The 72,089-nt window shown below is 41.6% G+C and overlaps 1 protein-coding gene across 1 annotated transcript; it reads left to right on the top strand.

Annotated features, from left to right (window-relative positions):
• Window positions 1–25,106: 25,106 nt before the first annotated feature.
• On the top strand, window positions 25,107–47,900 carry baalcb (BAALC binder of MAP3K1 and KLF4 b). Its single transcript, XM_080194835.1, has 3 exons — window positions 25,107–25,434; window positions 38,637–38,815; window positions 47,480–47,900. Exons 1-3 carry the CDS (start codon window positions 25,245–25,247, stop codon window positions 47,588–47,590), a joined length of 480 nt encoding a protein of 159 aa, XP_080050961.1. The 5' UTR covers window positions 25,107–25,244; the 3' UTR covers window positions 47,591–47,900.
• The last annotated feature ends 24,189 nt before the right edge of the window (window positions 47,901–72,089 follow it).

Raw genomic sequence — 72,089 nt, 5'->3', positions numbered from 1 at the left:
AAGGCTACAAAAAGTAAACTGAAAGAAAGCCCTCTCAACAGACCCAGAGAAAGGTGATGGAAAATGGACTTCAGAATGCTGAAGCTAACTGAATAGAGAATAAGGTATGCTCCAGAAATCAAGGAAGGGAAAAATACAAGAGCTTGGAGTTAAAGAAGCCATTCTATTTAACCACATTTATAGTTTGGAGAAGACATTCAGAGGCAACTGAAAGTTTTGAAGCAATTCCAAGAAACTGGGACTTGAAAGTTAAAGCAATTGGCTGATTGGCTGGTGGTGGAATCTTCTGGTCCTGCTGCTGTCAGTGGGAAATCCCATCAAATCAAACCCTAGCTGCCGGGAAACCTGTGGCGGGAGTGCCGTCAGTAGGATCGGAAGATCCCGCAGGTGGGAAGGATGGGAAAATCCCACTTGTGGAGTGCAGGCTTGCACGCAACTTTGTCAGAAGTTTAGCAATCTGCTGGGCAGGGTTCTCCGTGGCACTCGTCATCCTCCCCATGGAGAGCCCTGTGCCCGCATAGATCGGAACCACTTCACGTGAGAATTGATGGACAGACTTCTCTGTCACACATTCCATTCTGTTGAGGACCTCCACTACCTGTGCCTGATGCTGCCCTGTCTCTCCCCGTATTCATAGAATCATAGAAACCCTACAGTGCAGAAAGACACCATTTGGTCCATTGAGTCTGCATTGACCACAATCCCACCCAAGCCCTACCCCCATATCCCTACATATTTTACCCACTAATCCCTCTAACCTGCGCATCTCAGGACACTAAGGGGCAATTTTGGCATGGCCAATTAACCTAACCCGCATATCTCTGGACTGTGGGGGGAAACCGGAGCACCCAGAGAAAACCCACACAGACACGAGGAGAATGTGCAAACTCCACACAGACAGTGACCCAAGCCAGGAATCGAACCCAGGTCCCTGGAGCTATGAAGCAGCAGTGCTAACCACTGTGCTACCGTGCCGCTCCTATGCTATTCCTAGCATCTCGGGGTGGGCCAGTTTCAGAGGCTCAACAATCGCTTGATATGATAGTTGTCTCTTCCACAGCACTCCTTCGTGCAGGTGAGCTTGGCTGAACCTGCCTCGTACTACTGTAGATACATGTCTATGTTCGTGATTAATAAAGGGATCAGGTGTTATGGGGAAAAGGCAGGAGAATAGGGATGAGAAAAATATCAGCCATGATTGGATGGGCTGAGTGGCCTAATTCTGTTCCTATGTCTTATGGTCTTATAGTCTTTGGTGAACACCAGAGTGAAACCCTGCCTTGAACTGCATCCGGTACTCACCGAAGCATATGGCTCTGCATATGGTGGAGGGTGCAGGTGACTGCTGTGATGGTTCTACAGGTGCATTTTCTTCCTCCTCTCTAACGTCCTCAGTCCTCTGGTGGGCTGGAGGAGACTTCTCTTCTGGCCTGCCCCTCTTCCTGTGAGAGAGGAGAGAGTGAATGACTGTATGAGCTGCCTCCAATATGGAAGTTTGCATAACTTGTTGATTCCTATGTGATTACATTATACATAGATCTTTACCAGTCGCAGGCTGCCTGCCAACCTCTCCACAGGCTCACTCCTGTTCCTCACCTGCCCATTCCTCAAACACTGTATGGTTCTGCAACTCAGGCTGGCCCCCTCCTGTCTTCTCTTTCTCTCTGATAGTGTCCTAATTTTTCCTGCACAAGGAGAGACAGTGTTGAGAACAATTTGGGTTTCAGACAGTTTTCCCAAGCTTCCCATTCTTATAAATGTCCCACTGGATTGGGTGTATTGTGAATAGTGCGCAGCAAGTTATGCAGGAGTGTTCTGAGGCAGCACCCTCTTGGGCACTGAGCCCATACAGGTAGAAGGATAATGCTCTCACGACCATATCATGAATAGTGCTTGCTGACGCACACAATGCGTTTCCCCCATTCTTCACACTCCCCCAGGATAGTACCTGAGCACTAGTGAGGCCACTATGGATCAGACACCCTTAGTGGCCTCTCCGCCTGCCATTTAGCTGAACTGCAGTGGGGCATTGAAGCATTATCTTATTGTGTTTCGTGGGCTATATGGATGATGACCTTACCAATGAGCCCATGTCCCCTCTGACCTCAGAGATGTGAACATGATCAATTGAGGGTTCACCTGCCCTGGTGGAATGGAGGAGGTTATCCATCCATCCATTTCCAGCACTCCATGGAGGTCATTGTCACTTTTTGGGCCTCCATAGATCCTAGCTCTCCATGAGGTGGAATGCGACTATATAGTCAATGTCAGTGACATTTAAGTCAGTATTGATTTAGTGTAATGTCCCTTTTAAAAAATTTAAATATGCAAAACCAGTCAATGAGATGTCAAATTAATTCCATTTAGCACATCTTTGTGACAAGTTATATATTCATGTCCATAGGTATCTGGTTTGTCAAACACTCATCACTGCACTGCAGTCTGTATCGAACAAGTAATCACCAGTACATAGTGGAACCTGAGAATTACGTTTGATGAAGCTGCAGCAATTGAGTTTAAAAGAATGATTATTTCAAACTTCTGGGGAAAAAAACATGATTATAGAACACATAGAAGATCATTCAGAAGAGCTCCAATTAGTCCTGACCCTTGTTCTTTCCGAATAACTCAGCAAATGTTTATTTTTCAATTATATATCCGATTCCTTTCTGAAAGTAATGTCCTTCCATTACCATTGCAGGCAGTGGATTCCAGAGTGGGACAATTTCTTTCATTGCTTTTGCCCATTTCCATATGGAAGCAGAGCTGCTGAATTAAACTTAGGAATATATAAGTTCAGTTGGGATTCTGCCACTGCTGATCATACCCCATTTTGTACTGTGCTTTTCATTTTGTGGGAGATTTTTATGTCTGTTCGAAACTGGGAAAGGACACCAATCTCAACAGGGAGGCATATAGAGTCAAAGAATCATAGAGATTTACAGCACAATAGCACAGTGGTTAGCACTTCTGCTTCACAGCTCCTGCGTTCGATTCCTGGCTTGGGTCACTGTCTGTGTGGAGTTTGCACATTCTCCTCATGTCTGCGTGGGTTTCCTCCGGGTACTCTGGTTTCCTCACACAGTCCAAAAATGTGTGGGTTAGGTTGATTGGCCGTGCTAAGAAATTGGCCCTTAGTGTCTAGGGATGTGTAGGTTAGAGGGATTAGTGAGTTTAATATGTAGGGATATGGGGGTAGGGCCTGGGTGGGTTTGTGTTCAGTGCAGACTCGATGGGCCGAAGGGCCTCTTTCTGCACTGTAGGGTTCTATGATTGCTGTGAAACAGCCCTTTGGCCCAACTTGTACATGCCAACCTTTTTTTTAATGACTAAGCCAGTCCCAATTGCCCACGTTTTGCTCATTTCCCTTGTTAGCCATCTTGTTCATGTAACTGTCTAAAGCTTTTTTAAGAGACAAAATTGTACCCGCCTTTACTACTACATCTGGCAGCTTGTTCCAGAATTTCATCACCCTCTTTGTGAAAAAATTGCCCCTCTAGACTCTTTTGTATTTCTCCCCTCTCACCTTAAACCTATGCCCTCTAGTTTTAGACTTCCCTACATATGTGTGCACCAAGACATCTGGGAATGACTTTCAAATGATTGGCACTTGCTCTTCACCTGAAAAGTGGCGGCTGGTAACTGAAATTCTCAGGGAGCCCCAAAGCCATCTGATTGCAGCCCAAGCCTCTCACATTGCAATTTTCAAACAAGCCTGTGGATGAGCGAGCACCTTGCTTCCAGCAGGAGAATGCTGCAATGTATAAAGCAGATCCCACACCTGTTTTATGTCCCTGATTCTGTTTTTGCTGGCGTTTAGCAGTAACAGCATATCCAAACATTGCCTTGGAAGAATCTTAGTGATGTCAGGGGCACTTCCTGATGCCACAGAAGAGCTGATGATTCAATTTGTGCTCATCCCTCTCTGGGGTCAGAGGCCCTGCCACAGCGTGGGAGACGGACAAGTTCTGCTCCTTGTCCAGGTGATGACTGCTCAGCTTCATGCAATATTTAAAAGAGGGCCAAGCCTGAAACTAATTTTGGCCTCATGATTTCAGACAGATAATACTTGCTGCTCAGCCTTTTTTGCACCACTTCTGGGGCAGAATGCTGTTATCACGGAAAGAGACAACAGCTTAATTATCAACATGGGTACCACAACACTGGGACGCAGCAAAATTGAAAAAACGTTCAGTCTCACTCTGATTTGCTAATTGGCAAGTGCCAAGAGTTAATGCAGGCAGGGCTAATTTGGAAAGAGGTCCTGTCAAGTGTCCCAGCAGGTCTACTTTTGACAAAGCCAGTTTTAAGATAGTGAGCTAGCTGTGTGAGGAAATTGTGACTGATTAACTTGGAATGGTGAAATCTCATGCTGCTTCTTGTTGGCCAACAGATGGCAGGTTCTCCCCATTAAGTTTAACTTCCCATCAAATCACTGAAGAAAAGCCAACAAATAAAAGACAGAGAGATTCACAGAATCAATGAAACTTACCACATAGAATCATTAAGAAATTAGGGCACAGATGGAGGCCATCTGGCCCATCAACTAGATGCAGGCTCTCTGTAAAGCAATCCAGTTAGTCCTAACTCCCACTCGATCCTTGCAGTTATGCAAATATATTTCCCGCAAGCATCCATCCAATTCTCAGCTTCGTGCTCTGAATTAGTCACCGAAGCCCCTTAGACTGCTGTCAGAAAGATAAGGTGCACATATATTCAGAGCTCAACGTAAACTTTTGTTCTGTGGATTCTGGAGGAATGCACACCCTTTGAAAACATGCTAGTGTACTTTACAGCTTGTTCTAACACTGAGATACAGCAGAGTCTACCAATTGGGACCAAGTCAGAGTGAGATTGAACATTCTTTCAATTTTGCGGCAAAACAGCAAAAAGAAAATGGTCAGTCCTCTTGTCAGCATTGAGAGTCAGTCCTACTGACAAGTGTCCATTCTGTAATAGCATCCGCAGCTCCAAATGCTAAACAAACCATAATTTATACATGAGATACAGCCCGGAGGAATATTTTAGTGTGTGTGTGTGTGTGTAACTTTTTGCACAGCAATTGGAGAGTGTAGAATATGTGGGATAGAGGGAATGAAGCAGACTAATTGCTCTGTAACAACAGTGCAGAAAGAAACCACCAATTCTGCTCACTCCTCTCAGAATGAATTTGGATAAACCAGTAAATCGAATTAAGTAATGTCAATAAAACTACAGGAGGACTTTTTTGTTACAGAATTTAAATTCAATTCAAACCAAACATCTTCGAATTAAGTAGGCTCTAAGTATTTACACTGTGCAATATGTTCCACTCATTACTTTGTACTATCATAATACTAAACCCGTTGTTTGCTGATCTTTGTGAAATACTTAGCAGTTAACTGGTGCAAAAATAAGGGCAAAGCTAAGTTAGAACTGAACATTAGAACATTATGCAAAGTATACTATTTTCTGTAGCTTTCTAATGCTCAGTTGGAAGATTTGATGTATTATACAGATCATTGAACACATTCTAATAGGGTTTTCTGGATTTCAGAACTGTTTGCAAGGGTTCAATTCAAGATCTGGAACAATAATATGTTTTTTCCATTACAGCTACTTCCTAACAAAAAAGGCCTCGATGTAACCTCACATCAGCCTTAAGTGCTGATCTGTGGCTCAAAAGCTCAATCTTCTGACTCAGAGACAAAGATACTATTCATTGAACCAAGTTCTGAATCATAGAATCCCTACAGTGCAGAAGGAGGCCCATCGAGTCTGTACCGACCACAATCCCACACAGGCCCCATCCCCGTAACCCCACATATTTAGTCTGCTAGTCTCCAGAATACTAAGGGGCAATTTACCATGGTCAACCCACCTACCTGCACAGCTTTGGACTGTGTGAGGAAACTGGAGCACCCAGAGGAGACCCATGCAGACATAGGGAGAACATGCAAATTCCACACACACAGTCACCTTTGGCCAGAATTAAACCCGGCTCTCTGATGTTGTGAGGCAGCAGTGCTAACCACTGTGCCACCGTGCCACCACTAACCTAATGAATTTGATAAAAATGAACAAATAGCCTGAGCCATTGTATCATTCACATGTTCACAATTTTGTGATCCTCAATATCTAAGACTCAACATTATGATATTAGTGGATAACATTCTTATTTCATATCTTCTTCACTCGTTTAACATAAATCAGTTCAATTAAAAAATGTGAAGGATTTTGGTTGACATTACAGTGCTTGCCGACTGATAGCAGCAATTGAAGTTTTAGTTCCAGTCTCTCTCAAATTCTTTCTAGCTTTCTTGTTCATTCCAGCCTCTTTTCAAAGATACAGAATTTGCTTTTTTGAATTCTGGCACACGTGCGCTAACCTGTCACCTTAGGCTTAATTATGATTGCAATTAGGTGTGTTTGAGTTGCTCTGTCATCAGCAGTCAGACTGAATACTCAGCAATGAGACGTTTCTGGTGCCTATCCTTTTACCTCGATACCACACATGCTGCTTGAATTTTCACTCCTCTCTCACTGTTGTCCCCAGTTGCACACTTAGGGTGGAATTTTACGACCTCTTTGCACCCGTTTTGCATGTGAAAATGTCTTAAAATCGGATATAAAGCAACTACTAGGAATGGCGCCCATTTTTGCACCCATTCCCATTTAACCACAAAAAAAATCAGCAACATCAGGAGCTCACCCAAAATGGGTGAGACATCAATTTACATGTTCTTGCATTCATCATAATGTCATTGGCAAGTTTCACACCCAATTGTCCCAGCTCACCTGCCTTTACGACCTCGTTCGCCACAGTCAGATCAGTCTGGAAAACACCTCATCTGTAAAAGTCGGATTCTGGTGCTTGATCAGTGAGGGTGAGCGAGGAGGTAAATCTCTATGTTCAAATTGCTCCATGCTGCTCAGCGGGGGTTGTTTCCTGACATGTTGTGTTTTGGGTTGGCGGCGCTGCGAGTATGTGGGAGGTTGGGGGGCTATTGGTGATCATGGAGTCCAACCTCGGACTCTCAGCATGGACCCGGGTCTGAGTGCTGAAGTCAGGACATAGGGATGCTTCTGGGTCCTAGCACAGGCAGCAGCAAGCACTGTTGCAGGTGTTGGAAACTCTTTGATGCGGCAGTGCTGCAGCCCCAGGTCCAGTCAAGCAGCAGTGTCTGCAATCACTAATGCATGAGTTCTGAGTGTGTGTTAGTGAGGGAGGGGATGAATAGGGGGGCTGTGTTACTGAGGGGCTGGAGGAGGAGGAAGAGGATGAAGAGCAACACCACTCAGGCACTGGAGAGCTCTTGCAGCAGCAAGGGGCAGGCATGTGAGGGTGGTAAGGGAGACCCTGATCAATACATCCTTTGGACAATAGGAGGCTCTGTTGCAACACATGGGTTCCATTCTCTCCCACCTCACCCCCCACTACCACCCTGCCCCAGAGTCCTACAATCTCCTTTTTTTAATGCAAATTCGACATTTGGAATTGTTTTAGGAGAATTGACCCTTCTATGTGTCTACCAGGGCAGTTCTGTTTGTGTAGTTTGAGAAGGAGGTAGAAGAGGGCTGTTCAATGTTGGGGACGATGAGGTGGGAGGCTGTGGACAGATCTCCAGAGGAGATGAGGTCAATGACAGTCCTGGAAGTAATGACTTGATGTTTGGTGGTGGAGTCATGGTTGAGGATGAGGTTGGACAATGTGTCTGACAGTTGTTACCCAGTCTCTGCAAGGTAGGTGTTGGTACATCAGATAACAACAGTACTATCCTTGTCAGCAGGTTTGATAAATAAGTCAGGAGAGAGAAATCAACTTGCCTGGCTTTGAGAATCTAGTGGGGAATATGAGAGAATCTCTATTGACTCAATGGATCATTTGGCTTTGTTCTGTGCTTTAATGATTCCGATTCAATGCAAGATCTTCCAGCCCTCCTGTATGTTTTCCAGCAGCATCTGTGACATTTATTTGGCCCACCTATCACCTTCAGCGGGATCAGAAAATCCTGCTTTCAGGAAGGGCTGGAAAATCTCTCCTTCAGACTCAATCCAAATGATAGGCGAAGGGGACAAATGTCCTACTCTAGCCCATCCCCAGGCTTCACTGCTCTCAACCAAGCTGAAAGACCAATGGCAGCACTCTGGGGAATGGGATATGGGCCATCTTCTGGGAATCTGTTACCTGGGCCTGCGTGGTCCAAACTTGGTATGCTGGTTTTGTGTCAGTTTATTACATTGTGCTTATTCACAGCATTTCAGCACCTGCTAGGGACAGCCCTCTGTGTGCCCCTGCCCTGATAGAACATTGAACAGAATGCAGATGGTGGTGCGTAGCTCCCCAGCTAGGCATTGAATTCCACACCCCTGGTGTTCTATTACTCTCATGCATTAATGTAACCCAGTTGTGAGTTAGTGAAGGGATTGAGACAATAGCTCTGGTGCTCATGTTTCAGAGGAAAGGATAGAGGTTAATTGAGGATGAGTACAGCTGATGCAGAGAAGCTAAAAGGTGTGGTATGGAAATTAGTCAGGAATAACGTGTTCAGTACAGCATTTTCTGTAAGTACCACTCCTTACCCAGAGTGCCTGACCAATGCAATAAAGTCATATTTTTAAATGCGTCAGTTGGACAGCATATTTGTAAGAAAATCTGCAATTCTAGGAAAATTATTGTAGTCTTTGTTCCCAGTCTCCCAATTCCTGCATTAATTTCTTCCCTCTCTTCCCTTATCATTGAGTTCAGAAGAATGAGTAGAGATCTCATAGAAATCTTGAAAATTTGAACAGGACTTGACAGGATAGATGTAAGGCGGATGTTCCTGATGGTGAGAATGTCCAGCACCAGGGGTCAAAATTTGAGGACACAGATAGACCATTTAAGACAGAAATGAGGAGTTTTTTTCATCCAGAGAGTGGTAAGCATATGGAATTTGCCTCCACAGGAAGTAATTGAGGTCAAAACATTGAACGTTTTTAAGAAGCAGTTAAATAGAGCATTTGAGATGAAGGGGATCAGAGGATATGGGGGGAAAGTGGGATCAGGCTATGGAGTTGGATGATCAGCCATGATCTTGATGAATGGCAGAACAGGCTTGAAGGGCAGAATGGCCTCCTCCTGCTCCTATTTTCTGACTGGAATTTTACCGCTCCACCCGCCACGGTAATTGGGGCAGGCCGTGGGAAGATCTATTGGCCTTGGGCAGGATTTGATGGTTTCGGGGTGAGTGAGGCCACTAAATCCTGCCTTCTGTGTTTCTATTATTGCCGGCCGCACAGTCTGCTTTAACTCTTATATGGTGGACAAATAGCTTTGAGCAGACGTCTTATTAGTACAACCAATATTTATTTAATCCTGCACAATCAATAATCACCCATCCAACCAACAATAAATTATTTTTTTTATCTTAGGTGTCTGATAGACAGGAGAATTAAGGGTTATGGGGAGAGAGCGGGAAAGTGGAACTGATCCACTTCAGATCAGCCATGATCTTATTGAATGGCGGGGCAGGCTCGAAGGGCTAGATGGCCTACTCCTGCTCCTATTTCTTATGTTCTTATGTATCTTACAGAAAATACTAGAATTTGAGTCCAATACGAGACCTTGACTTAACTTTGCGTGACTGGCAAGTACCCAAGCAGATATTGGCCTTTATCTGTGCGCTGGCCTTGGTAGTTGTCTGAGTAGTCTGGTCCTTTGGCCTGGTGTGGCGCCCTGGCTCTGGTCTTTCTTCCTTCCTTCTCGGGTGTGGTGGCTCTCCGTTGTTGTAGCTTGTTTGTGGGGTCAGAGAGAGAGAGAGATTCCTGGTTGTGCAGCACCCTTTATACCCTGTTTGGTTTCACACCCCTTTTTGGCCATTGCCAATCAATTGATCAGGAGTTGATCACCCAATCGATAAGAGTCCAATCAGGTGCTGCCACGCCGATCTCTGGGTGTGTCCCCAGCGGCCATGTCTCTAGGTGCTGGAGGCACATAGGTCACATACCTCCCCCCTAAATAACGGTTCACTTTATGTCTGGTACACAACCCTGTGTGACCAGAAAGTCTCTTTCATCCTGGAGATGAAACAAGCCAGTGTGACTATAAAGTCCCTTTCATGCTGGAGATGACCCATATCCTGTTTATTCACTCGTCAGGGTTTCAGCCTGTTTGTCTCTGTCTTTAAACTGCAGCCTGTCGGTTTAGTTTCTTGCCCAATTGTCCCAGAGTGCTTTACAAATCACCATTTTAGACGGCCCATTTGGCCACACTATGTTTATCTGTATGCAGTCATGGATAGTGTAAGAGCTTTGCATAAAACAAATCCACAGCTAGAGTGTTATAGAACAATGAAATGTTTATGGTGCATTTCCTAGTACTGAGTATTGTGTGTTGACATGGCCAGAATCTTTGCTAGGAAGCGAAGAATTTGTGTTGGACACATAAGGTGACATCCAGGCTTAGGCAGTCTCTTCAAATCTCGAGATGGTGATGTAGCCAATGAGAAGCTGAAGTCTGCCTTCTAAATTTATCATCGTAGAATGAGGAAGAGGGGTGCTGTGAAGGAAATGGTCGGAAAGAGCTACACATACCAGATAGTGCAATATAATAGAATGTGATGTTAGTGGAAAGGAAACATATGGGAGTATGGTATCTGTTTTCATGTGAGAACTTGCCGAATACATTGCATGGATGCAGTGCACTTTCATAAACATTTCAAAATGCGATGAAATAAAAATAAATCTTTGATATGAAAGGGTGAGCATTGTTTCAGCTGCTGGTCATTCTTCTATATTTCCATTCTTATTTCAGATCTTCATCATTTGCATCAGTGTGTGTGTGCATCTGTGTGCATGTGTGTGTGTGCATCTGTGTGTGTGTGTGTGTGTGTGTGTGTATGTATGTGTGTGTATTTAAATTTTCATTCATTTCTTGTCTTGGATTTGAAATGCATTTATGGCTAATTCCCATGAAAATGGCTTGTGTATAAGACTCAACCGTTTTGCAGGGATGTAATTTATAATGGAATGGATCCAATGAAGCTGACAATTGAGTAAATTAGAAGAACAGATGTGAAGCTGCTTGTAATTAAATTGCTGGATGATTTGCATCGCAAAGTGAATCTTTCAGCTGACCTTGTGAATACTTAATGCTGCAATGGAGAAGAAAGGGAATAAAATATTCCTTTCTTCAGTGCCAGCATCCTTCGCTCATATAAATCTATAAGCAACTGAGCAAATGGTATGTTCAGCAATAGAAAATAATTTGCACTTGTTGCAATTTTTTAAGCGCAACAATATTCACATTTGGGATTTGTTTACCTGCTGCGAACAGCATTTGTGTTTCCACAATTACCTGTGTAACTTGTGCAATGATAAGGCCATTATTTAGACCTGCTCATCCAATAATGTCAGGAATGAAGAGGGTAATATGTGCGAGAGAGTTACTGTTAATGTTTCACAAGTCTCATTAATTTTCATCAGAGATATAATGAAATCTGAACTGGCCTTGCATCCCTCATCGTGGTCATTTTATAGTGCAGGCTTGGGTTTCTATATATTTATTGTTTAAGGTCACGGTTTATTTAGGACATTTTCAAGACTAATTCTAGAATATTTATTTCATCAGCCTGATTGTTCCTGTAGTTCCATCAGTGTGCGTATGAAGACAAATTTAAACATCAGTACTTGAAAATAATAGATATGTATGATTGGCTTATATTTTCCTAACATATTTAATCCACATTGTTGTTTTATTGCTTTATTTCCTGGGGCCACATTTTTGTTGTCATTTGAACTTCTGTGGTAAAACAAAGAATATTACAGCACAGGAACAGGGCCTTTGACCCTCCAAGCTTGCACTGACCAGGCCACCCAACTGAACTAAAACCTCCTACCCCTTCCAGGGACCATATCCCTCCACTCCAATCCTATTTATGTATTTGTCAAGACACCTCTTAAAAGTCACTATCTTATCTGTTTCCACTACCTCCCCCGGCAGTGAGTTCCAGGCACCCATCACCCTCTGTGAAAAAACTTGCCTCATACATCTCCTTTAAACCTTGCCCCTTGCACCTTAAACCTATGTCCCCTGGTAATTGACTCTTACACCCTGGAAAAAAGCTTCTGATTATCCAATCTGTCCATGCCCCTCATAATCTTGTAGACTTCTATTAGGTCGTCCCTCAACCTCTGTCATTTCAGTAAGAACAAACCAAGTTTCTCCAATCTCTCCTCATTTCTAATGCCCTCCATACCAGGCAACACCCTGGTAAATCTTTTTGGTACCCACTCCAGAGCTTCCACATCCTTCTGGTAGTGTGGCGACCAGAATTGAACACTATATTCTAAGTGTGGCCTAACTAAGGTTCAATAAAGCTGCAACATGACTTGCCAATTTTTAAATTCAATGCCCCGGCCAATGAAGGCAAGCATGCCGTACGCCTTCTTGGCTACCTTCTGCACCTGCGTTGCTACTTTCAGTGACCTGTTTACTTGTACACTCAGATCCCTCTGTCTATCAATACTTTTAAGGATTTTGCCACTTACTGTATATTTCCTAACAGTATTAGACCTTCCAAAATGCATTACCTCACATTTATCCGGATTAAACTCCGTCTGCCATCTCTCCGCCCAAGCTTCCAACCGATCTATATCCTGTTGTATCCTCTGAAGGTCCTCATCACTTTCTGCAAATCTACCAACCTTTATGTCATCCACAAATTTACTAATCAAACCAGTTACATTCTCTTCCAAATCATTTATACATATTACAAACAGCAAAGATCCCAGCACTGATCCGTGAGGAATGCCACCTGTCACAGCCCTCCATTCAGAAATGCACCCTTCCACTGCTACCCTCTTCTATGACTGAGCCAGTTCTGTATCCACCTTACCAGCTCACCTCCGATCCCAAGCGACTTCACCTTCTGCACAAGTCTACCATGAGGAACCTTGTCAAAGGCCTGACTGAAGTCCATATAGACAACATTCACTACCCTACCCTCATCAACCATCTTCATCACTTCCTCGAAAAACTCAATCAGGATAGTGAGACAAGAACTCCCCTTCACAAAATCATGTTGCCCCTCACTAATACGTCTGTTTATTTCCAAGTGGGAGTAAATCCTGTCTGGAAGAATCCTCTCTGATAATTTTCCTACAACTGACGTAAGGCTCACTGGCCTGTAATTACCTGGATTATTTCTGCTACCCCTCTTAAACAAAGAAACAATATTGGCTATTCTCCAATCCTCTGGGTCCTCCCTTGTAGCCAATGAGGATGCAAAGATTTCTCTGAAGGCCCCAGCAATTTCCTCCCTTGTCTGTCAATATCTTGGGATATCTCCCATCAGGCTATGGGGACTTGTCCACTTTAACATTTCTCAAGAACCCCAATACCTCCTCCTTTCTGATCTGAACACGACTCGAACTATCTACATATCCTTTCCTAGATTCATCATCCACCAAGTCCTTCTGTTTGGTGAATACTTACACAAAGTATTAATTTAATACCTCGCCCATTTCCTCTTGCTCCTCGCATAGATTCCCTCTTACTTGAGTGGACCAACCCTTTCCCTGGTCATCCTCATGCTGTTTATAATGGAACTGATAATGGAATGGATTATTGACACTGGTCATAGGATACAAAGAAGTTCGGCAGTTCGACAGTAAATCTTATTAGCTAATATGAGGACAGTAAATACTTTTTTAAAAACCAAAAGATTGCAGATGCTGGAAATCTGAAGAAAACCAAACATGCCAAGACACTCAGTAGCTCATGCAGAATTGGTGGAGAGAACAGAGGCATTAACATGCCAGCGACAGACCTTTGGCCAGTACTAGGTTGTATGTGAGGATTAATGGATAATATATCACCTAACCAATAATTTAATCAAAGAGTCATAGAATTTCTACAGAGCAGAAGGAGGCCATTCGGCCCATCAAGGCTGCATCGACAGAAATCCCGCCCAGGACCTATCCGTGTAACCTGACATATTTACTCTGCTCATCCTCCTGACACTAAAGGGCAATTTAGCATGGCCAATCAACCTAACCCATACGTCTCTGGACTGTGGGAAGAAACCGGAGCACCCAGAGGAAATCCACGAGGAGAACATGCACACTCCACACAGACAGTTACCCGAGGCCAGAATTGAACCCAGATCTCTGGCACTGTGAGGCAGCAGTGCTAACCATTGTGCCACCATGCGGCCCTCAAAGCAGGCCTTTTTTGTCAATAACTAACAATGTCAAATTTTTGAGATATCATTTTCCCATACCATTTATGGTTGCTTCTGATAATGCTTTTGTGCTCAGCAGTTTACAAAATTATATTATAGCATGTGTCACACCATTAGAGGGCGCTACAGTACAAGAATTTGAGTTTAGATTACTCCTCATTCAAATATACAAAAGCTAGGAATGTCTCAAAAATTTTATACTCAATTTTCCAATCCTCATTATTTACATATATAAAAAATTGCAAGTTAGAGAAACAATTTCAATGATTCTGTGGCATCATTTCACACACTAAATAACCTTCATCAAAGACAATGCTTTCTCTAAAGGTTGGGATTATTCAGCTACTATACCACAACATATCAGCAACAGAGGCAGAACACTGTACAACATCAGTGTTTTTCAAACATTTGTTTCCAACAACCCACTTTTACCAAGTGGCCAATTATATTACTTAGTAATATCTATAATCTTGAATGAACTTTTCTCTGTGTTACTCTCTATGTCACACCAGAGAGGAACCATATGTGTTGGAGAAAGCAGAGACCTAATGGAAGCTGTTTGAAGCAAGTTATGTTATTTCTTCCTCCTACAAGCCTAGAAACTCCAGTTATTGTTATTAATAGACATTGATATGTCCAACATTTTAACTGTTATTTTAAACATGTAACAGCATTGCAGAACCCCACCCTCCCAAAAAAAACTAGGGTGTAATGTTTTGCACAATTCTGAATGAAGTAATCTAATAGGCTGTTTGTTATTGTTCCCAGCTTTATAAAAGATGCTATCAAGTTATTTCACAGAGTAACAAATACAAGACAAGTTATCAGTTTTCAGAAAGACCTGGGCTATTTAAGCAAAAGAGCCAGGCATTTGCCAGATATATCTTAGCATAAAGATGACAAATGACCATTAGAACTATGAAAATGCAACCTTTTCAAATGCACATTCTCCAATTATAACTTCCCTTCACTTTCTTAACACCTCTTTTAGTTAAGCTGCACTATTCCCCTAAGTATTTACCTTTCTTCTTGTGTAAAATTAATTTGTGTGTACTTCAACCTAAATCCTCTGGCCCTGCTTCATAGCTGGCTTCTAGGTGGGGTGGGGCAGATTGGTGTGGGGTTGGGGGGGGAGCAGCAGCAGCAGGGTTGTGAGGTGTGAGATTTACTGTAAAATAGAAGGAATGGGTTTCCTGCTGGGTTCCTGCCCAAACTGCCCATTCATTGGTTTTATGCTAGCGGGGGTGTGACCTCAGATGCCCACCCTTGCTGTGGTTGGAGACCTTAATCGATCAATTATTGGCCATTTAAGGGCTGATCTCACACAGCCTCAATTTTTCGGGCCTGAGAGGAAGCACTTGCATCAGAAGCCCCCTTGTAACTTTAGGCAAAATCGCCTCCCCCCACCTCCCAACCCCCCCCCTCCCCCAGCACCGGCCCTTCTCATGGTCTGTTGGCTTTTGGACCTCCCTCCTTGTCCCTCACCTCAGCTTCTCCCTTGACACCCCAATCACCCACTATCCACCCCACCCCCTCTCCTCCAGGCCTTCTTCATACTGAGGTCCCGAACATCTCCCTTTCCATCTAGTCCCAGTACTGGATATCTCTATTGTCTTCAGGAAGTTCCTCTTCCATTCAGAGCGGCTTCTGTCACTGCAGGGACTGGAGAGCATAAAACAGGACTTCCTCCCAAGTGAGGGGCAGAAGCTCTGACTGCAGCCAATTGATATTTATTTGAATGCGAAACGTCTGCAGAGCAGGCAGTGGGGATGTGTTCCTCACCGACTCTTCAGATGGCAAGACAGGAAATGCTGCCATCCAAAATATCCTGGTCCATGACTGAATATTCCCAGCTGGCTCCATACCTCTGAATATTTTGTACACAATACAAAGGCCCTCTTTCATTTCCTTCTTTCAAGACTGAACAGCTTTCATCATATCTCAATCTCTTTACACTAAGGATTAGCCTCACATTACCTGTATATGTGACATGAACAAAAATTAATACAACATTCTGAATATAGTCTCACCAGTGCACTGTAAAGCTCTATAATCTTATGGAGGAAGGCGCTGGTTTCTTTGGAAAGACTGACTGTATTGCTAAGCTGTGAAATATTAACCTCATTTTCTACATGGTAAAAAAAGCCAGGAAATGAAATCAGTTCAGATAATGCAGGCAGTTTGGATGGCTAATCAAACCTAATGATGCAATCAGTTCAAATAGTGCAATCAGTTCAGATAGCACAACGGGTTTATGAAATGAGACATCTGCCACTGAGAGGAGACAGGACATCAGTAAATGGGTTTTGCACAATGTGCATTGTGACTGAGTAACTCATGAATTGTGTCATTTAAAAGCTTGATAGATCAGACAGTACAAGCCAAACCTTATTGGGGAGCATGCTTCTCTGTGCATAATGGGTAATTACTGATCAGAACAACAACTGTACAAAAGATCCAATGGTGATGAAAAAATATTAGCACCCAGTTGAAACAGGCGATTTGAACATCCCTCTACTACCCACACTTGACTGATTATCTGAAAGATGATTATGTGTATATATATATATAAATATACTATATATTATATGAAATATTTATATGAAATAATATATATATATATATAAATCTCTTCTACCAGTATTAGTGTGCTCCTTGAATTCATAGGAGCAGTGACTGGGGTTTTGAATCTGAGACTAATAAAATCATTAAGATGAAACTCAAATGTCCTGTGTAATTTCTCATAAATCTGAAGCTCAAGTCAATACTTTGTAGGCCTCAGGAGTGAGGTCTTACATCACAGTGCTGTTAGAAAGGGAGTTCCAAGATTTTGACCCAATGTCAGGAAAGAATGATGATATGGTTCCAAGTCAGGCTGTTATGAAGCTCAGAGGGATCTTGCATGTGGTGGCCTTTCCGTGTATTTGCTGCCTTTGTCCTTCTAGGTGATAGAAGTTAGTGATTTAGAAGGTGCTGTTGAAGGACTCCTCATGAGTTACTGCATTGCATCTTGTATAATACATGCTGCTACCACTGTATATCTAATGACAAATTCTAATATTTTGCCACTGCTGATGTTGTCTAAATGGCCAATAATTCCACATTTTCTCACTTCCCCCTTTCTCAAATACTGGGATTACTTTCCCATACTTAGGAACTGTTCTAGAATTTTGAGAATTCTGGGAGATTAATATCAATGTATTCACTATTGCTGCAATTAACTCTTTTAAAATTTTGGATTGAGAACAAGGAGTTCTGGGGACTTCTCGCCACCTGGTTTCAATAACATCTCCAGTATTATTTCTTTACTTACTCCATGAGGTTCTCATTCTGGTTAGACACTTGATTCATTATTATTTCCAGAATATTTTTTGTGCTTTCTACAGCAGTGATTCGGATGAAGGGGTAGAGTATATAGCAGCTTAAAGATGATCAGAAGATTTGACAGACTATAAGGAATAGCCAAAGAATGACAAAAAGAAAAATAAGGATGGAAAAATTAGAGAATAAGTGAAGGTTAACTAGAGATACAACATTGGATAGTAAGAGTTTCTACATTTACTTAAATAAGAAAAGATTAACAAAGTGATCTTTGATTCTATAGAAAGTGAGTCTGAGAATTATTAATGGAAAGAAAGGAGACAGGCAATGAATTGAGCAGGTATTTTTCATCTATCTTCATTGTAAATCAGAAAATGGAAGGGAGGGAGGAACTCAGAAAAAATAAAATCACCAGGGAAGTGGTATTGAGAAAATTGTTTAGACTGTGGGCTGACAAATCTTCAGGTCTGGATGGAGTTCCTCTTTGGCTCTAGAAAGAAGTAACTAGTGAGATAGCTGATGCATTGGTTTTAATTTTCCAAAATTCTCTGGATTATGGGTTCCATTAGATTGGAAAATAGCAAATGTAACTCCTTTCAAAAAGGGAGGAATACAGAAAGCAAGAAACTAAAGCTCAGTTAGCTTAAGATCTGTCCTAGAATCTCTACAGTGCAGAAGGAGGCCATTTAGCCCATCGAGTCTGCACTGACCACAAAACCCACCCAAGCTCTATTCCCATAACACCACGTATTTACCCTCTAATACCCCCTGGCAATAAGGGTCAATTTAGCAAGGCCAACCCATCTAACTTGCACATCTTTAGACTGTGGGATGAAATGATGCATCTGGAGAAACCCACATAGACATGGGGAGCAAGTGCAAACTCCTCACCGACAGTGACCCAAGCCAGGAATCAAACCCAGGTCCCTGGCACTGTAAGGCAGCAGTGCTAACCAAATGTGCCACCATGCCACCCTGTCATAGGGAAAATATTGGAAGCTATCATTAAAGATGCTATAACAGTGCACTTACAAAAAATTGGGGTATCAGGCAGGTTCAATATAGTTTTGTGAGAAGGAAATCATGTTTAACCCATTTATTGCAGTTTTTTGAAGGAGTCGAATGTGTTGTGTATAAAGGGGAACCCAGTGGATGTACTGTACTTATATTTCCAGAAGGCATTTGAGAAGCTGCCTCATCAAAGTCCATTGCGGAAAATTAAAGTTCATGTTTTAGGGGATAACATATTGGCATGGATTAATGATTGGCCAGCATTCTGGCTGGCAGGATGTGACAAGTGGTGTGCCGCAGGGATCATTGCAGGGGCTTCAACCATTTAGAATTTAGGTAAATTACTTAGTTGAAGGGATGGATGGAATGGTTGTCAAATTTGCTGATGACACAAAGTTAGGTAGGAAAGTAAGTTATGAAGCGAACATAAGGAGGCTAGATTTGATAATGTTCCACATCAAAGGTTATTGCAGAAAATAAAAGCTCATTGTTTAGGCGATACCATATTAGCCTGGATTAAAGATTGGCTGGTTAACAGGAAGCACAGTTGGCATAAATGGGCCATTTTCAGTTGCCAGGCTGTAATGAGTGCTGTGCCATAGGGATTAGTGCTGGGCCTCAACTTGTTACAATTTATATAAATGACTTGGGTGAAGGGATTGAAGGTACGATTGCTAAAATTGATGACAACACAAAGATATATAGGAAAGTAAGTTGTGAAGTGAACATAGGAAGATTACAAAGGGATATAAATAGATAAAGATAAGTAGGCAAAGATCTGGCAAATGGAGCATTGTATGGGAAAATGTGAAAGTTGTCCATTTTGGCAGGAAGAATAAAAAAGATGTTTATTATCTAAATGGTAAGAGATTGCAGATCTCTGCGAATCGGAGGGATCTGGATGTCCTTGTGCATGAATCACAAAAGGCTAGTATGCAGGTACAACAAGTAATTAGGAAAGCTAATTGCTTAATGTTATAATTTATTGTGAGGGAAATCGGTTACAAAAGTAGGGAGGTTTTACTTCATTTTCAAGGAGCACTTGTGAGATCATATGTGAGACACAAGTGAGAAGCAGTTCAGAGAAAGTTTACTTGACTAATATTAGGAATGGACGGGTTGTCTTATGAGAAAAGGTTGGACAGGTTAGGCTTGTATCATATGGAGTTTAGAAAAGTAAGAGGCGATTTGATTGAAACATTTAAGATCCTCAGGAGTGAGGTGGATGTGGGGAGGATATTTTCTCTTGTGGGAAAATCTAGAATTAGGGCTCACTGTTTAAAAATAAGGGGTCAATCTTTTAAGACAGAGATGAGGAGATTTTTTTTTCCCTAGAGGATTGTGAGTCTTTGGAACTCTCCCTCAATAGGCAATGGAAGCAGAATCAGATCAGCCATGATCTTATTGAATGACAAAGCAGGCTTGAAGTGCTGAGTGGCCTATTCCTGCTCCTAATTTGTATGTTCATATGTAAATCACAAAAAGCCATAGACAGGTAAAGCAAGTAATTGGGAGGGCAAATGGAATATTGGTCTTTATTGCAAAGGTGATGGGATATAAAAGTAGGGGAGTCTTGCTACAGCTGTATGGGATTTTAGTGAGAAAGTATCTGGAGAACTGTGTACAGTTTTGGTCTCCTTACCCAAGGCCCATTCTTGGGATGAAGGAGTTGTCATATGAGGAATTGTTCACCAGGTTTGGGCCTAAACTCATTCACCAGAATCCTACCGCTCCGCTTGTCACGGGGTTGAAGCAGGCAAGGGGTGGACAATGGAAATGTCGTTTGACCTTGGACGGGATTTTCCGGTCTCGGGTCGAGAGAGGCTGTAAAGTCCTGCCCATCGGAGTTTAGGAAAATGAGAGATTATCTTACTGAAATGTATAAGATTCGAAGGAGACTTGACAGGGTGAATGCGAAGGAGGGTGTTTTCCTTTGTGAGGGAATATAGAATTAGGGGATACAGTTTATAAAGTAGATGTTACCCATTTAAGACAGAGATGAGGGTCATTAGATTTTGGAACTCTCTTCCCCGGAAGCTGTGTCATTGACTACATTCAAGGCTGAGTTAAATAGATATTTGATTGACAAGGGAGTCAAGGATAATGGGGAAAAAGGAGGAGAAGGCATGAGTTAAGGCCACAAATATATCAGTCATGATTTTATTAAATAGTGAAGCAGGTTCACAGGGCCTACCCTGCTCTTATTTCTTGTGATCTTATTTAAGACAAATACAAAGTATTTGATGACTCTACTTTTCCTTGTTCTCTACTATTATTTCACCTGTTTCTTCATCTAATGACCACACATTTACTTCTCTTTTCCTATTTATATAGCCTGTAGAAATGGTTCCAATTTGTTTTATGCCTCTTGCTAGTCTGCTCACATATTCTTTTTTCCTTTCTTTATCAATTTATTGGCTCACCTTTGCTAAATTCTAAAGTATTGCCAATCCTCAGGAGGACTATCTGCTTGGCAACACTGAAAGCCTCTTCTTTTCATCTAATTCTATCTTTAACTCTTCTTGTTAGATGCAGTTACATCACTTTTTCTGCGGATTTTTTGTGCCTTAAAGGAACGAAGATGTTTTCCAATTATATATTAATTCTTTCAGTGCAAGCCAGTGCTCATCTACCATTATATCTTCTAATGTAGTTTCTCAATCTACCTTAGCGAACTCATACCAGAATTGTTTGCTTTGGTTAGATTAAAGGCCTTAGTTTTGCATTTAACTGAAACACTGCGAAACTCAGTATAAAATTATTTCATATAATGGTTATTCTTCCACAGAGGCTCCTTTACTTCAAGATTATTTAACTCTTACTCCACTAGATCCTAAATAACCTGTCCTCTAATGTGTTCTTTGAATACTGACATCAAATATGTAGAATACTATCTTCTACAGATGCCAGTAAACTGCCTTCCATATTATTACAGCAAATTTGGCTTGTCCAGCCTATACGAAGACTAAGGGCCCTCACAGTTATTGTATTATCCTGGTTACATGCGCTTTTATGTATATATTCAGATGATCAAATATTCCATGTGACATAATGGCACCAGCGTTGGTAAATAGAGATAAGGGCTGGTTAAATATTCTAGCACTTCAGTTGATAATTTTTCGTGGATGAAATGGCATTTTGTGCTAAATGTGTGGCAGAGAGCTCATGATAGATTAGGCTGAACACTATCTAATGGAAGGAACTGATTTGAATGGACTTTTCTTGCTCTATATTGTTAAGTGGCAAACACATATCTGCTCTTGGTTTGTTATCTTATTTGCTTTCATAATGCATAATACAAGTTCAAATGACTAAAACTCATTTTACTGCTTCTTCCATGACAGATTGAAGGCCACCATTAACACAATTATGGATTGATTTTAAATCAATTTGTAATCCGCCATCTAAAAAGAGACCAATATCCTGAGTGATCTCTTGTGTTAATAATGCAATTCATGATGTGATTCTGCATCATTTTGAGTCAAATTGAGGACAATGAAGAAGAAGCAGCAGTAAAAAAGCATTGAGAGCAGCAGTTGTTAAATAATTCAAGAAAAAGACACATAATATTAAAATGCTGGATGAACATCTGATTATGACACAGTTAGAATCAGAATCCCTACAGTGCAGAAGGAGGCTATTCAGCGCATCAAGTTTGCATTGATCATAATCCCACCTGGGCCCTATTCCCATAACCCATATATTTACCCTGTTAATCCCCCTGACACTAAGGGGCAATTTAACATGGCCAATCAACCTAACCCACACATCTTTGGACTGCGGGATAAGAACTAGAGCACCCAGAGGAAACCCACGCAGACACAGGGAGAATGTGCAAACTCCACACACACCAAGGCCGGAATTGAACCCAGGTCAACTTTATAAGACCCTTGTCAGGCCTCATTTAGAGTATTGTGCGCAGTTCTGGTCGCCTCACTATAGGAAAGATGTAGAAGCTATTGAGAGGGTACAGAGGAGATTTACAAGGATGTTGCCTGGACTGGGAGGCATGCCTTATGAAGTTAGGTTGAGGGAGCTGGGACTCTTTTCCCTGGAGAGACGAACGTTGAGAGGCGGCCTGATAGAAGTTTACAAAATGTTGAGAGGAATAGATAGGGTGGACTCTCAGAGGCTATTTCCCCGGGTTGAAATGGTCGCTACGAGAGGACACAGATTTAAGGTGCAGGGAGGGAAGTTCAGAAGTGATGTTAGGGGTAAGTTTTTCACTCAGAGGGTGGTGAGTGAATGGAATCGGCTGCCGTCAGTGGTGGTGGAGGCGAACTCGCTGGGGTCTTTTAAAAGACTTCTGGATGAGTATATGGGGTTTAATGAGATTGAGGGTTATAGATAGGTCTGTAGGTTGGTAGGTGTTGATGTGATCGGCGCAACTCGTGGGCCAAAGGGCCTGTTTGTGCTGTAGTGTTCTATGTTCTATGTTCTATGTCTCTGGCACTGTGAGGCTGCAGTGCGAACCACTGCACCATTGTACCTCCCAGTGCACAGTGGCACAGTAGCACATTGCTTAAGTCCTGAAGTACAGATGACTGATACACTACTGATACAAACTTTGCTTTTGTAGTTTATGATATTAACTGAACGCTCTATTTGATTACTACCTTATCATCCATTCCCAGCAGGTGGCACAGTGGTTAGCACTGCTGCCTCACAGCACCAGGGACCCACGTTCAGTTGCCAGCTTAGGTCACTGTCTGTGTTGTGTTTGCATATTCTCCCTGTGTCTGTGTGGGTTCCCCCCCACAATCTGAAAATCATGCTGGTTAGATGCATTGGCCATGCTAAATTCTCCTTCAGTGTACCCAAAGTGTGGTGACAAGGGGATTTTAAACAGTAACTTAATTGCAGTGTTAATGTAAGCCTACTGTGACAATAATAAATAAACTTTAAACCAACTCTGGATCTACTACAAGCATATATCACAGGCACTAATGTTTCAAGAGAAACTTTGCTTAATATTCCTTCCACTGTTAGCTTTTAAATACCTTGGGATATTTTACAGTGTTGAAGATGGTATATGCATGTTGCTGCTGTCAATACATTGTAAATGATATTACAATTATAAACATTGCATGCTTCAGAGGCACGTCTTGCTTTGTAGTCACATCAGGATTTGCCTGCTAAGGGGTTCTGTAATATTTTATCGGTTCATTGGAAAACAAACTCTAATTTGGAAATAATTTGGTTGTTAACAGTGATCGGAAAGGGATAATAACGTACTTACTACTTGCTGGAGAATAAACCAATTAATGGTCATTGGAATATATTAATAGTTCAAACATTATGCAGTATAAAGCATTCATAAGATGGATAAAAAACAAAGTTTAATAATATTTTGATTCATAAAAAAACAATTTTAAGCTGTCAAGATACAAGTTTTTGAACCATAATGCTTGTAAATGATTTCAAGTTTATTCCAATGGTAAATATTAGAAAATCAGGGCAGGTTTTCTCAATTTCTGTCCCTGGAACATGCAGGTAAGTGATTTGTTCCAAGTATCCCTACCTGTGGTACTCAGAAGTAACTTCCAGGTGGACCATGAGTATATTATGCCTTTTCCTTTCCCATGAGCATGAGCTTAGCTGCATCTTTCCTACAGCAGAGGTCTATCACTTATTGGATGTAAGAACTGAAACTTGGGAACCCATGTTCTATCATTCCATCACATCATGTTTTGGTTTATTCTCAATAATAGCTTTTCATCCCATCAAGACATCATTGACTGTAGTTGAGAAGACTGTTCAACTCCCAAACTTGATCAGTGTCATTCCGTTAGGGTCATTCATGCGAGTCATTTTCCAACCCCTTTTTGGAAGTGTTTTGTCTTTATTCAGTGAATCCCCACAACAGCATTGCTCCAATCTAAAAGTAGGAGACCAGACAGAAATTAGACTTGTGCCCCATCACACATTGGTGCCTGCATGCACTGTAGCACTGTGTTTTCCCATTTATACTGCTGAAAAGGGCTTTGAAACAATGGGCATCTTGATATTCAATGCAAAAGCACTACTGCAGTCCTCAGCAACTGCCTAATGTAGGTATACCCCTCTGCTGTACTGCATTATGGTGCAGGATGTGAGTTTGCAACGATGGGGATCAACTGGATTTCAACATATCTGCTGAAAGAAATTCTGTGTGTGAGGCGGGGGTGGGGGATAGGGGGAGGCTGGAAGATAAGATCAAGTCCACCAACCCTTCAGCCCCTGAGTATTAATGCCTGCAGTTATATATGCTACACATTCATTGGACTTTCATTGCAGTGCAGAGACGATCATTTCTAATAAATAGGCTGTATTGTCACAACGGATTCCACTGACTTCAATGCCTTTGCATTGACTGTTTCTCCCAGAAGAATGAATGTAATACCCGGGAAAGTGCTGGATGACCATTTCCAAGGATGAAGATGACTTCTTGCTGGTCTGGTGTGAGCACGCAATCCCTGACGTCAGGCTGGTTGAGACTGACAAGCAGGATCCTGCAAGCAGCTCCTCCAGCACACTCCAGCCAAATTGTACCGGGCAAGCTCTGTATAGAAAAGAAAAAGCCCCCGAAAGAATAATGTTTCCTTTCAGCTTTTCAGCGGATAAATTAGCCGTGCCGTAATCCGAGAAGGAGAGAAATTGCTGGCAATTTTCAGATTGGAATCAGGTCTGTTTTGGCAATTTTGGGGGGAGGGAGGCAGGGACCACAGGATGGGTTGTGGTGGCAGCCGGGCTGACACTATCGAGCCCAGGTACTACGAAAGCTGGACCAGAGAGACCGAATCAACGTGGCTCACCAACACGGACTCGGATGCTCCTGTGTCAGTCATTGCTAACGGGTGCTCCCCCACCAACACGGAACCCAGTGCCCTGGAGAAAGGCTCCCTGTATGTGTACTCCAGTAAGTATAACCCTGTGTTTGAGGGAGGGTGACTGAGAAGATGGTCAGTCTACGTTGTCCGCCGTGTGTGTGAGTGACTTTAAAAATGAAGAGAGCCCGGAAATTCAAAGGGCAGCTTGGATAGAAAGGTTAGCAGCCCTTTAAGGGTTAGGGCTGAATGAGCAAAACGGTCTCTTAGTGCTACCACCCCCCCTCCCCTCTGCTGTCACATTATCTAACACACTGTCCGGGTTTCACTTAGACTCTGATTTACAATTTGCCAGTCTATTCCAGCACTGTGGCTGAGCTGAGCTTTGGAAGGTGCCTGTAATTATTGACACGAAAGCTGGCTCCGGAGTTGGGAGCAGGGCGCAGTCTGGATTCACAGCCGGGCTGGGGGCACTGGGGAGAGGGGAGGGAGTGCATTTCACAACAGGAAGGCAGCAAACCAAGACTAATACAGCTTTGTTTGAAGTGTCTGGTCGCTATGGCAACAGCACCGGCTTGCCTTCCCCAGCTCCCTTCCACCAGTTTCATCTCCCTCTTCCCAAACTGAATGCAGAGAAAGTTTGCAGTTGGCCGGGTGGGGGCAGGGTGTGGGGGTGGGGGTGAAGAGGAGGGGGGAGATACGGGTGCTTGCAGTATAGAACTCGTCCAAACTGTGCTCCTTTCTCAGTGAACATAACCACAATCGTTAAACGCTGCACTGTCAGAGCTGTTGCCAAGAATGAGAATTTAGTTTACACTGAAATAACTCAGATCTCCAAACTCAGCTCATGTACTCGTGTATCACACCGGGGGGAGGCAACTGGTGCCAGTCTTCACATCATGCACACCCAGTTCAAGCGGACATTGAATAGCTTTACACTCTTAAACGAAAATCTTGATGCAACAGTGGTTGCTGGCTTAGAGTGTCGCAGCACATCATCCAGCTCTCATGTCACATTATCATTTGGGATCATGCAGATTTGGCTCTTTAAGCCTTTTCGCATAAATCCAGTGTTCAGAATGTCTATTCTTTACTTTTTGCCCATGTTACTGGCATGTGAGTTTTACATTTGCATGCCGAGATTGGTGATTTTAAATCCCTTCACCGAGATCCACTCAATGCCTCTTCCCAGTCGAGGTATCGGGCAGTTTGTGTAACTGGAGGTCATTCTGCAAAGACATCAGGGCAGCAAGTTGAAAATCTGAGCCCAGTATTATCAAAAGCAAAATGCTGCGGAGGTTAGAAATCTGAAATAAAAAGAGAAAATGCTGGAAAAATTCAGCTGGTCTGACACTATCTGTGGACAGAGAAGCAGATTTGAAGTTTTGAGTCTTATATGACTCAGAAATACTCAATGAGTGGTAGGACACCAGGAAGTTCTGTGGAACAAAGGAACCTTGGCCACAGATCTCTGAAGACGGAAGGGCATGTTAATAGGGTGGTGAAAAAGGCAAATGGTGGTGAGGGCGGAGGGTGGGAATCACTTGCCTTTGTCAATCGAGGCATAGATTACAAAATGTTGGAGTTGTACAGAATTTAGGAGAGGCTGCAGCTAAAGTACTGTGTGCAGTTCTGGTAGCCACATTATAGGAAGGATGCAATTGCACTGGGAGGGGGTGCAGAGGGGATTCGCCAGGATGCTGTCTGGGATGGAACATTTAAGTTATGAAGAGAGGTTGGATAGGCTTGGGTTGTTTTCATTGGAACAGAGAACACTGGGGGGTGGGGGAGAGGGGCGATCTAATTGAGATGTTCAAGATTGTGAGGGACATGGACAGAGTGGATAAAGAGCATCTGTTTCCCTTAGTTGAAGAATCAGTCACAAGGGGACATATGTTGAAGGTGAGGGGCTGGAGGTTTAGACGCAAAGTGAGGAAAACTGGGCGGCACGGTGGCACAGTGGTTAGCACTGCTGTTTCACAGCTCCAGGGTCCTGGGTTCGATCCCTGGCTCGGGTCACTGTCTGTGTGGAGTTTGCATGTTCTCCTTGTGTCTGCGTGGGTTTCCCCCGGGTACTCCGGTTTCCTCCCACAGTTCAAAGATGTGCGAGTTAGGTTGATTGGCTATGCTAAGAAAATGCTCCTTAGTGTCCAGACGGCTTAGAGGGGATTAGTGGGTATAATATGGAGGGTGGGATTGTGGTCGGTGCAGACTCGATGGGCCAAAGGGCCTCTCTCTGCGCTGTGGTGTTTTATCATCTAAAAACCTTTTTTACCCAGAGGGTCTGAAATGCACTGGGAGAGTGGTAGAGGCAGGTTGCCTCACATTCTTTAAGAAGCATCTGGATGTACACTTGGCACATCATAACATTCAGGGCTATGGCCAAGTGCTGGCAGATGGGATTAGGTGGGAGTTCAGGCGTTCCTAATGTGTTGGTTCACACTCGATGGGCCAAAGGATTTCTTCCACACCGTATGAGTCTATGATTCCATGACTCTTCCGAGCATGACTACAGAATTGCACACAGCAGTGCCCTGGAAATTGATCTTCAATTCCTGGAGATTCCAAACCAACTCTTGAGGATTAACAGTAATATCATTTCCATTGTTTGGGACCTGGACCAGAACCTCAGAGTATATTATGAAGCCCGACTATTTTTCTATTTTGGCATGAATGATCCATAGGGTAATTGGTTTTAGCTAGACTGTGGAAAGGGTGGAGTGTGGGCCACGGGAAGGAAGAATTCCTGCAGTGTGCACAGGGGTACTTTCTGGAACAGTACATTTTCAGTCGTTCCAGGGAGAAAACTATGCTGGATCTGGTCCTAGGAAATGAGGAAGACCAGGTGGATAACTTCAGAGTGGGGGAGCAGTTGGTAAATAGTGACCATAATACAATAAGGTTCAATATTAAGTTAGAAAAGGATCAAAAATCAGTCATGGACTGAGATCCCAGACTGGTGGAAAAGGGAAAATTTTAGGGGTCTAAAAGTTGAACTGGAAGAGGTTGATTGGAAATACATTATGGTAAATAAAACAGTGGGAGATTTTCAAAGATGAGGCGAATAGGGTGCAAGCTAGGTACATCCCTATGAGAAATAAATATGGGGTATCCAAAGCTAGTGTACTCTGGATAGCTAAAGATATTGATGAGAAAATAAGGAATTAAAAAAGAGGTATATTATGCATGCTGGAATAATAATAGCAACAGAAATCAGGAAAAGTATCTCAAATGCAGGAGAGAGGCAAAGGGTGGAATAAGGAAGGCTAAGAGGAAGCATAAGGGAAAGATGGCAGGCTACACTAAAACAAACAGTAATATGTTCTTCATACACACTATTGGTAAAAGATTAGTGAGAGATAGAGTGGGGCCCATTAGGGACAAGCAGAATAAACTGCTCACTAAAGTGGAGGGTATGGCAGAGGTGCTAAATGAGTATTTTGCTTCTGTCTTTACCAAATTAGAAGATGGTGACAATGGCCCAGTTGAAAATGTGTGTGTTGAGCAACTGAGCAATATAGGAACAGGTAAAAAAGAGGTGTTCAAAAGACTGGTAGCATTCCAGGTAGAGAAGCCACCAGGCCCAGATGGGAGGAATCCTAGCTTGTTGAGTGAGGTACGGAAGCAAATTGTGGAGCCATTGACAGAAATTTTCCAGGCTTCTCTGAACACAGGGTTAGTCACAGGGGACTGGAGGATTGCAAATGTGATACCATTGTTTAAGAAAGAGGCAAAGAATAACCCAGGAATACAGACCTGTCGGCTGGACATCAAGAGTGGGAAAACTGACGGAGGCCATAACTTTGGATAACATAAATATACGCTTGGAGAAAAATGAATTAATATTATCGAATCAACATGGCTTTGTCAAGGGCAGGTCAGGTCTGACAAACTTAATTGAGTTATTTGATGAGGTGAGAGAGACAGTGAATGAGGGTAGTACCATAGATGTATGTTTTGACTTTCAGAAAGCATTTTGATACAGCGCTATTTGGCAGGTTGGTTAGCAAGTTAGAAATGATTGGAATTAATGGGTCCTTAGCAACATGGATTAGATGTTGGCTAAGAGATAGGGAGCAGAGTGTAGGTATAGATGGGCATTTCCCAGATTGGAGATGAGTTGAGAATGGTGCTCCCCAGAGATCAGTGTTGGAACACTTGTTTTTTTCTGATAAATGATGTAGAGATGGGTGTTGAGGACAAATTCTCTAAATTTGTAGATGATACTAAGCTGGAGAGAACAGTGAATTGTGAGGATGTCACTACGAGACTTCAGAGGGACATTTGCAAGTTGGCCAAAACGGACAGAAACCTGGCAGATGAATTTCAATGCAGCAAAATGTGAGGTGATACATTTTGTTAGCAGAAACATGGAAAGAGAGTACAGACTCAATGGTACAACTTTGAAAGGAGTACATGATCAGAGAGACTTAGGGGTTCAAGTGCATAATTCTCTGAAGGTGGCCAGGCAAGTTGAAATAGCTGTTATAAAGGCTTATAGGATTCTTGGGTTTATAAGTAGGGGCATAGAGCATAAAAGCAAGGAAATGATGCTCCACCTCTACAAATCATTGGTCAGACCACATTTGGAGTATTGTGTTCAGTTCTGGGCACCTTATTTAAGGAACGATGTTAAAGCCCTAGAGAGAAAGTGCAAGAGAGATTTACTAGAATTTTGGGTACAAGAAAAGATTGGAGAAATTGGGCTTATTCTCCTTGGTGTAGAGATGCCGGCATTGGACTGGGGTAAACACAGTAAGAAGTCTCACAACACCAGGATTAAGTCCAACCAGATTATTTGATAGTAATCCCACAAGCTTTCAGAAATGGTTTTCCTTTGTCAGGTGTGTGGAAAGTTCTGACCAGAGAAAGGCATGTAAAGACACACACAGTTTACAGAATACTGATCAGAATACAAGTCTTTGCAGCTAATCTGCTGCTTTCTTGCATCTTTGTAAAAACTTGATGTGCATGTCGATCTGCGCAAACTTCTTGGAGATCCTCTCCACTTGGATCCAGCAGTTTTCAGTGTCGATGGTAGTCATGATGTAGAGATGCTGGCGTTGGACTGGGGTAAACACAGTAAGAAGTCTCACAACATCAGGTTAAAGTCCAACCAGTTTATTTGATAGTAATCCCACAAGCTTTCGGAAACAGTGTTCCTTTGTCAGGTGTGTGGAAGGTTATTCTCCTTGGAGCAGAGAAACTGACATTACTGAGGTGTTCAAAATTATGAACAATTTTGACAGATTAAAGAAAGATATTCTGTTTCTACTAGTTGGTATGTCAGTGACTAGTGCTCACAATTTGAAGATGGTCAGGAAGAGAGTTAAGAATGAGATGAGGAGAAACCTCTTTTCTCAGAGTTATTGAAATTTGCAGTGCGTTGCCCGGGAGTGTGATGGACGTAGATTCCATAGGAGGTTTCAAAAGAGAGCGGGACACATATTTGATAGTGAATATTTATAGGGCTACGGAGATAGGGCTGGACAATGGGACTACCTGGGTAATTCTTTCAGGAGCCGGTGCAGACATGATGGGTCAGATGGCCTCCTTCTGTGCTGTAAAATTCTATGATTCTATGAAATGTGAGGAAAGGATGTTTCAGCCCGAGGAGTAATTCCACTCACAAATTAGAGATCTTTTACTCTAACAAAGTGAAACGGCTTGACTCTTAACATTGAACGATCTTTAAATATGAAAAGAAATAACTAATTTCTAACATATCGCTATTTCCGTTCCAAAGAAGTACCATTCTTCTTGGAGACCCACTTAAAATATAGCTAGTTATCACAAATAGACTTGTTGTAATGAGTGTAGGCAGTCTTGGAGTTTTTAGAGAGATGTAGAGCTTTCAGAAACCTACAAAATTCTTCTAACTTCAACCAGAACAGCCAAACTCCAATTCCAACTCCTTTCATTGCAAAAACCTGTTTTTTTGCCTTACGTAAACCATATTAGCAAATGACCTTGTCAATCAATCTAGTCTGAAATCCCAGGAGAATGTAAATAAACAAAAGTCCATTAACACTACTTAACATCACCACTTGCAAGGTTGAAATGAATAATTATTCTGCTCTCCAGCATCTGAGCTGTATTTCTTCCAGACATACTGACTACAGGTAGAAAAAAACTGAACTTTAAAACATTCTCGTGAAACATTTGAAAATTACACAATATATACACATTTTCATCACACCATTGATAAAGTTAATCAGGTTGGGTGCAAAATGGCTCCCAATTTGTTATTCCAAATTTGCATCATTGGCCAAAATCAATTTCAACAACTTATATTCTACCCTATTTGATGCGTTGTCTGCTGAGTATTTTACACCATATCCATGCTCAATATTTCAACTGAAGCAGAAAATGCTGGAAAAATAGAGGTCTGTCAACAAAAGCTAAGGAGGTTATCATTCAGGGCTTTCTGAATGTAAAATTTTCAAGTGCACAATTTCATGAGCATTAAACTTGCAAAGAAAGAAATGAAGATTTCCTGTAGCTAACGCTAAAGCATTTGAGAAGGGGAGACAAAGCGGGGCCAAGCTACAAATAAAGAATGGAAAATGTTGGAAATACCTCAGCATTGGTGAAGAGAAAAACAGAGTTAATGGGCATACTTTTTACTGACTTTCTACTAAAGAATCCACATCATCATTGACCAGAAACTTAATTGGACTGGCCATATAAATACTGTGGCTGCATTAGCAGATCAGAGACTAGGAATTCTGAGGCAAGTAGCTTACCTCCTGATTCCCTAAGGACTGAGAACTACTTACAAGGCAGGAGTAAAATGGAATATTCCTCACTTGTTTGCATGAATGTAACTCTAACAATATTCAAGAAGCTTAACACCATTCAGGACAAAAGCTATCTACTTGATTGGCTTTCAATCCACTTCCTTAAATAGTCAGTCCCTCCACTACCAGTGCACAATAGCAGCAATACCATTTGTGAGAGGTGCTGCAGCAACTTGACACGCTTCATTTGAAAGCACCTTCCAACCTGCATCAAGAACAGCAAGGGCACTAAATGCATAGAAACATTAAGTAACACTTCGGTGTAACTTGGAAATATATCATTCTTGCTTCACAATCCCAGAGCTGCCTACCTAACAGCACCATGGGTGTACCTACACCATGTGGACTGCAGCAAATCAAAGATGGCAGTTCATCACCACCTCCTCAAGGGCAATGTGCATGGGGAATAAACTCTGGCCTTGCCAGAGATACCCAAATCCCATGCACAAAGGAAAAAATAAATCGATAATGAAGAATAAGTGTGTGATCCAGTGGTGTGCACAATCTCTCCTCTAGTTGAGTCACGTTCATATAGAAAACCAGGGAACAAAGCAGAAAAATGTACATTTCTATATTTCAGTTGTTATTATTTTGCATTATTTGGTTGAAAGGACCCCTCTCCTAGCCTATTTCCCTGTGCATATTTATGCCCTTTATAAAATAATTGATTTACAGGAGAATTTCTTTCATTTAAAAGTCAGATGGCATGTGTTAGGCTGATATCATTCCCACTGGCAGGCTAAGCAAATGAATATTTTCCTTCTACCTGTCACCTGGCTGACATTTCAGCACTCCACCTGAGACTGTAAGAAGCACAATGGGTCTCCCTGAGATATCTGTCACACCAGCCGGACTGAGTGGAATCTTTAAAGGAACAGATTTCGCAATCATTTCAAAGCTGCTTTTCAAAGGGCATATTTTGAAATAAAATTTAACCAGAGCTCATTTAAGATGTGGAATCACATTTACTTTCCACACAAATCCAGTGTAGCCAACAAGGTAGAAGCACACTGATCTCCTGATTTCCAGATTAACTGTAATCTTTTCTTCCCCGAGTATTGTATTAGCCCCATTACACATACCGCGTCAACTGAAATTAATCACAGTAAATGGATTATATGGTTTGTACATTTTCACTGATGCACCGCCAGCAGTTTTATACGCAATGAGAAACCCTTATGCTGAGGATTTCAGGGATTAAAGGGTTTTTCACTCGCTAATGAGGATGATTGTCCACCTAAGAAACTGCATGTTACCGGTCATTGGTGGCAGGTGGGGAAAGAAAGAGATCTGAGCGTTCGAGTGCATAGATCTCTGATGGCTGTGAAGTGCTGTGAAACGATACCTGGGGCAATTTGAATGTTGCTTTCATCGGGCAATCAACTATAATGCAATGTATAATCTTGTATGCAAGATCGTGGTCAGGCCTCTCTTTTGGCCTCCTCACTTGGTGGTGATATTAGGGCCTTGGAAAGCTGCAGAGAGGGACCACTAGAATCGTTTTCAGCTTAAAGTTTCCTGGGTATCAAAATAAGCTGAAAAGACTGGGGGTAGGATTCTCCCAAAAAAAATTCTAAGTGTCGAATTTGCGTAAAAGCAGGAGTAAATCCTGCTGGTTTTCCCAATAGCATTTTTAAAAAGAATCTCCCACACTCTGTGCATTGCAGAGTGCACTAGAGTGAATCACGCAAAAAAATCAATGGGTGAACCTTTTCTCACATAGCGCTGAGCGGGTCATTGCGCATGCACCAATCTGTCAACACTGAGATCACTGGCCAGTCCCCTGACCCCACATCACTGGCCTTCCATAAGACATCGGAGCAGAATTAGGCCACTCAGCCCATTGAGTCTGCTCTGCCATTCAATCATGGCTGATACATTTCTCATCCCCATTCTCCAGCCTTTTCCCCATAACCTCTGATCTCTTTATTACAATAACCTATTTATCTCAGTCTTAAAGACACTCAGTGACCTGGCCTCCACAGCTTCCTGCGGCAAAGAGTTCCACAAATTCACCACTCTCTGGGTCCAGAAGGGCATCTTCTGTTTTTTTGATTTCGCTAAACTTCTATGTAAACTGGATGCTCAGGTTCATAGCCTGAGGATCATTTTTCTTTTCTTCATCGCCAAATGTAAAGATGCTCCCTCACCAGTTTAAGGAAAACACATCTCATTTTATTTATAGATTAAAACTATCCAGAGACTTGTAGTCTCATGGCTGAAGTCAGCTCCTGAGATGACTCTGAATACAGAAGCCTGCACTTACCAGGGTAATCCCCCACCCTGTTCTGTGATTAGTTCCATGGTCATCTGACGCTTACTTTGATTCTTAAAGGAACAGTTATCAAATCTGGTCTCTTGCTTCTCCCAGGAAATCTCATGGCTTTTGTGTGGTGTGAAACATGTATTTATTATGGTGCCCAAGGTATCACAATTGTATAGGGCATGATGGATGTGACAACGGCTTTTTCTGTCTGTCATTGCTCTTATATTTGTAGGTCAGGAGTGAGATGGAATACTCTTCAATTGCCTGGATAAATGCAGCTCCAATAACACTCAAGAAGCTCGACACTGTCCAGGATAATGCAGCACCCCATCCACCAGCTTAAACATTCACTCCCTCCACTGCACAGTGACAGCAGAGTGTACCAACTACAAGACGCAGTGCAACAACTCACCAAGGCTCCTTTGACAGCATCTTTCAAACTCATGACCTCTACCACCTAGAAGGAGAAGGGCAGCAGTTGCATGGGAGCACCACCACCTGCAAGTTTCCCTCCAAGCCACACACCATCCTGAGTTTGTACAAAATAGCTCACTGTTCCTTCACAGTCGCTGGGTAAAATCCTGGTGACACCCTTCCGAAAAGTGAAGTGCCATAAACTGCAGCTATTTAAAAAGTTAGCTCACTAGAACCTCTCCAGGTACTTGAAGGATGGGCATTAAATGCTGCCCTTCCAGCGATGCCCGCATCCCTTGGAAGAATACATTTTTAAAAATGTAATCTAATGTAGTCACATCAGGGCATTCAATGCCCAGTACCAATGGATGGATCATGCCTGCCCGGAAACTGAGTCATGTAGACCTTAGGTGGACAATGGATAAGTGACTTTCCTTCAGTTGACTGTGAGTGAGATTATAGGCAGAAATTCAACCCATCGTCCAAGTGAGTTAGTGAAGTTGGAACAAAAATCTTATATGGATATAGCAGCTGTCATGTCCTTGGATGTCCTAAAATACTTCACAACCAACAGCCAGTGAATTCATTTGTGCTATATCTAAATTTGCAATATTTAATATAGACAATAAAAAGATGCAATGTATTCCTCAGCGTTTAACATCTCATCTCAATGATCATTACGTAAAATAAAGAAGTAAAGATAGTTTTATTGGGGCTAAAGTGATATGGGGCAAGGTGGATTCAGGATATTGAATTTGATCATCGGCCATGATCAAAATGATTGGCGGAGCAGGCTCAAAAGGCTGAACAGCCCACTCCTGCTTTTATTTTCTATGTTTCGACGTAAGGCTGTACATTATTTTCGCAAATTAAGCTTATCTTTCGAATGATACTTCATGCATTATTTAATTAGAGGCCTCAACACTTGTTCAAATAAGAGAAAACCAAGTTGTGTGAATGCACCAAATGTCCCTCTGTTTGCTACCAGCGCAGTAACTTCCCAGCTTTAATCTCACAGAATGATTTGTATAAGCTGCATATACTTTGGAATTTACAGTGTTATTGGAAGCCCTCAAGCGTGCTACAGTTCTGCAGTTCTTCAGAGGCAGTCATATTTCAAATATGCTTTTTGAAATATTAGCTGCTTTTTCACTCTCTGTAGATGCTGCCACATATCTGCTGAGTTTTTCAGCATTTTCTGCTTCAATTTCAGATTTCTGGTATCCGCAGTACCTTGATATTAATACCTTCATTATTTTAGCTATTTTCCTCAATCTGATCTCTGGAGGTTTTAGGATATTTCTAATTTCACTGCTGTCTTTCTCTCTGTCCCTTATCTCATTTCTGCTTCTGTACTGGCTCCCTTCCCTTTGCCTAATTAGCTTGACTCCTCATCACACTCCCAACTGCACACCTCTGAATAGCTCCCACAACCTCCCCCACACTACCCTCCAATCGAACCACTGTAATTAACCTTACAGCGAGAACATTGGTCTCAGCGTTTGTTAGGTGTTCCATTCCCCCAGAGCCAGTCCCAATGCCCCAAGAGTCTGAAACTCAGCCTCCTGCACCATTTCTCCAGCCCTACATTTCCCTGCACTATCTTACAGTGCATGGCAGTAGGAGTAATCCTGACATTGCGACTTTTGAGGTCCTTTTCTTTACAATTTCTTTCCTAAATCTGAAGCTCTGCTTGAAGGGCTCCAATACTATTCCTATTGATGTCCTTAATTCAAATATACTTTTCCCAAAGGTAGGGGAGTCTAAAACCAGAGCTCATAGGTTTAAGGTGAGAGGAGAAAGATACAGTAGGGTCCAGAAGGACAATTTTTTCACACAGAGGGTGGTGAGTATCTGGAACAAGCTGACAGAGGGAGTAGCAAAGGATGTTATAATTTTGTCTTTTAAAAAGCATTTTGACAGTTACATGGATAAGATGGATATAGAGGGATATGGACCAAACACAAGCAATTGGGATGAGCTTAGTGGTTAAAAAAAAGGATGACATGGACAAGTTGGGCCGAAGGGCCTGTTTCTATGCTGTAAACATCTATGGCTCTATTATTCCTGGCTGTTCTCCTTCTCAGGTATCTTGCATCCTTTCAATAATATCCTTTACCCAGGTACCAGGGAAGGCAGTATACCATTCAAGGCTCATGTTTGTGGTTTTGGAAATGTGAATCCTTTAGGGCTATTGCATTTGGATGAAGGAAACAGATGTAAGGTTGCTAAATATGCTGATGACACAAAGCTAGGTAGGAAAGTAAATAGTCAAGATGGTATAAAGAGTCTACAAGTTAGATAGGGCTAAGCAAGTGGACAAAAATATCGCAAATGGAGTACGATGTGGGAAAATGTGAATTTGTTCACTTTGGCAGGTGGCATGGTGATACAGTGGTTAGCATTGCTCCAATGACACAGGTTCAACTGGGGCCTTGAGTGACTGTCTGTATGGGGTTTGCACATTCTCCCTGTGTCTGCATGGCTTTCTTCCAGAATGGCAGTAGGTGGGTTTTGGCATTGCTAATCACAAACAGGGACGTTGGTGTGCCAAACCCAGCAGATCCACAGGAGAAGCACCAACCCCTCTGAAAAAAGGGGCATTTGTCCCACCACTCAAATCATGAGTCACCTCTCCCCCAAGACCACCAAGGCATGAGGGTGACCTGCACCGAGCCCCCCCCTCCTCAGCTCCCATTCCCCCTCAGACACTCCACTCAGACCCCTTCCAAACTTAGGTCCCCACTCAGGACTGTCGTTCAGGCGACATACCTTGGTAATGCCAGCAGCGCACTGCCCCCTAGCACTGGCCTAGTGCCTTGGGGTCTGAGTGAGGGTCAAGAAGGTAGGTCCAGTGGCCATTTGTCTCTCTGCTGCTGTCAGGCTGCAGAGGAAAGGTCCATCAAGGATCCTGGGTATAGCGGGGTCTGAAGGAAGAAGGGGGGCCTGAATGCGAGTATGGTGGTGGGGGTTTGGATCACCTTCATACCTGTGTGATGTGAGGGGAGTACCCGTTATTTGATGGGGTGGGGGGATGGCTTTCTCTGGTGAGGGGTTGATGGTGCTCCCCTGGTCAGTGGTAGGGGGCACCATTTCATTTTTGTTTGTGTTGGGGGGGCTACTGTCACTGAGCGCAGAGATCAACATCCCAATCTTGGAGCAGCAGGGCTGGCTGGTGGGTTCCCCTAAATGACCTCATTAGCACCTTTCAGGCGGGTGAATCCCATCTGACAGAGACTGCCAACGACAGTGGGCAAGTTTCCAGCCGGCGTGAGCACTTAGCCTGAAAATGGGAAAATTGCACTCGGAATGCCAGTGAAGTTGGTCTTTGCTTTAGTAATGAGAAGTGGCCAATCTCTTTGTTCAATTGAAACTATTAATCACCATTTAAGTACTGCATCGATATTTATGATCTGACAGGCACTGTCATTATTGTATATAGTTGTTAAACATGCAATCCTTTTTCAATGCATTTCATAATAATACACAACAAAATAGAAAAAGTAGTGCTTCATGTGAGTGGGCTTACTGACCTTCTCCCTCTCGCACCACGTTTTAAAAGCTGGTTGGAAAGTTCCTGGTGGGACGAGAGCCAATGTGCAAATTGGTGCTGAATTTCCAATCTAACTCGTACATCAAATTATAGCGATGGCTCGTTGTCAATATTGCAGGATATACAAAAGGCTCATAGTTTCATTGTGGGATGGGTTTTGGCTGTTGGGATAAGGAGCTCCTTTTTGAGTGTCTGTATGATTCTAATTTTTCCTGCTGAATAAAAATGCAGCAGTTTAAAAAAAAATCTTCTTTCAAACAGATACTTCAGAAGGAGGAACTCAAACTCATACCCACGTAACCATGTGTTCGAATGTGCATGAGAAAGCGGGCACCGAGAAAAAGACATCAACTGTTGGAACAAACACTCAGATTGGGAAACATCAGCCAACACAACCAGCAACTATTAAACAGAAAAGACGGATATTCCGAACTGATGAGGTTTGTTTATTAATGACCAACAACGTCACAGGCAACCATTTTTATTGAAATTGCTGTCAGGTGGATTGACAATATTTTTGTTTTGTTTTATGAATTAATTGACACTTTCAGGGTAATGTGTCACAGAGGTAAGTTAGAGAGCTAAGCCTAATGGGCTGTAACTTCTGATGGAACATCAATTGAATTGGATCGCCACTGCGCCACAGAGATAATTACCTTAAAATCCAGATGACGTTATCTCGGCTGCCCCCTGACTCAGGCCGGGTGAGGTTTAGCAGTGCAAAACCTACTGTCCAGGGCTGCAGAGTCCAGGATAAGTAAGCCTTGCCCCTCTTTCTCTGCAGCACTAGCTGTTGTAAAACAGCTAATTTTAAAGGTTCAGGCAAGTTTAAAGGTCTTTGACAAGATGGGCGTTTAAAGTAAGTGGATAGATTCTTGAGTGGAGAAGGTGGCTTGAAGCGAGCCTTGTCTGGGAGGGGGGACGGTTAGGTGGGTTGGGCCTTGGCGGGGGTGGGGGGTTTGGGGATCAGATCTGGCTGAGCCTCGGGGTGTATTTAGGTGTTGGGCAAAGTTCTTTGAGGGGTGGGGGATCAGTGGGGAAATCCTGTGGGTGGTGGGATGAGGGAGTGGGGGAGTAGTCAGGGGATGTGGGAAGTCCCCTGGGGTTTTAGGGTGAGGGGAACCTCATGCTGTGGTCAGTGTGGCTCCCATAGTTACCCAGATACTCAAAGTGGTTTTAATTCTTCTAACTATACCTGAGCAACTATTAAGTCAGTTGGAACTAACCAAAGTTTGCGATTTAAACTGCAGTTTCTAGATGGTTCTCAGTGTAGGGTGATTTCCCATTTTGCTTTCATTTCCAGGTTAATTACCATGCAATCCTTACCTAGGAACCTCCGGGAGATCCCCTGCATATCCTTGGAGTACCTTCCAGATATGATGTCTGGACAGTACAGCCTAATATGTTCCTTTCCATTCTCCCAAAACATTCAATGTCCTATTTAGATGCTTACGGCGTATGTCTCAATTTTTATTTGCTGCTCTGGATTTTACTGAACACTGAATTTCAGTCTGATGGGGTTCCAGGTTTTCATTTTGGTTGACTCTGGAGTTTCCTCTGTGTAGTTTCTGGATTTTACTCTGGGTAGCTCTGGAGTTTCCTCTGTGTAGGTTCTGGATTTTACTCTGGGTAGCTCTGGAGTTTCCTCTGTGTAGGTTCTGGATTTTACTCTGGCTATCTCTGGTTTCCCTCTGCATAGGCTTTAGATTTAAATCTCACTAGCCTTGGACTTTTCGACTCTGTGTAGGTTTTGTATTCGACTCTGTGTCGGTTCTGGTTTTTCTCTGTATAGATTCTATTGCTGGAATTTTACTGCCTCACCCATCCAAGGCATGTAAGACCCCGCCCAAGGCCATCGGGGAATGCCGTTCTATGAGCCTCGCCCACCTCAATTCTGGGATAGGCCTATATTTCACTCTGTACTAGCTCTGGATTCTCCTGTGTGGCTTTGGATTCATTTAGAATCTGATAATTTCAGTTAAAGGTTAGTGGATTTTGTTTGATGGGCATAGTTGCTAATTTCTCTTTATCCCTGGACTAAAAGATATATGTTATGTATTTTATAAAAAAATGAATCCAACTGATTAAAAATATAGATTTAATTAGTATCATGGTGTATGCTTGTGGAGAGTCATGGGGGGGACAAGTACATACCCTGAGTAGGGAATGGAATCTGTTTGATATATGACACACATCATGACAAATGGAAGAAAATAATATCAATGAAGCAAAATGCAAAGCCATGTTTCATCTCTTCTGTGTAACAGAATTCAGTGTTAGCTTATCCCAATATCTTCTCTCCACCTCTTCCCATTCCCAGCTCAGCTCCCAACCAGGAGTTGCTATTTATCTGCCTATGGGGGTTTCACTCAATGGATTAATGCTTACCAGTTCTGCATTCTATTCCATTCTAAAGTCCCACACCCAGTTGAATGGAATGATTCTATATTCCTTCTTTCACTTTTGTAGCATGCTCTGGTATCCTAGTGTATTGCTGAACCCTACTATGTAAAATTTATTTGTTCTTTATTTTAAAATAAATTGGCTAATAACTGTGATAAAATGTGCACAAAGGAGATTTACACAAATGGATTGGGCATCTTGCTACAACAGTAATCCTAACTGTTATGGGGCTGTTACAATGTTTTTCTTGTTGTATTTAAAACTACCATTCCCCTCAAGTAGCCAGACAAAGTCAAGGCGTGGTTTCAAGATGATTTATTGAGAAAATACAGTGCTACAGGACTCCTACTAAGTCATTCAGATCAGTCAGAGTGGAGAATTCAGAAAAAAGCTTCAAATTTGATTACTAGTAATTAACATATACCAATAAAAGTATAGGAGCTTTCTCTATCCAATCACAGTTATTGATTAAAGTTACATCATGCATATGTAAGGGTATAGTGTCCAGCTAAAACATGTGCATGTTATATCATCAAAAAATGATAACTATATCTCTGACCAGTGGTACATCAACCTCCCTTTCCATTGTTCTAATGGACAAACATGAGCTGCAACTGCAAATTGTTCAATTAAATGGTCCTTGTCTCTTATCTGGATCTACTTTAATCAAGACCGGTGGTTTTCACATTGTCTTTCCCTGTGTGAGACACAGCTTGCAGCTTACATGATTTTTAAAATTGTGTGATTAACACTTTCACTCACCCATTGTGTTTCCAGATATACACTCTACCCTCCATGGTGCAGATTGCCAAAATTGCCCCATTTGTAAGCATTAAGCAAGATAGTCTTGTTAACTTTAAGCAAATTCAGGTTGATTTGAGTGAAATTAAAATTACAGAATAAAGTCTACCTGAAATCTAATTGATCATTCAGTGATTGGTTGGTGCCTTTCTCCCATGACACTATTCATAAACATGTTTTTTTCTTCATTCTTTCAATGGGATGTGACAAGACCAGCATTTGTTGCCCAGTCCTAATTGCCCTTGAACTGAGTGGCTTACACAGCCATTTCAGAAGGCTGTGAGTCTGAAGTCAAAGTGATGGCATAATGGTAGATTCCCTTCCTGAGAGGATATTAGTGAACTAGGTGGGCTTTTATGACAATGATTTCAAAATTCCAGATTTATTCATTGAATTTGAATCCCACCAGCTGCCGTGGTGGGATTTGAACCTGTGTGCCAGAACACTAGCCTTAGCCTCTGGATAACTATCCTGGATAACCTTTGGCACAGTGGTTAGCACCTAGGGACCCGGGTTCGAATGCCAGCTTGTTCCACAGTCTGTGCGGTGTCTGCACATTCTCCCCATGTTTGCATGGGTTTCCTCTAGGTGCTCAGGTCTCCCCCCTACAGTCTGAAAGATGTGCTAGTTAGGTGCATTGGCCATGTTAAAATTCTCCCTCTGTGTACTCAAACAGGCGCCGGAGTGTAACTAGAAGATTTTCACAGTAACTTCGTTGCAGTGTTAATGTAAGTCTACTTGTGACACTAATAAAATATTTTAAAATCATCTGCCACCATTTCCCCCTGAATTTAGAACTGTCAATATTGGGGAAATATGGTGAGTAAGATTTGGAATCAAACCCATTTAAACACACAAACCTCAATATGTTCAAGCTGACAAGCTGTAGCCAATCAAACAAGGGGTGCTTCACAGCTCCATGTTTAGATTGTGGAGTAAAGATATCCTCTGACCACCAGGTGTACAGACAGATGGGAAGTCTTCCAATATGTCTGAAAGGTATATGAATATCTAGTTTGAAAGGGGTATTAAAGAATATGAAGGACATTATAAAGGCAGCAAGATTTATCTCCACAAGTTCTTTCAGCTACTCTGCACTTTGAACTTCTAGTCTTCTTTGTATTCTGGCCATCATCCTCTGATCCATTTCTCACCTTGTGGAAATTTGCTCATATTTACTCTGTCCTGAAGAAACATAATCCCACTTACATTCTCAACTATTAAAACACCTTCCTTATCGCGGCAGTTGCTAGCATTATAACTTAAATTATGCACCATTTTGAAGATTGTGCTCTAACCTGGGGCCATATACCATTTGTTAAAACCTCTCCCACGTTGTTAGTCTCTTATAGACACATGCATTAGGATCTCCACCCTGCAATCAGAGATAATATAGATACAAAGGGATGTACAAAAGCAAAACAAGGTGAGACCCCTCCCTCCCCCAACACCCATCTCTGTGCAGAATGCAGAAAATTATGAGCGAGTTCACTGTGTCGTGATTCACAACTCTGAATTCTAGAGGATTTTCACAGTAACTTCATTGCAGTGTTAACGTAAGCCTTATTTGTGACTAATAAATAAACTTTAATTGTATTCTGCCTGATTCACATACACACAGTCCCTGAGAAAATCTTTAACAGAATCTATGATGGGATACTGTTAATAATAGCATACTTAATTTGGGTGATAATTAATGATATTAAAAATAATAATGCTAACTATTTTCAGGTAATTCATATTTAAAGTATTAAGTTTGAGGATCTACTAAAAAAAGACAAATATAATCAAATCATGCACACATGCTGTTGAGTTGTTGTCAAGGGTTTATTTTACCGATCGTAGAATCCCTACAGTACAGAAGCAGGCCATTCAGCCCACTGAGTCTGTACCAACTCATACCCTGACCTGTAACCATACGTATTTTACCCCGTTAATCCCCCTAACTTTTATACATGTTGGGACTCTAAGAGAAATTCAACATGACCAATCCACCTAACCTGTACATCCTTGTACTGTGGGAGGAAACTGGAGCACCCAGAGGAAACCCATGCAGACACGGGGAGGACATGCAAAACTCACCCAAGGCTGGGATCAAACCTGGATTCCTAACACTGTGAGATAGCAGTGCTAATCACTGTGCCACGGTGCCACCCTGTTTGAAATTATTTACTAATTACAGCAGCGTACCTAGTGGGACCGGAGAAAAGATGTGTCACAGTAGGAAAATTTCAGTAAAACACAATGGGGATGAATATTTACGGAGGCTTTCCTGGTAATTGTGAAGTTTCCATGGGGATCCCCCTACAATATTTAATATACAGAAGGGGCGCAATCATTCCCCACCAGCTGGGGCACGTTTTGCAATGGGTGTGTGTGGGGGGGGGCGCGGGGAGGGGGGGGGTGTGCCAATAATGTGCCAGGATGAAAAGGAGGTGTTTTCAGACAGAAGGTTCACTTACCCTGGCGGTGGCAACTCAATTATTCATGTGTTTCCTGTACTGCAGAGCAGGTCATTCTCTGCATCCCTCTGACAATAACCACCAAGGTAACCTCCTCTCAGGCCATTGTGGTGAGTTGGGTGGGCCTCGTGATCCCACCGCCAGGAAAAAGGATGTCCTTCCTGTCCTCTACAGCCAGGAAGAGAGTCTCCAAGAAGTGTGCTTGCTGCCTTCTTGAGACAATATCCTGAAGCACTGGCTCACTGTATCACTGGCTGTACCAGTGTCTTATAAATATGAAGTACAGACATGAGAGCAGACATGCAACCTCCTGCTCACAAGATGTTGCAAACCACACAGAATTAATTAGGCAGGAAGCTACATGATTGCACATAATGGTCCACCCTGCTCATCAGTGAGGAACATTCCGGGTTCCCACTCCCACCACAAAACTACTGGCAAGAGTGGGAGATTCCATCCCAAGATTATTAAAAACAGTGAAAGGATTTTTACTGTTTCACTGTTCACAATGTATATCAATGATGTGGAAATGGGGATAGAGGTAAACTATTTCTAAGGGAGGTAATGGTATAGTGGTGTTGTCACTGGATTAGTAAGCCAGAGACGCAGAGTAATGCTCTGGGGACCCAGGTTCGAATCCCACCACAGCAGAATTTGAGTTTACTAAAAATCTAGAATTAAAAAGTCTAATGATCACCATGGTATCATTGTCATAAGAACTATTTAGTTCATTAATGTCCTTTCAGGAAGGAAAATTATCATCCCTACCTCGTCTGGCCCACATGTGTCTCCAGATCTACAGTAATGTGATTGACTCTAAACTGCCCTATGAAACAGCATGGAAAGGCAGGCAATTAGGGATGGGAATTAAATGCTGGCATTGGCAACGATGCCCGCATCACATGAAATAATTGTCCAAAAACAATCCTTTGCTGTCTTGAACCTATGGTGCTTTGTCCTATTCCCACAGTTTAATTTAAAAATAGTATTCCAGATTTTTTTCAAAGTTCCTCACAGGATGTGGGGGTGTCACTAGCTCAACTAGCATTTTTATTGTGCATCCCTGACTGATTTCCCAGGTGCCAGAGTGGCATTGCCAAGGAGGACTCCCTCCCTTGTCCTCGGCCACCCCAGGGAGCCTCAATGGCCTCCAGGTCCACTGGTGAGGCCAAGTCAACTGTTCACGGGGAGCATGTCTATTCCTCGCTGGCGAGAACCTCATTGGCGAGGTCATAAAGGGGGAGGCGAACCTGGAGGATGAGGGCCGGGCTCACTAAACAGCATTTAAATGAATTTCCATACATTAACCTGCCTTTCGCCCATTTCTGATGGGACGCTGATGGTGCTGGAAATCCGGCACTTGTAAAATCGTGCTGGTGGCAAAAACCAGTGCCAGTCATGCTAAGCGCTTTACGCTCTGAAAACAGGTACAACACGATGGTAACATCACCCTCTATTACTCTGACTCTATGAACCTGGAAATGAGGCATCTAAGAGGATACTTTAGATAGTGAACAGATTGGAAAAGGTTAATCTAGAAGGGCAGCGGATACATGGGAGCACCAGAACCTGCAATTCCCCCTCGAAGCCACGCACCATCCTGACTTGAAACTATATCACCATTCCTTCACTGTCACTGGCTCAAAATCCTGGAAGTCCCTCACTAACAGCAGTGTGGGTCTACCCATGTCACATTGACAGCTGATGGGGGGGGTGGGGATACTTGTGATGAAACTTATCTTGCAAGATTTTCCCTCCAGTCACTAAAGCCGTCAAGAAGAATGGAAGGGGAAACTCCTGGCTATTTTCTTTAATAGCCACATATTTTACATAATAAACTCACCGCAACTTGGCAAGACGAGTAATCACTGCCCAAATCCCAGATTTCAAATCTTCACACCGAAGTGAATGAATGAATAATCAGATCTTTTGTTCTGGTGTGATCCATTGAAGGATCAATTTTGGCCAAGTGAAAGTCAGCACCAGTTCAAAAGCTGCATCTCGTTCCACAATTAAAGTTCACATTTGTTCACAATTCTTTGGCCATGTCACCAATCTGCAGTCATGGTAATGGTGCATAAAACACCTGTTGTCATCTACAAAAATTCAGGTCGCAAAGAACCTGCAAAGGTATTAAAAAATATATTACACCAAAGAGAAACCATTGAATGAATTCTAGCCTGTAACCTTGTTTTGGGGATTAATTGATTATTTAACTCGACTCACTTCTTGTTGAAATCCTCTTATTGTACAATTTCGTTTCAGTCATCTTATTTATTGGGGATTTCTACTGGATGCCCCACCTGAATCAGACCTCATTCTGATTTTTTGATTTGATTTGATTTATTATTGTCACATGTATTAGCATACAGTGAAAAGTATTGTTTCTTGCGCTGCTAAACAGACAAAGCATACCGTTCATAGAGAAGGAAACAATAGAGTGCAGAATGTAGTGTTACAGTCAAAGCTAGGGTGAAGAGAAAGATCAACTTAATGCGAGGCAGGTCCATTCGGAAGTCTGATGACAGCAGGGAAGAAGCTGTTCTTGAGTCAGTTGGTACGTGACCTCATTCTTTCATGCAAATCTGGGTCATATGACATAGTTTAGGCTCTCGGGTTGTCAGAAAGAGCAGTAATGCTCCTATAGGCAGGGCACAAATAATATGGGTCACTGCTTCCCACGGCAAAATCTGCTTCTGAAATCTATCCCACCAGCTAAACCTCACTGCCTGCTGCTTCAGCCTTCAGATTGTCCTGTATCATGACTGCAGTCAACAGACTGCAGTCAGAAGCTCATTCAGGCCAATAACGTCCAGCCCTTAACGGCAGAGATTTTCCACCGATAGAAATAAATTTCATCCGCTACTCACCCCTTTCATACCTCTACTTAAATCTAACTTCAGGTTTCCAAGGTATTGCAATTTTTCAGCCGAATCATAGTCTTATAAAAGCAAAATACTATGTATGCTGGAGTCCGAATAAACAGAAAATGCTCGAAAATCTCAGTAGATCGGACAGCATTTGTGGAGAGAGAATTGAGCCATGGGAATTGTAGCGGGTGGGACAAGGACCATGTAAAGGTCCATTGACCTCGGGTGGGATTTTCCAGTCTCGAGGTGAGCATGGCTGGAAAATCCCGCCTACTGTGGGGCTGGCCTGACAAAGGATCATCCAGACACAAAATGTTGGCTCGATTCTCTTGCCACAGATGCTGTCGGACCTGCTGAGATTTTCCAGCATTTTCTGTTCGTATTCTTGTAATCCACTCTCAGAAACCCAATTTTGTACAATGAATTTCAGATGCATTAATGCCAAACCCATGAAGGGTGCTTTGTTCAACATTGAGCAATCATGTTTTTCTGTATCTCCTCAGTTCTTTGTTATAATTTGATGTCTCTAACCATTTTTAAACTTAATAACCTATTTCTGCTTACTTAGAAGAAAAAACGGGATGCCAAAATGCCAGCAAAAGAAGTCAGCATTCATGTCACAAAAACTATCTGTTCAGTGGAGTCAGATGGAAGAAAACTGGAGAATTGCATGAAGTAAAAAAGCAATTAACCCCAGAGCTGACATGGCAAAGAGATCAATACTGTTTGCACTTTACAATGGATCCATTGCCATAAAAGACTTGAAGAAATGAAATGCTGAAAAAGTGAGCAGAAAATACTTTGTGCCTTGTGAACCAACATTTGAAGATGTGTTGAAAATTCAGTGATGTAGATCTTGCTAAATTATTTTTAAGAAAGCAAAGCTGAGCTGTAATTATTGTGCCAAAATGTATCTATGATTTTATGCAGAATTCTGAGTATATCCAAGATTTAAGCAACCTGAAATATGCATGTAGGTTTTCCTATGAATCTTGTTGGTCTTATTTGCAGATGGAACCAAATGGACAATGTTACACTAATTAAAGAGATCTCTTCAGTTCTCATTGATCTAGAAAGGCCTTTGATCATCCCTCGTGGTCTTTTTCCTATCCAGACTTTTGTCATTAAATTTTGACAGATGAAGTGAATTCAGAGACGGCTCACTCCATATTGATTCAAATTGCCAAAAAAAAATGCATTATTTTTTTCATCTCCTTTCCCTCTTCTCCTGCTCACCAGAGAAGTGTTTGTCGCCATAAAGAATTCTATCTGGCTAACCTTACCAATCTAACTTCTGTAGAAAATTACTCATCAATATTTTGCAGCAGTTACCACTTACAGACCCATGCTTCACACACAACAGAGTGGAATTAAAGAGTTTTGAATATCTAGTGTCATTGCTGCTGAGTGAAAGCAGAATTCATTCCAACTCCAAGTCACAGCGTTTTGTTCGAAAAGGACAATCCATTTGAGATATCTGACTCACAGATCGTGTGACAGGAGAGGGAAGTGCATAACAATCATAAGAACATAAGAAATAGGAGCAGGAGTAGGCCACCTAGCCCTTCGAGCCTGGACTGCCATTCAATAAGATCATGGCTGATGATCAGTTCCACTTTCCACCAGTATCTCTCTCTCAAATGTGTGGACATAAATATATAAAAGAAATAGAACTTGGAAATAAATGATTCAGCCCAATTAGTCCATATCATGTTTACCCCACACTTAATCATCCTAGTCACAAAAACTTGCCCTGTTCCTATATCCTTTTGTTAATTTATCTTCTTTCCCTTGGCCCTCCTATCCATTCTAAGCTTGAATGTTTCTGCCTCAGCCACTAGCCATGGAATTGAATTTCCCAGTGCCACGACTCAATGTAATGATGTTTATATTTCTTTCAGTTCTAAATGTCTGAATTTTTCATCTGTGGCTGCTAATTCTAGACCCTCAGCTGCTAGAAACAGTTTAGTTATATCCACCCTAAACACTTCTATCAAATTGCACTCTAATCTGTACTGTTCTGATGCAAAAAGCCCTAACCTTCCAAATCTTTCTATATATTCCAACGAAATATCACCATCCTATTTGTGCTAGATATTCTTGAGGGTTTGAAAATAGATAAGTCCCCTGGGCCAGATGGAATTTACCCTAGGATTCTCTGGGAGGCAAGAGAGGCGATTGCAGAGCCTCTGGCCCTGATCTTCAGGTCGTCGTTGGTCACAGGTATAGTGCCAGAAGACTGGAGGATAGCGAATGTTGTCCCATTGTTTAAGAAGGGGAATAGAGACTTTCCCGGGAATTATAGACCGGTGAGTCTTACTTCTGTTGTGGGCAAAGTATTAGAAAAAGTTATTAGGGATAGGATTTATAGTTATTTAGAGAGTAATGAATTGATTGGAGATAGTCAGCGCGGTTTTGTAAAGGGTAGGTCGTGCCTTACTAACCTTATTGAGTTTTTTGAAAAAGTGACCAAAGAGGTAGATGGGGGTAAGGCAGTTGACGTGGTGTATATGGACTTTAGTAAGGCGTTTGATAAGGTTCACCATGGAAGGCTTCTGCAGAAAATGCAGATGTATGGGATTGAGGGTGATTTAGTTAATTGGATCAGGAATTGGCTAGCTGATAGAAGACAGAGGGTGGTGGTTGATGGAATGTATTCGTCATGGAGTTCGGTTACAAGTGGTGTGCCTCAGGGATCTGTTTTGGGGCCACTGCTGTTTGCAATTTCTATAAATGATCTGGATGAGGGTATAGAAGGATGGATTAGTAAATTTGCTGATGACACCAAAGTCGGAGGAGTGGTAGATAGTGAAGAGGGGTATCATAGTTTACAGAGAGACTTGGACAAGTTGCAGAGCTGGGCCGAGAGGTGGCAGATGGAGTTTAATGCGGAAAAGTGTGAGGTAATTCACTTTGACAGGAATAACAGATGTGTAAAGTACAGGGCTAAAGGTAGGACTCTGAATAGTGTTGACGAACAGAGGGATCTAGGTGTATATGTGCATAGATCCCTGAAAGTTGGAAATCAAGTCAATAAGGTTGTTAGGAAGGCATACGGTGTCTTGGCGTTTATTGGTAGGGGGATTGAATTTAGGAGCCGCAACGTCATGTTGCAACTGTACAAAACTCTGGTGCGGCCGCACTTGGAGTATTGTGTACAGTTCTGGTCCCCACATTATAGGAAGGATGTGGAGGCATTGGAGAGGGTGCAGAGGAGGTTTACCAGGATGTTGCCTGGTATGGAGGGAAGGTCCTATGAGGAGAGACTGAGGGATTTGGGGTTGTTTTCGTTAGAAAGAAGGCAGCTAAGAGGGGACCTTATTGAAACATACAAGATGATTAGAGGTTTAGATAGGGTGGACAGTGCTAGCGTTTTTCCTCGGATGGAGAAAGCTAGCACGAGGGGACATAGCTTGAAATTAAGGGGTGGTAGTTATAGGACGGATATCAGAGGTAGGTTCTTTACCCAGAGGGTGGTGGGGGAAATGGAATGCCCTGCCTGCTGCAGTTGTAGATGCGCCTAGTTTGGGGGCATTTAAGAGATCTGTGGATAGGTTTATGGATGGAAAGGGATTGGTTTAGGTTAGAGGGTCATTGCTTTTTTCTTAATTGGTCGGCGCAACATCGTGGGCCGAAGGGCCTGTTCTGCGCTGTAATGTTCTATGTTCTATTCTATGTTCTATATTCAACTATCACAACCAAGCTCAGTTCTATCGTCAGTAAACATCTAGACCTATACATGCTTGCAGTAGTAATTCTGGAGGTAACAATCACAATTAGGAACTCTAGCTGAGTTATTTCCCTTGCTAACCCAATGATGTTGGAGATAAATTGTAACACCTTACACAGCACAGGGATCAAATATGAGTCCTTGTCGCTCAAAATGGCTGACTTCTAAGTTAGAGAATAAAGATAATAACTGAGCCATCAAGGAGATAGGTATTTCATTGAAAACCATTGAACAAGTATGCATTTTTCTTAAAGTTAGAAGTTTATAAAGTTGAAGAAGTAGCATAATTCACTGGAAATCAACCAATCCAACACAAAAATGGATCAAGGAATTTCAAGTAAATTCCCTCCAGCACAAATCCAATTTCCACAGTTTTATGTGCTAGTTTAAAATGTTGTGCTGGAAGGTGGCTGCAAAACTGATCATGTCCTGGACTGAATTAATAACATGGAAAACTTTTACTAACGTTACCCATTTTCAGGCTTTCGAGGATGGTCTTATAATTAAGTTCCTTCTTTAAGAGTAAGGGCCACTATAAATACCTTTTCAAAGCTTTTAAGTATTAAAAAACTTGATTTACTAAGAAATTGACTACTGTTCTGTAATAAAGCAAACTTGTTCTATATCACTATTTGAAGTCATTTTCAAATATTATCATTTAACATTGTGTTACATGCAGGTGATATGCAGGATGGTTATTAAAATGCTGGTTTTTCATGATAAATCCATTTTCATCTGTAGTGCTTCAACCACACCCAAGTTACCACTCATAAATATATCAAGGAATATTTTTAATGCAAGGAAAAATATAAGACAATGCATTCTAAACACTGTCCAATGGCACAGGTTCATAGAAGACTTTACATTTGTTTTGATGCAAATTAGCTTTGAGTGGAAACATGAACCATAAATGAATTGTGAGCACTGTTTGGACTTGAAGTGCCGACGGTGCTTATAGCAGAAACTCTCCTCTCAACAGGTTTTATCATCTTAAATTTATTACAAATTAGGACTACATAGATCAACAAAAGAGTTCCTCATCATGGCTATCAAATACATTCATAATATGCACAAAATGTGGTGTCCCTTTGTAAGAAACCAACTTCACAGATAATACTTTGACAATGAGTAGGAAACATTTCATTTTATACAGAACTTTGGTCTGCCGAGTTCTTCAATGATTATTTGGGCACCGTGTACTTGGAGGTGATTCCTAAATGTCAAGTTGTAAAGACTGCAGGGAAAATAATTTGTTCAAGTCACCTGTATTCATTTTTGTTATTAATCAGTTGCTTGGAATTTTCACTGCATTTTAACTACAATCAAAAATGGAGTCCTGTAATGAAAGTGAGGCCCAATGTATCAAGAAATAACAGGAGAAATGGCAACTTACTAAAGATGGACTTCCTTTCATCATGTTCATGTACCAACAAGCTTGGCATCAGAGAATGTGCTTCAAAATAAATGCATCTCAGAAATATTCACTGTTTGCCCACAGCTTTACATCCAGCTCTGGCTATTCATCCCGGCTTTGAAAGTTTGTTTCTTCCGAATATTCCAGGTTTCTGGTAAACATTACACTACGTTTCTCAAATTATTTTGACAGTAAATAAAGGAGATGATGGATATTTGTACACAATGTCTTTCTTTTTTGTGTGAATCCAAAAATATTAAGAATTCAATGAAAAGGATAGAAAATGTGTGTGCGGCATTTCAATATTCAGTAGTGTGCCATACACAGGGAAGAAAATAATATGATTTGAATTCAGATCCATGATTCATCGTTTTGTGGTTAAATAAAAAGAATGACATTTGATGTGGGCTGCTGCTTAACTCATGAGCACAAAGCTGAAACGGTTATAACAAGGTCCATTAAAATAAATATCTGTTCAGTGATGGGTGGTTTCTTTTGTGACATTATGTGTAGAATTTCTGATACTCAATTAACCTGACTTGACAGCACTGATTGCTTTTAATTCAGAAGACTTTTTGAAGTATTCCTTTATTGCTTAAACTTCCTCTTATATCTGGAACTAAAGCTTATGTTTTTTTCCTGTGTATATACCTGCTGCAGCGCAGTCTAAATAAGCCAAAAACCAACAGATTTTATGTAATTCAAACAACTATAGATTTGAAGGCTTGAATCAAACATTTACTTGCCAGGCAGAAGGATGGTTTAAAGCTTTACTGATTAATTTTATGACTATGAAACTATTATTAAAGGTGCTGCGGCATCAGGAATAAAGTAGAATTTCCATTACAAAAACAAAACAGCTATTCGGCAATATCCAAAATGACAGTGGAGTACAGATTTGATCTGAAAGCATGGTCAAAAATTTAGATGGTACAATTCTCAGCTATAATCTTATGTGCTAGGATTGTTGAATTGATCAAAGAAATCAGTGAATAAAAAACACAGCAAATTTGTAGCCCACGGCAATTGTTGTTACCAATAACACCTTAGGCTGTTAAGGTTGATCTCACAGTGCAACATTTCCCAGTAGAGCAATCTTTTAAAATCTGAATTTATCTGGTGCATCTGCTAAGTGATGGTTTAGCTGGCCTTGGTTTCATTCTTGAATTGGGAATGCCTTATCGACTTATTTAACCTTTCTTTTCTTTTTCTGATTTAAATACTGTTTCTTTTCTGTGTTGCATTGATGTGGCAGTATTTCCCAAATGAATTATGTACAATATACCTAGTTGCATCACTGTCCATTCGCTAAAATTTATTAATTCTATATTGTATTGAATGATTGTGAATCATTTTAAGGTCACATGTGCAATTTTGACTCTGTGAAAGCATAGAATAAATTGTTTTGCATTTGTAATTGAAAATGATGTGACTATGGACTCTTGTGTTCCCACACCTTTCCCTTATTCTGTGTTCATTATATTCTATTGAGAATTGTTGTTCTGTCAACAATTAAGATTGCATGCATTGCTTGACTCACTGATCGATCCAAAAAGCAGAACATTGTTGTGCTTATTCACCATGCCTATTTTCAGTAATGGACGGCTTCATCATCTCCCACAATTTATTCTGAACATTTTCTCAATAAAACGCCACACATGAGGATATACATTTCAATGTAGAGTGACTTATGAAGGAATGATGAGCATTATCTAGGTTTAACATTGACAGACTCATGGAGATGCATGCAAAATAGTCAAAGACAGGTGAATGTGTTTTACATATGTATAAATACATATATGTGTGTGTGGGTGTGTGTGTATCATCCGGAGAGCCAGTATGGACACAACAGGCTGAATGGTCTTCTTTAGCACCTTGACAATTCTGTGATATTTATATATATTTATATTATTCACTGACATAAAACATAAATCCACATTAAATTGCTATAGATTTCAAAATGCCACTGTGCAGTAGCCTCTTGTGACTGCATTTCATTAGTGTCAGTGGAACATTGAAATCTAAATCCAGAGAGTACTGTTGGTGTTAATACTCCTGAAAAAATACCTTTGAATTCACCTTGAAAAGTACCTGGCTCATCTCCAATCTTCATTTTCTCTTCAAAATCCTTGAAATTGGTGTCACCATCATCTATGTCTAAACTTCTCAGTCAGGTTTCTGTGCCAACACAGCCAATGACGCCTGAACCACAGTCACAAATAATTTCCTCTATGATTATGACCAGAGTAAATTCTCCTTCCTTAACCTGTTTGACTTCTCTGTGATCCTTAAGCCATTTGACCACACCATCCTCTTCCACCTTAACAAGACTGCTCTTCTTTAGTTCCATTTTTACCATAGGAGCATAGACAGCACCTCTAGCAATGCCTTATGTTCCCACCTCTACATCATTATTTCTGGGGTTCCCCAAGAATCTACCGTACGTGTGGTCAATTTTCGTGCGTACACCCATGACATGCGGTTGTACCTCGCTGCTATTTTGCTTGACCTCTCCAATGCTCCCATGTGTTCAGACAGCTTGTTCAGCTTCAGAGAAGTTGCAATTTCCTCCCTTGCTAAGACTAAAGCATTGGGCAGAGTTTTAACTACCAAGAGTTTAAAGGCCTGAAAAATGCTAATGCCACATCCAGGACTACTGAGGTACGTTTGCAGCTGAGCAGAAAACACTCCCAAGGAGCTGTTGGCTCCGTCACCCATAATTAAACTTGAATTCTGACTTTAGCAGACAGTGTGTCAAGGGAAGGAAATTCCCCTTAGAAGCGATAATCAGAAGGCAGACTCTTGTCAAGAACTCGTCTCCATTGCCAGCCTGCTGGGAAGTGGGATTTTTCAGGAACAGGGACTTTAATTGATTGAAGAATTAATCTGCCATCCAATTGGACAGAAACAGGACAGGAACAAAGGCCAATTTAGAAGCAGGCAGATTAAAAGGCTCTCCATCCTGATTCTGGTTCAGAGAATGTGGTCCAATTAACAATACTAGCTACCAAAAAGCAAAATTATACTAACCAAGGATTTTATGATTCTGCCAGTGGCCAGACCTGTCATTGGCCAAACAGAAAATCTGACGGCACATGAAATGTCCATTGGTGTTCTGGGGGTGGGGTGGGGAACGGGGGAGTGGTGGGGGGAAGGAGGGGGGAGTTTCCCAGAATATCCTGGCCATAGTCATTACAATACGATTCATATCTCCCATGAAGAAGAGAGAATTCTACAACTTTGAATATCATTCAAATTCGTAGAATTCCTACAGTGCAGGAGGTGACCATCTGGTCCATCATGTGTGCACCAACTCTCCAACAGAGCATCCAACACAGGCTCTAATCCCATAACACTACATATTTACCCCACTAACCACGCTCCCCCCCCCAACCCAAACATCTCTGAATACCAAGGGGCAATTTGGCATGGCCAATCCACCTTACTTGCACATCTTTGGACTATGCGAGGAAATTGGAGCAACTAAAGAAAACCCATGCAGACACTGGGATAATATGCAAACTCCTTATAGGCAGACAGTCACCCAAGGCTGGAATTCAACCTGGATCTTTGGTACTGTGAGACAGCAGTGCCAACTTCTGTGCTACTCTGCCACTCATTTTAATTACTGAAACAGAATTAAAAACAAAAAAAAATTGATTCCCTGTTTCCAAACATTTGGACTTCTAAACTGTCCCTGGAACTGGAAAGGTCGCTTGGTTCAGCATACCATGTTGATATTCCTAAGTTTGTAAAATGGCATCTTGTGTACCCCCTCATCTATCCAAGTGTTTAGAAAGGGCCAGGAAATGACCCTCAGCATGATATAAACTAAAAAGCTTACCTCAAGCAGGGTGACGAACAAGGGAAGTGTCAACTGTAATGTTCTTATTCTGTTAGGAGTTGTGGGTTTCAACAAAAAGAAAAAGATGTGGTTTGCACATGTTAATTCAAATTAACAAGATTTATTGAAGGAACTGTTTCCTGCACAGAGTACAAAATGAAACTAAAATCAGGAGCCTATGAAACAGCCCAATGATATCACCATCAAATCATGTGGTCAGCTCTTAAAGCAATCACACAACCATTTAAATATAAAACAGTAACCATATTGACATATTGGGGACTTGTCCTTTGTCCATTGGTCAGAAGGATTTGAATATAAATCATAGAATCATAGAACCCTACAGTGCAGAAAGAGGCCCTTTGGCCCATTGAGCCAACTCAGGCCCCACCCCACAATCCCTACATATTTTACCTGCTAATCTCTCTAACCTACGCATCGCAGGACACTAAGGGGCAATTTTAGCATGGCCAATCAACCTAACCCGCACATCTTTGGACTGTGGGAGGAAATTGGAGCACCCAGAGGAATAGATGATTGACATTGTGAAGCTACCAGCCCCCAGAAAGAAGGGCTGAAATTCTCCGACCACCCTTGCAGCTGGGTTTTTCTGGTCCCACTGTAGTGAATGGAGATTTGGCTGAGTGTTCCCACTGACAGTGTTAACAGGTGAAGGAGTCTGGATAATTCTGGCCAGGGTGTATTAACAAATGCTGAGGGCTAGGGGCTGAAATTTTCAGATATCAAAGACTAAGGTGCAATTCAGGGAAAATTACAATTTGAACCTGTTACACTCTGAGAAGCCTTCAGAAGTGATAGACAGAGATTCATAATTTTGTTCAACTCTGAATCCTGAAAGGAGTTTCTTTCTTATGTGAAAGATTAATGGGGAAAGTTAAATATCAAAGTTAATTAATTTAGGTAATTAGCATATGATGCCATTCCCATTAGAACATGGAAATTGGCTTTAGGAATAGATGATAAGCACTGTAGATTTCACATTGGTAAGCAAGACATGCTTACAACATAGACCTGCCGTGAATTTCTAACAAGTATTCACGAAGCACTCTAACTGACTGTAGGTTGAGTATATTTATTTTTAAGGGCTTTTTACATGAGTCAAGTGTCATTGCTGTTTCACTGTGAATACTATATGCGGCTAGATTCTGGATTGCCAGAAAACAAGGTTGATAAAACCTTTGGGAGCTATCAATATTGGAAATAAGGAGAGAGTGTATATGTAAAGAGAGACCAGAAGTTAGGCTTCTTTAAAATAGTGAATTTAAATCATCCCAAAACATGACTTGTTCTTAATGTTTGGATGTACATTTATAGAACATGGCTTCCCGATACATTTCATTGGAAAGAATTGCAACTTTTTAAACCTAGTTATCTTCATCATATGACATTCCCAAAGAATTGAAAGCTGTACTTTTCAGTGCTGTATTTTACAAAATTTACATATATGGAAGCCGATATCTTGACTGTACGTCGTAAATAGATTTTTTTTAAATCTTCCCATCTCAACCGTTAAATTCTACCTCTATGCAGTTGTACCGATACCACACAATTGGCTGCCTCACTGAAAATCGGAAAACTTCTTGGAGACTGATTCTTAATGAGAGAGGGTGAGAAGATAGGTGGGATATTTGGCTTTGTTGCTTGGTGCCATTTTGTTTACCACGCTGCCCCCATTCCTGTCTAATCGGGAAAAGAAAAATTTCAGCCCATTTCCCAAGCTGTGTGAAACTCACCAGGCAAGGTGATAGCACACTCGGTCATCGGTCAAAGAAACTATAGGCTCAAAAGCTTTTCAACAGTGAGCCTTAATAGCTGCTGCCCCTGCCTATGTGAAAAGCTTTTCACAGCACTTGTTCTGAGAGCCTAAATTCATTTCTTCATAGGTGATTTCAAACGCTTTGGAAATTATTTCAACTCACTTGGACTGTACTCAGTGCAGAAAAATGTGCATTGATCAGGAAGAAATCCTCAAACTCACTACTATTTCTCCAAGGCTCCTATTTTAATCGAATACTATCCTTAATCTCCCGCAGATGGGTCCTTCTTGTGGAGTTTATTTTTTCCAATGGAAATGGAATATATCAAAGTAAATGAAGCTGCTGTGAGAATAAAGATCTGGTTCAAGGAGGTGGCATAGCTCTGTGACCACCTCCTTGGTGAAGCGCAGCTGCCAAACACACTGTTCCTGGCTGAGGTGAAGGTAAGAGAAGTGTTCCTTGAAGACATCACATGGCCAAGGTTTCCTGTTGAAAGCCTTCCCCTCTTTCCCCTGCTAGCAGCATGTTCTCTCTGCTGCCTTTGCTCCAACTGCATCTGGTGCTGCAGCCTCAGGACAACAGGAACAATATTTCCCGTGACTGGAACCATTCAAAGACCTGTCAGAAGCATAAAATGCCTTTCTAATGTCCTGCATCATTCTCTACTTGCTTAACCAACTTTACACAACTCCTGCAACAAACCAGCCTTTAAATATCACTGATGAGGACGGGGAGGAGGGGTGGTTTTCACATCAACCAGAAACTACCAACACCACAGTGCAGATTGTTGCAGCCATTATTATTATTAACAGTGCAACAGTGAGGCTGGAACACAGTGTCCTGAGTGCAGTGATTTCCTACGAAACAATATTGTATATTGTGTACAGGCAAAGAGTGATTCTTATAAATTACTTCCAGATGTAATAAAGCCTTTTTTGGGGGCAGTGGAATCATTTGCTTGGCTTTGACTGATAGTTGAGTGTAATTTGTAATTGGAGATTTCCTGTACAGAAGGAAATAAAAGCCTATTTTAAGCTGAAAAAGTATGCCTACCTGGCTTTATCCTCCATGAAGTATACTTTTTGAAGTTGATCCAGGCCCTGTATCCCTCTTCCCCATGTAATCAAGTCTGTGCATTTTTGCTTGTACCTGGATAGAAATGTGTTACTTCATTATTGCAAATAAATCCAGTTCTGTTATTTTTAGAAAAATGACATATATTTGGTGTAATTTTCTTTGCGCCAGCTTAACTCTCCCTGTTATATTTATGACCTAGATCTTGGTGTACCAGGCGCAATTTTAAAATGTGCAGACGATATAAAACTTGGGAGCACTGTGAATGATGAGGAGAAAGATGAAGAACTACAAAAGGAGATAGACAAATTGGGGAATCAGTGACAAATGAAATTAATTGCAGAGAAATGTGAAGCGAATCATTTTAACAAGAAGAACATGGAGAGACAATATCAAATAAAAAATATGATTTTAATGGGGATGCAGGTGCAGAGGGATATGGGTGGATGTGTGCATAAGTCATTGAAATTGGCAGAAAAGGTGGAGACTGCGGTTAATAGGGCATTCGATATCATAGGTTTTTTTTAATAGGGGCATAGAGTACAAGAGCAAAGAGGTTATGTTGGTTTGTACAAGACACTAGTTTGGCCTCAGCTGGAGTATTGCACTAGTTCTGGGCGCCACATTGTAGGAAAGATATGAAGGCATTGGTGAGTGCAGAAAAAATTCACAGGAATGGTAAGAAAATGATGCTGGGGAAATTGATGGGGTTAAAGGTTGACAAGTCATCAGAGTACATCCCAGAGTATTAAAGGAAGTGGCCATAAAAATATTGGATACAATTGGTGGTCATTTTCCAGATTTCTATAGACTCTGGAGCAGTTCCCACAGCTTGGAAGGTAGAAAATGTAACTTCACTATTCCAAAATGGGAAGAGTGAAAAAAGGGAGAATTACAGACCAGTTAGTCTGACATCTGTAGTGAGAAAGATGCCAAAGTCTATTATTAAAGACATGATAACGTAACATTTGGAAAACATTAATTGGATTGGATAAAGTCAGCATGGTTTATGAAAGGTTAACAAATGCTTAACAAATCTACTGAAGTTGTTCGAGAATGTAACTAGTAGAATAGATAAGGGATAACCTGTGGATGTGGTGTATTTGGACTTTCAGAACGCTTTTGGTAAGATCCTTCTTAAAAGGTTAATGGACAAAATTAAAGCACATGGGATGGGGGTAATGTATTGGCATGGGTTGAGAATTGGTTGACAGAAAGGAAACAGAGTGGGAATAAATGGGTCTTTTTCTGAGTAAGAAGTCTCACAACACCAAGTTAAAGTCCAACAAGGTTGTTTGATAGTAAACCCACAAGCTTTCAGAATGCTGTTCCTTAGTCAGGTGAGTGGAAAGTTCTGATCACGGCTTTCAACTCACTTGACGAAGGAACAACGTTCCGAAAGATTGTGCATTTACTATCAAATAAACTTGTTGGACTTTAACCTGGTGTTGTGAGATCTCTTACTGTGTTTACCCCAGTCCAACACCAGCATCTCCACATCATGACTACCATCTTTTTCCAAGTAGCCGGCAGTGACTAGGAATCAGTGCTTGGGCCCCAGCTGTTCAGGATATATAAATTATCTCATGAGGGAACCAAATGTAACATTTCCAAGTTTGCTGACGACACAAAACTGGGTGGAATTGTGAGTTCTGAAGAGGATACAAGGAGGCTTCAAAGTGATTTAGACAAGTTGAGTGAGTGGGCAAACCATATGTCAGTGTATCTAAATGTGAAGTTATACACTTCAAAGAGTATTATTTAAATGGTAATATATTGAGAAGTATGGATATACAAAAGGATCTGGCTGTCCTTGTACACTAGTTAATGAAAATAAAGAGGCAGGAACATCAAGCCATGGGTGACACGGTAGCACAGTGGTTAGCACTGCTGCTTCACAGCTCCAGGGTCCTGGGTTCGATTCCCAGCTCAGGTCACTGTCTGTGTGAAGTTTGCTCATTCTCCTCGTGTCTGCGTGGGTTTCCTCCAGGTACTCCGGTTTCCTCCAACAGTCCAAAGGTGAACGGGTTAGGTTGATTGGCTGTGCTAAGAAATTGCCCCTTAGTGTCCAGAGATCGTAGGTTCGAGGGATTAGTGGGTATAATATGTAGAGATATGGGGGTAGGGCCTGGGTGGGATTGTGTTCGGTGCAGACTCGATGGGCTGAAGGGCCTCTTTCTGCACTGTTGGTTCTATGGTTTCAATTAAGAAGGCAAATAAAATGTTGCTCTTTGTTGCAAGAGGATTTGAGATCAGAAGTAGGGATGCCTTATGGCAGTTATACAGGATCTTGATGAGACCACACTTGGAATATTGCACACAGTTTTGGTCTCCCTATCTAAGAAAGGATATACTTGCCATAAAGGGAATGCAGTGATAACAGGTTTGGCAATGCTATCCTATGATGGATATTGGTTCAACTGGACCTGCACTCACTAGTTTAGAAAGATGAGACAATCTGATTGATACATATAAAATTCTAACAGGGCTGGACAGACTAGAAGCAGGAAGGATGTTTTCTCCTGTTGGGGAATCTAGAACCAGGACACATACTTGCAGGATATGGGGTAGACCATTTAGGACAGAAATGGGGATAAATTTCTTCACTTAAAGGGTAGTGAACCTGTGGAATTCTCTACCACAGAAGGCAGTGGAGGTCAAATCACTGTATGTATTCAAGAAAGAGATAGATTTTAATTGGATCAAGGGGTATGGGGAGAAAGCAGAAATACGGCATTGAGATAGAAAATAAGTCATGATTGACAGAACAGGCTCATAGGGCCAAATGGCCTACACCTGCCTCTAATTTCTATGTTTTCTTTGGTTCCAGGGATTTGGAACTTCAGTTACAAAGCTAGATTGAAGAAGTCGAGGCTGTTTTCCTTAGAGAAGAAAAGGCTAAGAGAAGATTTGATAGCGGTATTTAAAATACTGAGAATCATAGAAATGGAGAAACTCTACAGTGCAAAAGGAGGCCACTCGGCCCATCAAGTCTGCATCGACAATAATCCTACCCAGGCCCTATCCCTATCACCCCACATATTTACCTCTCAATCCATTTAACCTACACATCCTGGGACACTGAGGGGCAATTTAGCAAGGCCAATCACCCTGCACATTTTTGGAGTGTGGGAGGAAACCAGAGCACTCAGAGGAAACCCACGTAGATATGGGGAGAATGTGCAAACTCTGCACAGACAGTGACCCAAACCAGGAATCAAAGCCTGGAGCTGTGAGGCAGCAGTGCTAACCACTGTGCCACCGCACTGCCCCAAGAATTTGGACAGAGTAGAGAAAGGGAAATTTTTTGTGCTCGTGAAAGGATGGGGAATGAGATTTGATTTGACTTATTATAATCACATGTAGTAGCAAGAAGTATTGTTTCTTGCATGCCATACAAAGCATTCCATTCATAAAGAAGGAAGTGAGAGAGTGCAGAATGTAGTGTTACAGTCACAGGTAGGGAGTAAGAAAGATCAACTTAATATAAGGTAGGTCCATTCAAAAGTCTGATGACAGCAGGGAGGAAGCTGGGAGAAGACACAGATTAAAAATAATTGGCAAAAGTATGATGGTACAGTGCCTTTAAGAGGTGCAATTTAATTATATTTCTCTAAGGATGTTTCTGCAGTCCTTAGCAATTTGTCAGCATCATGTTATCTGTAGCCAGTGTCCTTTATTATTACTGAGGCAGTTTAATTAATATCATGTTGATTTTAAACTAGATCAATGCAATGTTCTGTGGCTTTAATGTTCCCTTGGGATTGCAGAGTAGAACTTGATTGGGGGTGATTAACAGGGCATGTCATATAGCTAGGGACAGCGATGCCTCACAGAAATGCCCAGTTTTTAGTTTAGTTTTCAATAGTAGCTTGAAGTGGAAGAAGTAACAGTGCTTATTCCCTCTTTCTGGATTTGGAGTTTCTTTTCTCTGTGTGGCTGTTTTTGGAAGTTGCCTAAGGCTGGCACAATGGCACAGTGGTTAGCACGGCTGCCTCACAGGTCAGGGACCCGGCTTCAATTCCCTCAGGTCACTGTATGGAGTTTGCACTTGCTCCCCATGTCTGCATGGGTTTCCTCCGGGAGGTCCGATTTCCTCCCACACTCCAAAGATGTGCGGGTTAGGATGATTGACCATGCCAAATTGGCCCTACTGTCAGGGAGATTAACAGGGTAAATGAAGATTACAGGAATAGGGCCTGGGTGGGATTGTAGTCAGTATGGACTTGGTGGGCCGAATGGCCTCCTTCTGTACTGTAGGGATTCTATGATTAAGTTTACCTCTCTGAAGTTTGGCTGATATTGCCTGGATTTCTGTTCACTGGTGTTACCAAGCTGAAGGAATAGCATCACATGAGCGTACAAAAACAGAAAATGCTGGAAAATCTCAACAGATCTGACAACATCTATGGGGAGAGAATAGAGCCTGACTGTGATTTTATTTCAGTATTTTCTGTTTTTACAGCTGTTAGGAATTATATTTTGTCATGTTTAAATCTTGTAGTTGGTAAAACTTATGCTCATTCTTTTTGTTATATTTTAGCTGTGTTCTTAAGTAAACTTTGCCTGATAAAAGCTGACTAGTGGATCGCTTGAATCAGACCTGGAGTGAAACATCTTACACTTACCCAAGCTGAAATCAAATTTAAAACATATGGTCTAGGCTAACTTCACAAAACTCCTCGGAGTTTCTGGCCTGGGTCTTAACAAAGGGAGCAATAGAGACATGATGAAAAACTTTTTTCATGCAGTGAGGGTTAAGGTCTAGAATGCACTGCCTCAGACTGCGGTGGGGCAGGTTCAATTGAGGCATTCAAAAGGGAATCTGAAAACGAGAATGCTTAGGATTCTGGGGAGAAGGTGGGGGAATGGCATTAGGATAATTGTTCATTTGGTGAGCTGGTGCTGACATGATGGGTGAACATGATGGTGTGCCTTCTACACAGTAACCATTCTGTGTAATTTAGAACCTTGGGTGAAACTGGACCTGAACCTCTCCTTAGTCCTTCCCTTACTGATTCTGCAGTTAAAGATTCTACAAAATGATGTGTAATTGAGAGACAATATATACAAAAAAATTTTGTAAAGAAAGTAAACAGTTTTTAAAAATTATTTTGTTAAATGTGGGCATTGCTGGCAAGGCCAGCATTTGTTATCTGTCACTAATTGCTCTTGAACTGAGTTATTTGCTAGACCATTGCAGAGACCAATTAAGAGTCAATCATATTGCTGTGGGTCTAGTGCTAAATAGGCCAGACCTCAAGCCAGAACAGCAGATATCCTTCCTTAAAAATAATCAGTGAACCAGATAGATCTTTTACAACCATTAAAAGGTTGTTTTCTGATACCATTATTGAGACAAGCCACTCAGTTCAAAATTACATTATTTAACAAAGTAAAGTACACACATCATTTACGCAAAACACTTATTTTATTGTTGTATTTTATTTTGGCGACAGATGCACAAAAAGTTTAAATACACAAGTGTACGCCAGACAAATAATTACTGAGATTACCTTGCCAACAATGACATCCCTACTCATTTATTATTCACTAGGATAAAAAACAAATAGAATTTCAATCAGCCACATGTGACAGCAAACTCACTATTAAGTTTGTACTAAAGTATATAAATGTAATGGAATTTTTCCAAGATTTGAGAATGTTTGCGCTCATCCCTCTCTTCTTCATTATTTTACTTTGATCTTAGTCTGTAAATAAGGCCTGATTACTCAATGCCATGCACCTTTTCTCCCTCTATCTTTAGTAATTATGAGCTTAATGCCCTTTGCAAACATGAATTGAACTTCTCCGCACTACCCTGGAAACTGATCCCTCTGCACACTTGATGAAACAGTGCATAGGACTGTGCTAAAGAGCGTCACACTTTTAAAACTAAAACAGGTGATTTTTTGTGGAAACTGAACAATTTGCAGGTAAATTATTAAATTGTTGCACAGGATGTGGCCATCACTGGCTAGGCCAGCATTGAGTGCCCACCCTTGGTTGTCTTTGAGAAGGTGATGGTGGCAAGCCACTTTCTTGCAACTGCAGTCCACCCACAGTGGACTGTTAGGAAAAGAGTTCCAAAATTTTGACCCAGTGACAGTGAAGGAATGGCAATATAGTTCCAAGTCAGGGTTGTATGTGGTTTGGAAGGAAACTTGCAAGTGGTGGTTTTCACATGCATGTTCTGCCCCTGATCTTCTAGCTGGAAGAGGTCACAGGTTATTAGGTGTTGCTGAGGGAGCCTTGGTGAGTTGCTTCAATGCACCTTATATATTGTACACACTACTGCTTCAGTGGTGGAGGCAGTGGATGTTTAAGGTAGTGGACGGTGTGCCAATCAAGTGAGATGTTTTGTCCTGGGTCATGTCAAGCTTCTTGAGTATTACTGGACCTGCATAAATTCAGGAATGTGAAGAGTATTCTATCACACTCCTGACTTGCATTTTATTGATGGGGACAGGCTTTGGGGAGTCAAGGACCGAGTTACTTACCACTTGACTTCTAGCTCCTGGCCTGCTCTTGTAGCCACAGTATCTATATGCTGATCCAGTTCAGCTTCTAGTGGATGGTAACCCCAGGATGCTGATATTGGGGGTTTCAGTGATTCTCTCTTGTTGGAGATGGTCATTGCCTGGTACTTATGGGATGCAAATGCAACTTTTAGGAGCCTGAATTTTGTCCAGATCTTGCTATTGTGATATTAATGTACCTTTAAGAAATTTCTTTTAAAATCCTGATCTCTGCATCTCTCACAGCCTCAGTGTTTCTCAGCATACAGCCTTAATTGATGTTCTTATGGCACTGGCTTGTCTGGAGATGTCCTTTTATTGCTGCTTAAATGGGGTTTTGTTTATTTTTACTGGGATCTTTGTGACTCTACATTGTTGGGAGAAAAGACTGGTTGGCAGGTTTGGTGATAGAAGTTCTCTCATTTTCAGTTTGGGCTGCCGTTCAGTTCAGTTTTTAAGAAGTGACAGCAAGCTGAAAAGAAGTGTTTTCTCTCTCTCCCTGTTGTTTTGGAAATTCTGCTGGTGACCTGAAAGCAACGTCTTGCTTATCTATAGAGGGGAACAGCTTTTGGTGGCTTGCCTGGAGTCCTTGGTGTTTTGTGAAGCTGTTCTGACTTAAAAATGTTCTGAGTCTATTCAGGAAACTAAACACTTCACCCAAAGGACTCAATTCCAGTATCACGTGACCATCGGTCTGTGCTGTATTAAACCTATTTGAAGGGTCTTCTTTATGAGATTGGCTTGATTGGGACAGTTGTAATATTTGTTAAGGCTTTTATATTATCCTGTTTGTTTTGTTGTTGTTTGTAATTGATAGAAATTATTGCTAATATTCTTATTTTACATGTTAACTATATTCTTAAATAAACTTTGATAAAAACTCCCTAGTGGGTCATTTGAATCATACCTGAAGAGAAACCTATCATGCTTATCCTAGCCAAATTCAAGATGCAAAACTTATGATCCAGGCGGGCTCTACAAAACACTTTGTACTTTCTGACCTGAACTATTACACTATACATGGACTGCTTCAGCTGAAGAGTCACAGATGGTACTGAATGTTGTGCGGTGATCAGTGATCATCCCCATTTCTGATCTTCTAAGGAAGGGAAGGTTATTAATGAAGCAGCTAAAGATGGTTGGGTCTCTGACACTCCCTGAGGAGCTCTTGCAGTGATGTCTCGGACCTGAAGTGATTGACCTCCAACAACCACAACCATCTTCCTTTGTGTGAGGTGTGACTCCAAGCAGCAGAGGGTTTCTCCCCTGATTCCCATTGACACCAGTTTTGCTAGGGCTTCTCGATGCTACACTCATTCAAATGCTACCAAGGGCTGTTATTCTCACACCACCTCTGGAGTTCAGCTCTTTTGTTCATGTTCAGACAAAGGCTGTAATGAGGTCAGGAATTGAGTGGCCCTGGCAGAACCCAAACTGGACATCAGTGAGGAGGTTATTTTTATGTATGCCTTGAAAGATTCCAGCTCTCTGGCAGTGATATTCTGTGGTCTCTGACATAGAATCAAGCAGGGCCTTCTCAGGAAGACTCTGCATGGAGAACAGAAGAGATAGGCAATGCAGTACATTGGTAGGTTCAGTGGAATATTGACCTGAATGCTGCTCAGCCATTACAAATGCAAATAACTCCTCTAAAAAGGTAACTGAATCTTCATATGATGCATCTGTTCACTGGAAAGTTGGACCAACCTCCAGCACCTCATCTTTCAACAGATCACTCCATTCAGGGGTAGCAAGTCATCATGTAAATGGTCACCATTTGCTGCAGTACCTTCTGTATCCATCACCTCAGGTCTTACTTTATGAAAAACAGAGATTCATAACTTCAGTCTCTATCCAAGGTCTTGATCTTGGGCTGCTGTTTAAGTTTCCTTCACTCTTTGATAACATTGATATATGATGTCTCCACTGCTGCTACTATGTTCAGAGATGGGCCTTTTGTACTATGGACTCTAGGCATGGTATTTGGTTACTAGACAAACTGTAGTCGTGTTTGGTATTTGCTTAACATGTGTTTATTAATACATCTTCATCTGCACATATATATGCATTTGCATCTGTTAACCCATCTGGTGTCTTATTAAATGTTTCTATGCAATTTACCTCAACTACTCCTGAAAGTAGCAAACTCCAAATTCTTATAACTCTTTGGGAGAAATACTTTCTCCTGAATTTATTATTACATTCATCAATAACTAACTTTTATTAATGGCCTCTAATTTTGAATTTGCCCAGAAGAAGTGGAAATATCTACTCCACATGTCCACTCTCCCAGTACTGTCTTTACTCAATTTTCTCCCCTCCCTTCTGAAAGTGTTGATGCTCAGTGAAATGCAGACCCCCTCCTCTCCTGAAGGTGCTGACTCTCACTGAGATACAGGTTCCTTCACCACTCCTGAAGGTGCTGACTCTCAGTGAGGTACAGATCCCTCCTCTCCTGAAGATACTGATTCTCACTGCGATACAGATTATTCCTCTCCTGAAGGTGCTGATTCTGACTGCGGTACAAGTTATTCCTCTCCTAAAGGTGCTGATTCTCAATGGGGTACAAGTTATTCCTCTCCTGAAGGTGTTGATTCTCAATGGGGTACAAGTTATTCGTCTCTGAAGGTGTTGATTCTCAGTGGGGTACAGGTTTCCTCATCTTGGCTGAAGATGCCAGTACCACAGTTGTCTTGAGTACTGCGTGGAGGTGAGTACCTGCTCCTCCTGGGTGCATGTTCCAGTAAATATTCCATAAAAGCCTTGGCCCTTTGATAGTGACCTTCCAGTGCTGGCGGTATACCAGAAAGTCCAAATCTGCACAACAGACCTCAAACAGGTATGCATCCTGTTGTCATATTCACAAGGTCTAATGCATATTTCATAATTTGGAGAGGCCAGTGTTGGACTGGGGTGGGCACAGTAAGAAATCTCACAATGCCAGGTTAAAGTCCAACAGGTTTATTTGGTATCACGAGCTTTCAGAGCACTGCTCCTTCATCAGGTGAGTGAGCATTCACTGGCTGAAGGAGCATCTTTCATATACAGACCATGAATATCTGTTCCTCTGTTATCATTATGACAGACAGTATTCCCAGCATATTTTGTGCCTAATAAACAGTACTGTCAAGTTTCTAGGTCAAACTACTTATGTGGATTCATTCTGCTTAGAATAGCTCTGAAAGGTGAAGATGATGATAGGAACATTGCTTTAATATTATTTTGCTTCACACCATTGTTTGATGGATCTTTATAGTTATCAACCCAATATCTTAGTCAACTGTGATAGATTTTCATCCCTGGGGATTAGAATTATAAAGGAGCCATTGTGAAACAGAAAGAAAAACTTACACATGTGTGTTGGTTGTAATGAAGTGATATAAATAACAATGCAGTTAATCATTTATCTTTTATGAAGATTTTCAAGCTTTATCAACTTGTAAAAAAAGAAAGGAATTGTGCTAAAATCTTTCCAGCACTGCCACTGAATTGAAAGAAGCCTCATCAAATTCACAAATTACATTCTCTGTAACCATGATTGTGCGGTTTTCGCTCTTGTCCCCAACCTCCCTTCAGGTATTGATATGGAATGTCATCTTCCTCCAATGCCTCTCATCTCAATGTTCCACTCATTGGGATTGAACTTGTTTACACTCTGAAAAGCCAGGCCTGTTATTGTGGCTTTTCCTCTAACCTGAACATAGTTGCCTCTTGAGTTCATCAAACATCTATTCTTATCCACCCTCCTCTTCCACAACTTGATATTATCCACAAACTTGGAATCGTTGGACCATAGAATGTTTATAACACAAAGGAAGGCCATTTAATCCGCCATTGTTGTGCCTGCTCAAGTCCCACCCCCCTGCCTTTTCCCCGCAGCCCTGTGGTCATTTTCTTTTCAGGTAATTATCCAATTATCTTTTAAAGCCACGATTAAGCTTCCACCACACTCTCAGTGCTTTCCAGATCCTAATCATTCACTGTAAAAAAGATTTTCCTCATGTTGCTGTTAATTCTTTTGCCAATTGATGCCTCAACAATGTCTCGTGTAAGTTGCGCGCAAGTGTGATTTGGCAGAAATCCAGAAGTATGGTATTGTATAATTAAACATAAAAGGTTATTTGTCTCTTGTAAGATACTGTATATGCTCAGCCATGCAAAATAATTTCAAAGTACCATGCATTCAAACATACACCTCTCCTCAGGACTCTTTTTGCTTCCAAATGATCTTTTCACATATTAAACCAATCTTTATCTTCACCCTATTGGTAACTGCAACACCATGTTCTGCACCCTATGCTTTCCTTCTCCCCTCTGTACTCTATGAAAACTATCTTTTGTCTGTATGGCTGACAAGAAACAGTACTTTCACTGTATCTCAATAGATGTGACAATAATAAATCAATTCAATTCAATTCCCCTTCCTTCCCAGAAGGGAAATATAATTTGGACTAGTATTCCTACTTCCCCAATTTACTGGTCTTCTTCCTTCTGGGTTTTCCCCCATTATTAACATCTATTCCTTCAAATCCACTGACTCTCGATTCCCTCTCTAAAACTTCTTTGCACCTCCACTTTATTCTTTTCTTTTTAGACCCATTTTAAAATCTCTGTTTTGACCAAGATTTTTACAATCACTCTCCTCATGCTGTCTTCTCTGACTCTGTAACCACTTTGTCTATGGTTAAAATGTAATACATTTAATACAACTTGCTATTGATCTAGGAAGTCCACTCTTTGCTTATTGGAATTCAATATTATTCAATAATTCTGAAGTAGTTCTCCGGGATGCAATATTACAGATAATATGACATTGACCAGTGAGGTGAAGGGAACACAGACTAAAATTAGATTAACACACATAAATGACAAGAGCATTTGAAGGAAATTAAAGTTCTAAAAATGCTAGTGTTGACCATTAAATATATTATAGGAATCATAAAGATGTGACCGGGTTAATTTTCCTCAAATTAACAGCCATATAGTATTTTGGTCTAGATTGTACATGGTAAGAAAATAAGCAGGCTCCTGTAATGCTGGGTTAGCATCCAGTACATTCCTGGCCAAGTCAATCAGAGAACCATGAGGATCGGTGGGAGAGTGTGACTAGGTGAGCTGCTCCTGCAGCTAGCAGGCAAAAACACAATGGGCCAAAAGGTCTTCTTCTATGTTGTAACCATTCTACGGCTAAGCATTTCAATGAAGTGACAAAGCCAAGTGTTACAATCGTCATGAAGGACGTGGGGGAACCATTGATAGATCTCCCTTGAGCATTGTGGAATACGGGCTTCCTTACTGAGCGAGCGTTGGTCCATACAATGTGAAGCAAATGAGTGGGGGGGTGTGGTTATAAACTTGCTGCTTAACCTGTAGTTCCGAGGTGTAGCTGAAGCCATGGGTGCATCCCTTCTCTTCAGTGCACAACAAAGGGTTTTTGGAGACAGGAAACTGGTGTCTAGATGAATTACTCCCTTAGCAACAAGGATGATTTCTTTTCTCCATCTCTCCTCCAGACAGCCACCATAAGTCAAGTACTTTCTCTGCTAAGAAAGTGCTATTCTGCCTGTTTTCAGGAAATTTGACCCCAATGACACCTGTGAGGAAGACTGGGCCAAAATACAGAGCAAATACATTACTTCCTCTGTGCGAACAACAATGATGGAGACAAAAAAAGGAGTAAGAAGTCTCACAACACCAGGTTAAAGTCCAACAGGTTTATGTGGTAGCACAAGCCACAAGCTTTCAGAGCGCTGCTCCTTCATCAGGTTGAAATCCCACTCACCTGATGAAGGAGCAGTGCTCTGAAAACTAGAGGCTTGTGCTACCAAATAAACCTGTTGGACTTTAACCTGGTGTTGTGAGGCTTCTCACTGTGTTTACTCCAGTCCAATGCCGGCATCTCCACACCATGACAAAAAGGGAGACAGAAAACAAAAAGTAATATTGTCAATAGTATTAGGGACCCTGACTTTCAGTGTGATAAGAAGTGTGGCCTAGCTGATACCCCCAACTCAAAAACATTTAATGGTGGAAAACCACAACGACCAAAGCCCTCAGTTATATTCCAAAGGTATCACTTCAACATGGCTGACAGAACTCCGGGGAATCTGTCAGTTCTTGATTAAATTGTGGAAATTAGCTGAATATTGCAAATTTGGACCACATCTTAACAAACTGTTACAGAGCAGATTGGTATATGGCATATATGAACTAACAACCCAATAGGAGCTGTTGGCAGAACCCAATTTGGACTTTAAAAAAGTCATTCAAATAGCCTTGACACTTGAGAACACAGGAAAATGTGCTCAAGAACTACAAGTGTCATTAGGCAGCATTATCCTTCAACTAAGGGGAAGGATCTTCTGTAGTCAGTCCTCAATGGAAAGTGCTTGTGTTAAAGGGCCCATTTTGGTATAGGAACCCTATTGTCAACACCAGACAGTTAATGAAAGGCCATGATGACTTCGAGACTTAGAGAACATACGCCAGAAAGGATGCAGTTACCAGGCAATGGATTATTGCAAGCACTGTCAAAGAACACAGTCTTGGCAAAGTTCAGAAAAGGCAAAACACAGTCTCGGAAAAAAGCCAAGACCACTACCTGACCATAACATGCAGGTATCCCCTCTTCCAGAAACAGGGGCATTACAACTGAACATTACGAGAAAGTTGCACCAATAATGATAGAATTACTGGTCTATGACCATCCCTTGAAGATAAAGATGGATTCCAGTGTGTTTTTTGTGTCTTCTGATGTAAAGATGAAAACATTTGTTTAACATCTCTGCCATTTTCTTATTCTCCCATTAGAATTTCTCCT

This window comes from Carcharhinus amblyrhynchos, chromosome 8 (assembly GCF_965287045.1).
Source record: "Carcharhinus amblyrhynchos chromosome 8, sCarAmb.v2.hapA, whole genome shotgun sequence".
Classification (NCBI taxonomy): domain Eukaryota; kingdom Metazoa; phylum Chordata; class Chondrichthyes; order Carcharhiniformes; family Carcharhinidae; genus Carcharhinus; species Carcharhinus amblyrhynchos.
This window is presented reverse-complemented; position numbering and strand designations above follow the sequence as displayed.

Bases quoted from the DNA above. Each gene is read 5' to 3' on its own strand.
- baalcb (XM_080194835.1), top strand. From the start codon at position 25,245: ATGGGTTGTGGTGGCAGCCGGGCTGACACTATCGAGCCCAGGTACTAC. The intron at 25,435-38,636 runs GTAAGTATAACC...TCTTTCAAACAG, and splicing joins CTCCCTGTATGTGTACTCCA to ATACTTCAGAAGGAGGAACT. The intron at 38,816-47,479 runs GTTTGTTTATTA...CTGCTTACTTAG, and splicing joins GGATATTCCGAACTGATGAG to AAGAAAAAACGGGATGCCAA.